The 72,089-nt window shown below is 28.0% G+C and overlaps 3 protein-coding genes across 6 annotated transcripts; all 3 read right to left on the reverse strand.

Moving 5' to 3' along the window:
* Window positions 1-2,627: 2,627 nt before the first annotated feature.
* Window positions 2,628-8,664, reverse strand: LOC111288315 (potassium transporter 6-like). 2 transcript variants are annotated; one of them, XM_022879153.2, is made up of 9 exons: window positions 8,079-8,537; window positions 7,389-7,875; window positions 7,255-7,308; window positions 5,731-5,991; window positions 5,569-5,621; window positions 4,968-5,091; window positions 4,623-4,877; window positions 3,257-3,752; window positions 2,628-3,169 (listed from the first exon to the last, which is right to left on the reverse strand). In XM_022879153.2, the coding sequence occupies exons 1-9, from the start codon at window positions 8,115-8,117 to the stop codon at window positions 2,707-2,709; spliced, it is 2,232 nt and encodes a 743-aa protein (XP_022734888.1). In that variant the 5' UTR covers window positions 8,118-8,537; the 3' UTR covers window positions 2,628-2,706. The 2 variants fall into 2 exon arrangements, with proteins under 2 accessions (XP_022734888.1, XP_089616000.1); XM_089759874.1 differs by having other exon boundaries at window positions 2,628-3,752; window positions 8,079-8,664.
* A 36,424-nt stretch (window positions 8,665-45,088) lies between these two features.
* On the reverse strand, window positions 45,089-53,266 carry LOC149519328 (uncharacterized). Its single transcript, XM_089760263.1, has 3 exons — window positions 53,109-53,266; window positions 52,938-53,015; window positions 45,089-45,155 (listed from the first exon to the last, which is right to left on the reverse strand). Exons 1-3 carry the CDS (start codon window positions 53,264-53,266, stop codon window positions 45,089-45,091), a joined length of 303 nt encoding a protein of 100 aa, XP_089616389.1.
* A 4,113-nt stretch (window positions 53,267-57,379) lies between these two features.
* Window positions 57,380-63,730, reverse strand: LOC111287582 (putative potassium transporter 12). Of its 3 annotated transcripts, none has more exons than XM_022878215.2 (9): window positions 63,268-63,730; window positions 62,307-62,535; window positions 61,962-62,210; window positions 60,837-60,887; window positions 60,264-60,518; window positions 59,916-59,968; window positions 59,710-59,824; window positions 59,324-59,578; window positions 57,380-58,613 (listed from the first exon to the last, which is right to left on the reverse strand). In XM_022878215.2, the coding sequence occupies exons 1-9, from the start codon at window positions 63,532-63,534 to the stop codon at window positions 57,562-57,564; spliced, it is 2,526 nt and encodes an 841-aa protein (XP_022733950.2). In that variant the 5' UTR covers window positions 63,535-63,730; the 3' UTR covers window positions 57,380-57,561. The 3 variants fall into 3 exon arrangements, with proteins under 3 accessions (XP_022733950.2, XP_089615999.1, XP_022733948.2); XM_089759873.1 differs by having other exon boundaries at window positions 59,324-59,560; window positions 60,264-60,524; XM_022878213.2 differs by having other exon boundaries at window positions 60,264-60,524.
* Window positions 63,731-72,089: the final 8,359 nt, after the last annotated feature.

Raw genomic sequence — 72,089 nt, forward strand, 5'->3', positions numbered from 1 at the left:
GATGGGGCAAGCATGGTCGGTGCTAAATTGGGATGAGTAAATGATTGAGGCATGATATGTGATGTAGCAATATTCTATATTTTTTTTATATACCAAAAAAAGTTTGATCTACTCTTCAGAGATAACTCTCTCTCTCTCTCTCTCTCTTTAAAAATTTTTTTTTTGCACGTCTAGTTGATTGTGAAGCCCATATGCAACGAATGATTAAATATGGAACTAGATGGATGCATTAGTTCTTATCCCTTACAAGGATTTTTAGACTTTATAAATAGGATGATATATTAAAAAAATAAAACATGTATTAATTTTTTAAAATTATATAATACATAAAACATGAAATTATTTATATAATATTTGATTTAGTTTTTTTAAAAAAATTTATAATCTATTTGATATACAAAAGTAGAATAATATAAAATTATAAATAAAATTAGATTTTATGATATCATTTTATCTTATATTTGGTGTCTATAAGAATTAAGAGTATAAAAGGATAATTTTTATCTTCCAATAAGTTTATTATGTGTAAGATTAAGAGTAGAAAAAAACAATTTTTTTAATTAAAATTATTCTTTTTTAAAATAAAAATAATTTAAATTTATAGTTTTTTATATAAATTTAATTCAAATTTTTTTAACAAAAAATATATATTCTATTATATTTTCTATAAATAAGAGTTAAATTTTTTTAAAAATTTATCTTTTAATTAAAAATTAAATTTATTTTTCATTACAAGTATTTTTTCACTATTTTTCCTGTTATTTCATTTGTTTTCTTTCTTTTTATAACTTAAATTTAAAATAATTTATATGATTAAGAGCTAAAATTATTATTTTTAAAATGATTTTTCCAAAAAAAAAGAAAAAAATTTATGAAAAATATAATTTTATCTATTTTTTATTTTTCTTTATTTTTCTTTTATTCTCCCTTTGGACAAGAGGAAAAGGAATAAAAAAAAGAAAATAAGAAAAAAAAAAGAGAAAAAAAAAGAAATGATAAAAAACCTAAAAGAGGATAGTTAGATGCAAAAATAAAAAATATCTCTGTTTATTAAATATGATGATACCTAAATGTCTATATTTATAAGTAAAAGGTGAAAAGCTAATGAGAAACAATAATAATATAATCAAACTGATGTGATACTGAATTTATTAGGTCGACTTGACATATCATATCAACATAAATATCTTAAATATTTGAAATATTCTTATCTACCAAGGACCCTAATTAAAAAAAAAAAAATAGTTATACCATTTGGACCACTAATTAACCCCCGACAACAAGTATATTCAATGCACTTACTAATAAATCATACACTTATATTTGAATTTGAATTTAGATTTGTATTTTTTTTCTTGTTCACAAATTAGTTAGTTTATGTGATTTTGAGTGTTTTTTTTTTTTTTTTTTTTGGCTCTTTGCAAACAGACAAAGTTTGACCTCAGAGAAAAGAGTTTTTAAAATTTCTCGTATATTGGATATAAAAAAAATTGAACAGGAGGAAAGTGGCGTGCTTCCTTTCTTTCCATTCCAACTACCAAGTTATTGCGGGCCTTTTGCCGGCTTAGGGCCTGATTGGAAATTAGCTTCGTTATGGTTTGTCTCACGCAATGCTGCCTAATCCTAATTGAATGGACCCAAACACTGTCGTAATCTAGCCCAATCTATTTATATCTTTGTGCGATATTGAATTCAATAGTATTTGAAAAAATTGAGTGGGCTGGGCTGTATGAAATTTATTGCCTTTGTTGCAAGTGCTCAAAATGCCTAGTATTGCTCTGATCTCCACACACTATGAAAGGCAGGTACGGTTGAACTCAACTAACTAACTCTTATCGCACTATAAGTGCATGGAATGAAATCAGACACAAACACGGGAAGGTCGACTGGCATAGAATTATTTGGTTTTAAATATCATATCCCTAAATATGTTCTTATTTTATGGATGGCTATTGTAGACAAACTGCCCGCCAAACAAAGACTACGCAGATGGGGCATCCGTACTTGCCTCAACTGCTTGTTTTGTCAGCAGGAAGCAGAATCCAAAGGTAATAAATTCTTCACCTGTAAAATTCACCTACTAAATTTGATTACAGGTATTATAGTTGTGTGAGAATCGTAGACAAGTGATCAATTGGCATTTTGAGTTTTCTTGGATCAAAAATACTGCCAAGGGTAAATCCCTTTTGGCTAGTACTATTCTCAAAATTGTTGAGAATGCCTTCATTTATGGAATATGGATGCATAAGAATAAAGGAATATTTGGAAAACAGACAGGTAACTCGTCATCAATCTTGCTATTCATCAAGGATGTGATCCGTTTCATGGAATACAATATCTAGCTGATAATAATTCAATCAATCACTCTCTTTGCAGTAATTGGAACCTTTATGAGTCCATGTTCAATTGATTTATTTTGTTTTCATTATATTTAGAATCATGCCTGTATAAACTTATTCTTTGTTCTATTTTGGATATAATAAAATTACATTCATTTATCCTAAAAAAAATTGCCTTTGTTGCAATATTTCAGAAACAAAGGAAAAACATGTTAACCAAAAGTACTGCTAGATCACTTTTTCTTCCACCATTAACCGTGGTCGCTTTCCATCTACTGCACAGCAATCTAAACATTTACATATACGTTTATACTATTTCTATGTCACTAAAATTAATCATTGTATTGTATCCCATAAAAAAGAAAGATTAAACATGGTATATCATCCCCACCTCCAATGTAGATGCATGGGGAACGCTTAGCGCACTGGTGGGCTGTCGGCTGTTTCTTCTCAAGAATTCATACCCCAAGTTAATTACAAGTTTTTCTATCAGGCTAGATCCTTTCTTGGCTTTAACATATGAGTGCCCTAGTATGTAAGCTATCCCAGCTTCCCTAGCTTCCATTAGTTCCTGTAACTCTTCCCTTGCACCGGAGTCTATCTGCGGGCTCTGCGGTACAAGAAACCGTACTCTTTTTCCTGGTTTAATTATGGGTGGTGAACATATCTCCTTCAACTCTGATGGCTCAGCTGCCTCTGTGTTGTCTGCATCGTCCTCACTCATTTGAATCTGTTCTGTATGGCTAGAACATGTTCCAACAACTGTCATTTTATCGTCATCCTTCAATGGGTCTTCATTAACACTTCCTGAGCGTATAAACTCTGCTATGCTGCAAAAAAGATCTTTTTCAAACTCCATGTCATCTTTATGAACATCACGATACCCGTATCGCACAATGCATCTATAGAGCCTGTACCTCCTAGGGCCAATATGACCCACCAGAAATCGCTCCTCAGGTCTAACATGAGGAACTGGGACAGATTTGATGCAAAGAAAGACTAGGACCTGGTGGAAGGCTGGAAGATTAGTGACAAAGTGGGAGAAGATTGCAGGGATTCCAGATACAAGCTCCGTGTGTACGAGTCCAATCCCACGAACCCGTACTATGCCTAGACTGGGACCCAAGCTAAGTAGCCAGTTGATGGAGACCTTGTTTTGAACATCAAACTCGTACTTTTTCAGTGTGCCGTAGTGCCAAACACACATGATTATCAGGCAGATGAATGCAAGGGCGATTGGAACCCAGGCCCCTTCAAGGAACTTGATGAGGGAGGCTGTGAAGTAGAGTGATTCAATTGTGCCGAAAAAGAAAACAAAGCCTATTGCGAATAACACACTCTTATGCCAGCACAAGACAATGACCAAAGGCATTAGGCAAGTAGTGACCAGCATAACAGTTATAACAGCCAAACCTGTTCCACAAAAAAACAGAGAGTCGAAACTAATTGTAGAAATTTAGACAAAAAGGGGATCCAAGTTCTATCTCATATAAGATTCAGTATACCTTTCCAGGGAAAGATAGAGACATTAAATACGTAACATGGTTTGTAAAATAAAATAATAAATGCTGAGATAAAAGCAACCGGCTCTCCACTGTCTTATGTGCCTCGAATACCAATTATTTTGTGAAAAAACTGTGTAAAATTTTAATTATATCAAACCAAATCATCTTGAATCTCCTGAGATTTAAGTAGAAAATAATCAGTTTCCTTTTCCTCCTTCAGTCTCCTATCTAGGCAATGACATGATGCCGAATCCATGGATATAGCTGCAAACAGAAAACCTCCTTGTCTAGTATGGGTGCACGCAACTATTATCATTTCTTAGCAATTTTGGGATTAGTGGAGTTCGGACAGGGTTTGGACTTTTATCTCTGGCAGTCTGAAAAAGTGATAACAGGTAACTAAATGTCTCTGAACCAAATACACCTCCAACATATTTTTCATACAAAAATAACAATGGATTAGAACTGCCAAGCAGAATATTGGATTGCCAAAACCATCCTTAGGAATAGCTGGTTGCTACCAAATGCAATCTTCAACTTGATACTATTAATATAAAATAGTATATAACATTTTAGCAAGAGCAATCTCCCAGTGAAGCCCAATTTTATGTGGGTCCTAAATAATATCATATGTTTGCCAGTTTCCATGCTGAAAGACATGGTTTAGGCTAGAATATGAAGCTGAGATGCGCAATGCTCCCAAGTCCCCCACGTTATGCAACCAAAAACACATTTATGTTAAGAGTTGTAAGAGCAATACAAGGAAGCATTGTCGTACCTGATGCATTACCCATTCGCCATGTGTCTCTAAAGCCAACAGTAACCGCCAAGCATAATACCATCAGGAGCCAGTTAATCTCTGGAATGTAGATCTGACCATGGATTTTGGATGATGTGTGGACTATTTTGACTCTTGGGAAGCAACCAAGAGAAGAGCACTGTTTGATGATTGAGAATGTTCCAGTTATGATAGCTTGGCTTCCCACTACTGCAGCAAGTATGGCTATAACCAGAACAGGCCATCTTAACTTCTCTGCAGCAATAACATTTGGAGACTTCCAGTTAGCTGAAAACTCACCTATTATCCAAATCTTTTAGAGCCTTCAAGGAGAACAATACATACCTGGTACAGATACATAAAATCCAATTCGGTAATCACTTTCGATAATATGATGCTGAGATAGATAGGCAGCTTGCCCCATGTATGCAAGAATCAAGGATGGATAAACCAAAAAGGTGAAAGCAATCTGCAGATATAGCAACTCCCATTAGATAAAAGCTATTGTTCACAGTATAATTCAATGCTGAATAAGAAAACGCATGCATGCAACTGTCAAAAGAAGTTCTCTTGTGCATCAGTAAACGTTTCCCAAGCCCCAAATTTCACCAAAAAGTATTCAGTTACTAAAAATATTGTAATTTACACTTAAGAATTGTCAGTTGTTGCAAACTAAATAAATTGCATGCATGTGTTTCCTTGAAGATATGTGGTTTTCTCTTAATGGCTAAAACCGGCCAAAACCAGACCACAAGGTAAAAAGGAATTCAGATAGCATTGTCAACTAAAATCATAATTCAGCAGTTCAAACAACTTGCAACAACAAAATTGTTCAAAATTCCATCAGGCACAACAATCAGCTCTTCTCTTGAACACAACTCTAACCATGCCAACTTAGTTTAAAGAAAATATCCTCAACCCTGAATAAGCTTTCAATGATATATACCTGTATTGACAATTGTGAAAAATGTCCAAGATCAGCAAACATAGCTTCTGAGCCTGAAAAATGAAAATGTAAATCAACTTAACAATGAACCTCTTTATTTCAAAATGCCTGCGCAAAAAAACAAATATATTATCTGACACACTCACAGTCACACACGCCTACCTGTTATACACAATAAAATACCACCCAGGGACATCCAACCTCCCCTCTGTGTTTTCCTCAAAAATTTGTACATGTAATATGGAGAGAGTGCTTGATACACATGAGGATTCCAGTGAATGATATTATATAAGCCAATGGCACTGATGCAAAGAAGCCATATTAGAACCACAGGTGCAAACAAAAATCCAACCCTGTGTGTTCCATAATGCTGAAGGGCAAACAAGCCTATCAGTATGATGCATGTGACTGGAACCTCCACGTCTGCAAAAATTGTTGAACCTTTATAAGAGGCTGTATAATGCGAGATGATGACATATAAAAAGAAGAAGATGGTATAACAACTCGTCAATCAAATATGACTCATATGGAAGCCCAGCTCTTGAGTCAAAATACAGTTAGTAATCATGTAAAAACTTCTCCCAAAACCAATTTCCGAAAGCATTTTAAGGTAGCCTTATTTTTAACATTTCTAGATTGAAAAGAGTGATGGTCACCCTTTTACAAATGAAGCATCAAACCTTACAATTTCAGATGTAACATCTTACTTTAAATATAACATTATATCACTTAACAAATGAGACCAAAGCTGAAGCAACAGCATTAGTCATTCTTTTGTTCATAGGATTATAGTAATTGCTTATCTGAAGTGTAATTAATATACTTTGGAAAAAAAAGTTTAGATTAAACATTAGTTGCAGCAACTAAAACCAAACTGCAACGATCATGAGTCCTTGTTCTTTGTCAACTTGAAACCAGAGTCCCAGCAGCCAATGAGTTCAAATTGTACAAGCTGCGAATAAACTGGCTTGTTAAAAAACTTGAATCATTCAATAGGTCATTTCTTTTTGGAACTGTAACTTATGAAGTAAGAGCATGCTAAGAAAGTGGATGCTTATGTTTTACTGTAACAAAGGAATATTTACTGGTAAAACTTGCTTAGACATCCGATATTCCAAGGTGGGCCAGTAGTTTGATCTAAACTGAAAGCAGCTTAGGCAAGTAGAAATATCACAAAAAAAATTCAATCTACTTGTTTGAGCAGACTATGCAACCGTACATGCCCCAGTCATATTGATCGATAAGTCCAACTTGGGGTGAAAGGTAAAACCGTGGGCTCCACAACACAGTACTTATTTTAAGGGATGAGGGACCAATATTGGGAACTAAATCTAATTGGTTGGTAGACATAATGTGCCATATCACTAGGTTGTTGAAGAACCCAAGGCCAAGAGTCAAAAAATGGAAACTTGGAAAAGCCTAGACAACCATCCTAAAATTTAAGAATTACTGAAGCAATCAAAAGAAACTAGTCTCATACTATGCTGAAATCCAGAAACTCAATTAACAGGGATTTGTATCATAGCTTATTTATCTAGAAAAAGCACCGGAAAACTTTGCCTGAAAGTAAGCTACTGGAGCAAAAATTTTACTAATGATTTGTCTTCTCTGGTTCTCACCTAGAAGATATTTAGAAACTGCAGTTAAGTGCAGCCTAAGTAAATGTGTCAGGCAGAAGGATCTTACATTTGTGATGCTCTTTTGACATTGAAAGCTCAAGCCCTGACACTGCAGAGAAAACTGCAAGCACAACCCAAACAATCAATCCAGTTAATGACACAATTACCCCAAGAAACCAGGGAAAAAAAGCCCATAATTACCTGAAATAGCTGGTGTGAGGATACCGTCACCAATCACCATACAGGCCCCAATCAAAGCAAGAACGAGCAATAACCTTTGCAACACCCTATTCTTCTCTAAAGTGGATTTCAACCTTGCCCCAAAACTTGATTTTGGTGCCAAACCGATACTATCCTTCTTGTACTCAATCAGCTGTTCATCTGCCAATTGGCAATTAGGCAGTGAGTTGATCCGGGCGTGTCGACACAGCAAAGAATACAAGGCAAAAGTCCCTCCTTCACCGTTATCATCAGCTCTAAGAACTATAAACACATATTTGAGCAAAGGCACCAAAGTAAGAGTCCAGAAAACAAATGACAAAACGCCATAGATTTCTTCATTTGTCTCAGAGTGTTGAATATCTTCAAATGTGCTTTTGTACACATACAAAGGAGAAGTGCTTAAATCCCCATAAACAACTCCAAGGCTTTGGTAAGCCAAAGTCAACACTGTTCTCCATGATTCCTTCTACAACAACATAAAAGAACAAACAACAATCCAATTAGAATCCTGAAATCAATGTCACTCTTTTGAATCCTGGAATGATTTTTCTTTTTTGATCATTCAGTATTTGCTTTGAAAGCTTATAACTTTATAAAAAAATTTACAGAATTGGTTTTGCTGTAAAAAATGGGGAATTAAGAAAAATGTGCGAAACAAAGCCATCTCACCTTAACATGGTTTTGGTAAACACCAGTCTTCAGATCCATGACTGAAGAGATTCAAGGAATGCCCATTTGCTAGAAGAGCCTCCCCAAGTACATACACACAAAGATACAGACAGACAGTCAAAAACTTTATTAAAATAATAGTAATATTAAGACTAAAGCTTTCTTCTTTTATAGTGACAGAATTGGACGTATGTAGACAGCAGTTGAACAACCATCAATGGAGCAGCAGCAAGAACAAATAACCCAAAAACCCAGAAGTGAATAACAAGTATATAGTAAGTAATAGTAGAGCTTGCAGTGACAAAGAAAACATGAAAAACAAGGATAATTGGAATGATTTCTCTTGCGTGGAGGCTTTAATTGGAGAGAGAAAGCAAAGATTGGTTTTAATTTTGGAGAGAGAGACAGAGAAGGAGAGCTTGTTATGTGTTCTGTAGTTGGTGAGGGGAGGTCTTGGATGTTGTTGAAATGGTGCACTGGAAATGCTTTATTTATGATTTTTTATGTTGAACGCTTGTTATTTTTGAAACTGACTGTGGTGACTTGCGAGGGACAGAAAACTGAAAATGAGTGGTAAGGGTTGGACAGTTAAAGTCTGAACTGAAAACTACTTTTAACACTTTGTCTTTCCTTCTCTTTAAATTAAAAAAAAAAAAAAAAAACTTATCCGAAAATATTAGCTCTGACAAAATTCATATTAATATTTGCTGCTCGTCCTGAAATATTTTTTATATATTGAATTTTATAAAATTTTAAAAAATAAATTTTAATTTTAATATACTAAAAAAATTTTATATAATTAAAATTTTATAATTTTTAATATCAAAAAATAAAAAAAATAAAATATGAAAAAGAACAGTTTTAGTTGTTTTAAAAAATAAGACATAATTTTAAAATATAAAAAAAAAACAGACATAATTATGAAAGAAGAGTTAATTCATCGTAATTGTAATATCTAATGAAATCTTATATTTTGAAAAAATTGCAACCTCGACAACAAAAATCAACCTAATCTCTATGAATTAAAAGATAGTAACAACTTGCCCTGAAGGCTCTAATGAAAAGATGGTAAGAGATCCAAAGCATGGAAAGACTTTAATATTTGGCAAGCAAAAGATCTAAAAGAATAATTATAAAAAAATGAATTGGAGGGCTTACCAAAGAAAAAAACAAAGGAGGGTATTGAAATTGTGGTTGTGATAATAATAAGAGGAAAGAATAAAGTAAAAGGAAAGGCAGATTGATAAGAGCGATGTCCGTTCATATAATTAAAGCTTTATATAAAGTGAAAACAATAGAGAGAAAAGCAGCTATCAGGGTGTGGGCCGACAGATTATTTGTCAAACATATGCTTTGGATTTCCATCTACTTGACTCCCATACCTATTCTTTGTTTTTTTTTTTAATCTCTTTACTGTAATGGAATCTTGAATGGAAAATAATTCGAACTTGGGTATTGGAAAAGTTTTAATTGTTTTTAAAATAATTTAAAATTTAATTTAATTAATTTATATAATTATTTTAAAAAAATAATATTAAATAAATTTAAGATTTAAATCGTATGACTATTTTTTTTTCAGAACTTTTATAAAAAAAATATATCTTTCATTTTATTAGTATTTTGTTGATTAAAAGCTGATATCTTTTCATTATTGCCTTAATAAAACCAAAATTAACTGTGTGCAATTGCTAATCAATTGATTTATCTATGTGTCCCAAGACAAGAAGGAATTAAGTGGAGATGATTGTTCAAGAAATTGTTAGTCTTTTTTTTTTTTTTTTTTTGGAAAGGAAAAATTCAAATGTATTTTAAAAATGTGCATAAATCAAAATCCGTACCCAACAATCTTAAATTTTCATTCAGATGTTTCCAAAGAAAGAGGGCCTACTCCATTGTATCCTTATATATAATTTGATTTTTCTACTAGACCAAATTTGTCCACTTATATAGTTTGATGAATTCCAAAAAATATATAATTTAAAGTTTGAGTATTCTACTTGAACATGTATTCTATACTTTATCGTGCCATTTTTAGTCAATTTGTCAAATTTTGGAGTGGACAAGGAATGCTTCAAACCCTAGGGGAAGCTAAAGTCAATAACATGATATGAAGATTGTCATTCATTGTTTACATAGTCAACATAATATTTTTTGCATTTTATAATTCTTTCTATTATTTTTAAATGTCACTTAACTATTTAATTTGCTAGATAAATTTGTTAAGATCCAATTTTGAGCAACCTTTTTTGGGTTTTTTTTTAAACTTTTTTTTTTTGTTTTAAGATTTTACTAGAAAATAAGATGAAATATGCATAGATGAAATTTTATATATTTTTTTTTATACAAAAGAAGATATAAAAATATTGAAACAATATAGTAAATGTGATTTTTAATGTTGTAAATAGTTTTATAACTAAAAATATTTGCAACAATTTTTAGACATAGTTTTGTTGAGATTAGTAGTTTACAACATCGGACCAACATAGAACTTTGATTTTTATGTTGTAAAAACTAAGGTGCAAATTGCTGCGAGGAATAATTTTGTAAATATTTTTGTTATGAACTATAACTTGTACTTGTTTATCGTAACGCAGCATTATTTATGCTGTAAAAGAGATATATTTTTCCATATCCATAATATTAAAGTTGCAGAAATTGGAGGCAGGTGGGGTGTCTATATAACACCATTACCTTCTTTCATTCTCTATTTTTTATTTTTTATTTTATTAATTTATTTTTTAAAAAAATTTTATTTATTTTTATTAAATAAATTTTATAAAAAAATTAATGGAGGTAGGATGATAAAATAATACATATTCTATTAGTTTTGATTTACATCAATCTAATATAAGTGTAATTTCAATTTCATTCTTTTAAAATTATATTTATTTTTCTTTTTAAAAAAAATTATTTAACAATTGATTTAGTTATACTTTTTTAATTTAATTTTAAATTATAAAAAAAGAAAATTCCTATGCCATTGAAAGATTGTATACTCAGTGACTTTAACATTAATTTGAAAGTGTTATTCTTAAAATTTTTAATGCTATCATAGTAATATTTTTGTTGTACAATTTATATGCTTGATTATTTTTTATTAGTATATATGTGATAAAATTTTTACAAAAAAAGATAGAAAGATAAAGTATAGTATAATTGGCCCTTCAAAAATATGTCAAGATCCATCACTGTCTATTGTATTATTATATTTTAATGATCTTGTCAGCAACATTCTAGTTACTAAACTATCAGTATCTACATATGACTATTCACATCATCAGTATTTATAGATGATTATTTATGTTATCATTCATGAGATATAGTCATAACATATAAATCTGTAAATTTATAGTTAGATAACAAGATGAGTCACCATCAGTTTTTTATTAAGGTGTGATTGGCCACCTAATGAATCTATATTCTTAAAGATATCTTAGGCTTGATTAAGGATCCCTAAAAGAATAGATTATGATATGTATTTCAGAACTAAGTTTGAAAGTTCAGTTACGTATGAGAAATGTTATAGCACCCTTATAATACTTGTCTTAAGATGATACCATTTAATTTTAAATTATCCTAAGATCTTAATTTTAATAGTCTTAAATTTAATATTGAAAATAATTCTTAAAATTTCTCCATTAATCTAGCAGAATTCATAAAAATACTTAATCACCTCAAGATTATTTAAGAATCCCATTTGTTTTTTTGAAGAGGGTTCGTCGTCGAAAAGCTTAATCAATTTTTTATTTTTTATTTTCTCTTTGTCTAATTTTTCCACCATTTGGATCAAAATTAAAAAGAATTTTTTACTTAGAAATTTCTTAGTAATCATCCATTTGCAACTACTAAAAATTTCATTCTCGAAATTTATTTTTTATTTTTATTTTTATTTCTAAACTTTTTACTATTTGAGTCTATTTAAAAAATTTTCCTACAAGTTTCATAATCTTTGCAAAGAAAATAATATGACAATTGTTTTTTAAAGTCTCATTTAAATTCTTTCATCATTTGGGTTGAATTTAGAAAAAAAAACTTTTTACTTAGATATCTTATGAAAATTCAACAATTTATGATTTTTCGTAAGATTTCATCATTGGATAATTGTCAAATATTTTTTCAAAATTTTTTAAGTTATATATATATTTTTTATTTTGGAAAGACTACAACTATTTTTATTGAAATTTCATCTAAATTATTTCACCATTTAGGTCAAATTTAGAGAAAATTTCTCACCTAGAGATCTTTGAGAAAATTTATCATTTGAAATTTCTAAGAATCTTATCATTGGAATATTTGGTATTTCAATTCCAAAATTTATTAATTTTTTATTATTTTGTATTTTAAAAAAATTAAAAATAAAAATTAATGTTATTGAAATTTTAAACTAAAATTTTCTTCCATTTTGGATAAATTTAGAAAATTACTCACCTAGAAATTTTATAGAAATTAACCATTTGTAATTTCTAAAAAATTTCTTCATTGGATAATTATTTATTTAGTCTCAATTTTTCATTAAAATTTTTATTTTATATTTTTCTAACTATTTTCTCTAATTTTCCTACCATTTAATCATGCATAATATTTTAAAAATTAAAATAATAACATAAAATTAAAATAAATAAAACAAAAAAAAAACAAAAAACCAAAGTAAAAATGGCTCGGCTTGGCTAGAGTTAAGGCACGGTTGCAAAGTGATAAGCGGTTGAAGCGGCTAACTCTCTGGCTTGGCTCAGCTGAAGCCAATGACTGGAATGCGGGTCAAAGATGGGTCAAGCGCTTAAGTTAGACCTCTAGGTGATAAAACGCACAGATCTTATCAAAATAAAACTCCTAAAAATGGTGTTATTTACTGATACTATGTAAGCCCAAATTTTTTTTTCCTTCAAATCTTCACCATCCTTTTCTCTCTCTTTTTTTTTTTCTCTCTCTTTCTCTCTCAAAACCAATGAACGGTGGTCATCATGTTATGGAATTCCTAATCAGAATTTGGAAAACTCGCTAAAATTTGACTAGAAAATATAAATTTCATATTGGAATATGGAAAATTTCTAGATTTTAAGCTTTCATAATTTTCAAAACAAATCAAGCTTTTCTAAAAAACCTCTGGCAAAGCTTTTCTAAAAATTCTAAACTTCACTCTTTCTCTATTTTTGGCCTTTAATACCTCTATGTATTTTTCTCTGCTGATTTCTATGTTTATTTTTCTCTATTCATTTTTATGTTTATTATAACCAATTTATGACGAGAATCTAAGTCCAAATAGTGTTTTAACTAGGATTAAACTCTTTAAAAAGTCTATCTGATAGTTAGATTAGGATTGAATTTTAATTTTTAAAAAACCTTTTATCCAACCGAACAATCTTTCTTTAATAAAGTCTTTGCCTTTTGTTAAAAATTTTTTACTAAAAAAATAATTAAATAAAAATAAAATAAAACAAATTTTAACCCTTGGACAAAATGAGGTGTTTACAAGTGCTCTTTTTTGCGCATTTTCTATGAAACAAGAATTATGCAAAAAAATAGACATCCATTATGTATGGGTATAGCTTAACAATAATTACAAAATCTTGAAACTTCAAAGATTTACAATTTAAAATATTTAGGAACTTTGTAATCCGACAATTAATAGTGCAAGTTAAAACTCAAATATTTACAATTTGCGTTCAGATAATCACCATTTCAAAATTCAAAGGTTTGCAATTCAAAGATTCGCAAAGTTCAAAGGTTCGCAAAGCTTTCAAATTCACAAGAATTTTTAGTTTCACAAGAATTTTGATTCTTAAGGATTTCAGGTTCACAAGAATTTGATTCTCAAAATTTTAGATTTGTAAGAACTTAGATTCACAAGAATTTTCAGTTTCGCAAAACACAAAGATTCACGAGAACTTAGATTTGCAAAACTTTTTAGGTTTACAAGACACAAAAATTTGAAAGAACTCATATTTGTAGGAATTTTCAAGTTCACAATACACAAAGATTCATAAGATTTTCAATTTTGCATTTGAGAGATTCACATCCAACGTTTAATTTAGAGATTCACAAGAACTCATATTTGCAAGATTTCAATTTTGTATTTGAGAAATTCACATCCAAAGTTTAATTTAAAGATTTGCATCAAAATTTCTAGGCTCACATCTAACATTTAATGATTTACATTAAAAAATTATAGAGATTTACACCAAAAAGTTAAAGATTTTTATTTGAAAAACTTTAGGGATTCATTTCCAAGATTTCAAAGCTTTTGATTAAACATTTTAGTGTTTCACACCCAATATTCCTCATTTAAAAATTTCAGGGTTTCATCCAAAATTTCAAAGCTTTTCATTTAAGTTCAAAGATCCACATTCGATAAATTTTAGAGTTTCAGATTTAAATTCAAAGGTTCACATTTGAAAAATTCAAGGGTTCATATTCAAAATTTTAAAAATTCTCATTTGAAACTAAAAAATTCACATTCGATAAATTTTAGGATTCACATGAAAAAACTTCAAGATTCTCATTTAAAATTCAAGGGCTCACATCCAAAATTTTTAAAATTCTCATTTAAAACTAAAAGATTCTTATTCGAGTTCAAAGATTCACATTTGATAAATTCTTGAGATTCACATAAAATATTCAAAGATTCACATTTAAAAATTTTAGAGATTCACATCCAAAATTTTTAAAGATTCACTCAAATATTCTTATTTGAAAAACTTTAAGGATTTCCATCAAAATTTTAATTTGAAAAAAATTTCAAATACTCAAAATCAAATTTTCCATTAAAAAAAATTTAGAGATTTACAAAAATTTTCAAGATTCTCATTCGAGTTCAAAGATTCACTTTTGATAAATTTTTGAGTTTCACATACTGAAATTTATAAATTCACCCCCAAAGTTGAAAAATTCTCATTCGAAAACTTTAAAGATTATGCTTAGAAGTCTTAAAAATCATTATCAACATTGAAAATGCTTCTTAAAAAGGCTCCACCATTTTTAAAATTCTAAACATTTTTCTCATAAAACATTTTTCCATTCAGAGATTCATAATGTTGTCCTAAAAAGCTTTCCTTAAAAAGTTCAAAATTTCTTATCATGAAAATTCTCAATTTTGTATATAATGAATGTCATAATCACGATGCAAATGCTTTGTTAATAATGCAAATGCAACAATCTAGATTTTCATAATAATGCAAATGTCATACTTTAAACCATGATTTAAATTTTTACTACATGATGCAAATGTAGGGCCAGCCAAGATTCAAATATTCACTAAATTACACATATGTATTGTTCAAACAACAATGCAAATGCAATGCATGTGATGCAGATGTCACTAACATTAATGTCATGAAATTCTAATTAATTATGGTAATATAGTTCCTAAGACTCCATCAGCTCATATTTTTCTTTTTTAGCTTTTCAATACTAATAATTTTAGAATAAATTTCATCCACTAATCTATATTATTTTCATCATTTGATCACAACTTATAGGTTATGTCAACGAATCCATTACCATATTCATCACTTGGTCACCCCATGTGTTCTTTCAAATAATCTTTTTAGGTTTCTTCTATCTTTTTTTTTTTTTGCCCCACAAATTTCTTTTCAAAAGAATGCATGAATATTTTATGAACATTTTTATTCATTAATTATCATTTCAAATCATGACAAATTTAATGCAATCATACATTTTCTTGATTTATTCTAAGAATGCAAAAATAAGAGAGTATAAAGTGAATTGGGATAAAGGTAATCAATACAAGAATGAGTTTGGTACAAAAATAAATAAGCAAAGGAACAAATTGAAAACATATCACTAAGAATAGTATTTGAATGGTGTAACAATGTTCAAACAATGAATATTTAGACAATTCTTAACATAAATCTAGAATTCTTTTTCAAAAACTTATTCCATTAACTTTTGAAATTATTTTGAACTCATCAAACTTTGCCTCAACTTCAGAGGATTTTCAGATGACATTTATCTTTCATATATTGAACTATCCATCCAACTTTCAACTCAAAATTTTTTTACCCAAATCGGCTTTTTGGATTTTTAATTTGAGTCTTCATTTTCTTTCATTTCACATTTTTTTTTTCATTTTTTTCACATTTCACATTTTTTTACTTTTTCAATTCTTTCATTTTTTTTACTTCATCCATTATTGATATCTTCCACACATCAATCTCTAAAACACGAGAATATTACATGATTTTATTACTCTATTACAAGCATGCCTTAGCTTAATACATGATAATTCAATTCGAGTATTCATATTTAATTAAAATGAACTTTTAAGGTTTGTAATGTAGGCTATGGTGAGGGATCATGAAAGAAATGGATAAAATAGGCTCAAAGCATATATTTAAGGGGTTCAAACCAAAGAATCATTACTCATCATTTAATATAACTTGACACTTTGCTCTATTCTACATCATTTCACTACTTTTTTTCTTTTTTCATTAATCTTGCTCCTCACAAAATAATTCTTATTACTTTGCCCTAAATCATTCATAACATTAATTCTTTTTAGGTGTAAAGAGGTACTTCTTTCACCTTTTTTTTTTGTTCTTTATCTTTGAGATCTTTTGTCTCTTTTCTTTTTCAAGTAGATTCTTCTTAAACTTTATCTCCAGCATGGAGGGTGATTTTTGGATAGGATTTTTTTAGAAAAAAAATCATTATGAGCTTAAAATGGGTAGCAATTGATGGTTTTATTAATGGTAAAAAAAAATGATCATTTTTTTTTCAAACGTGAATGCTTTCTTTAAAAATCATTTATTAAACAAAGACAAGCTCATTGATCATTATAAAATATTACATATCTTTAAGACATATCTATTTCATATCTACTAGCAGCTTACTTCTTTTGTTCAAATGGTCTCCACAGATCAATATAAATGAGTTTTAAAAATTAAATCCTAAATTTATTGTTTATCATTGTCTTGAGAATGGGAATAAAAAGGACATAGGATAAAGCATGAAATAGTGGTTGGGATGAAAGAGAAAATATAATGAAATGCATCAATTTACTTTTTATTAGAATGATAAAAAATGAAATTTTATTACATAAAAAAATCCTAATATTACTCTAAAAGAAATTTCAAAATGACAAGTAACTTTCAATCAACCTTAACATCTTCGCCCCCTTGATTCGTCGAAGCTCACCAAGCTTTTTTAAATCAAATTTTGTACCTTATATTTGAAAACATGGCAAGTTTTAATAGAATTACCTATGTTCCCATTATGATAATTGTATATGGCATTAGCCTCATATCATTTAGGATATGGTGGCTTTAATAATTTTAGAATAACTGAAGATACTAAATCATTCTTGACCAGTTCTGGGAATGTCTCAGTATAAGTCATGGGAATAGGATCAATATGAGCCATTTTTTGCTTATTGCATGATCTTTTCAAACTACTTACTTTGTTGTTAGGCCTAGATGCATATGCAGGTATTTGAAGTCTGGTTAATAGGTTAGTGGGTAAGCTAGTTATGAAACAGGTTGGTAAGGGACTTGCATAATATTATTAACTATAGGGCAGTAAGCACAATAAACATGTGGTGGATATGGAGCATAGCTTTTGAATTGTTGCCTACCAAAATTCATAGCTTAGACTTCGATTTTTTTCTTTTTAGGCAACTTTTTTTTCTTAATGGTTTTTTCTTTTTGAAGCTTATGACTCTTAATAATATTTTCAATAATTTTTTATGAAATCAACACTATAGTCTTTTTCTCAATCAAAGGTAGCTAAACTTGAATAGCTATGTCATTTCATCTTTGGGCATCTCTTTAAATAATTTAGTCACCTTTTTCTCTATATTCTGTAAGAAAAGGTAATCGGGAGCTAGATCTATTACATGTCAATACTGACTGATAAAGTTACATGCCATCTTACTCTAAAAGTGAATGTAAGTCTTATCCAACTAGACATATCATTTAGCAGTAGAGTCAGTAAGGTTGTCTTGAAATACATGCATTAATAACTTTTTATTATTAGCTTAGGTAGTTATTTTTTATAATACATAATAATGTTGGTCATTAAACACTTTGTACCATCATATTTTTTAAACTTTGGTACATTGAACTTTGGAAGAATGACAACATTTGGGACTAAATAGTGCCAGTAGCATCCACAAAATCATAAAAACCAATTCTTTCCACTGCTCGTAACATTTCTTCAAGCATATTCATCTTCTTGTCAACTATTAGTCCCCTAGTGACTTAATTACTTTTGTTTTTATTTTTTCTTTTTTCTCAAAACTATCCAAGTTAGGGCCTTAGACTGACTCTATTACCTTATCAGTAAAAACAAGATTTATATAACTCTATTAATGCTTTGGATTTGAAACTGATGGCATTCCGAGGTATGTATACCATACAGGATATGTGAACTATTGTAGTGGTGCATCCTGTATGGACTAGGCTTAATGTGGCCCATAACTAAAAGGATAAAGTGGATTAACAATATCATGTGATAGAAGGTTTTGTAGGCTGGCATATTCTTCTATGACCTTTTCTTTGTTTAACTTGTTTAGGGCTTCTAAAATTTTACTCAACTTCCTTTTAATTTTTTCTTGGGTCTTCTTTATTTTTTCCAAATGATTTGCATTTTCTTATTCTATTTACCTGGCTCAAGCTCTGGTGTTGCTTTAATAGTGAATGGGTTGAAATGGGTTATTAGACAGTAGAGTTATCTTTAAAACTTATACCATAATTAGCATGTTTTGTTACTAAATGTGTATGCAAATAAACTTTTCAACCTAACTTTTTTAAGAATCCTATATGCAGGAATGTATGAATGCATTGAACGCTTTACATAACAAACTATGATTCATAAACACATGAATGTATGCATAGCAATGTATGAATGCACGTACTGATATTTGTCACATTACGATATATGGATGAATACATATGTTAGTGATGCTAGATTAAAATACTATACACAACATACAACAACTTAATAATAGATAAGGATCAAATAAAATAAAACTAACAATGTTCACTTACATGTCCTAATTAGGGTTACATTCTAATGATAGGTAGATAGAGCTTTGACCTAAGATTGGCTTCTTATGTTTTACTACATGTGGATTGGTTAAATCTAAAAGCTTTTAAAATTGTTCTCACATCATTGTCCATTACAAACTAGTAAGACACTACAATCTTCACCCATCATAGACTATAAACAAAAAGGATTCAATTCGAGTGAAAATATTTTGTTAGCCATTATGAAGATTATTATCTCACGAGAGTATACATACTTTGCTTCTTTCTAAGAAGGATAAAGCCTAGGTATAGAGCTCATGTGATGTACATGCATGTGATAGTATGTGTGAAGGGACACATATATCTTTATTCTCAATTTGCATAAACCAACTCAAAGAATAAATAATTTAAAACCAAGCAAACAAAAAATTAGGATAATTCAAAATTAATTAATGGATTGATTCTCAAAGTCTCTAGTGGAGTCGCCAAACTATCATAACATATAGATCCATAAAACTATAGCTAGACTTAACAAGGGGAGTCACCACCAATCTTTTATTAAGGTGTGATTGGTCACCTAATGAATCTATCCTCTTAAGCATGTCCTATGCTTGACTAAGAATCCCTAAAAGATTAGGTTTTGGTCTGTATTTCAGAACTAAGTTTAAGAGTTCAGTTATATGTAGAGAATGTTATAGCATCCCCACAACATCCATTCTAAGATGGTATCATTTAATTTTAAATAATCATAAAGTCTTGATTTTAATGATCTTAAATTTAATATTGGAAATAATTTTTAAGATTTTTTCATCAATTTGGTATAATTCATAAAAATACTTTCTTACCTCAAGAGTATTCAAGAATCTCATTTATTTTCTTAAAGAAGCTTCGTCATAAAAAAGCTTAATCAATTTTTGTTTTTTATTTCCTCTTTGTCTAATTCTTCCATCATTTGGGTCAAAACTAGAAAAATTTTCTCACCTAGAAATTTCTTAGATAATCATCCATTTGCAATTATTAAGAATATTGTCCTCGAAATTTATTTTTTATTTTTATTTTTATTTCTAAATTTTTCACCATTTGTGTTTATTTAGAAAAGTTTCCTACAAGATTCATAATTTTTGAAAAGAAAATAATATGACAATTATTTTTTAAAAATTTCATTTAAATTCTTCCACAATTTGGGTTGAATTTAGAATTACCTAGAAATCTTATGAAAATTCAACCATTTGTGATTTTTCTTAAGATTTCATCCTTGGATAATTATCAAATATTTTCTCAAAATTTTTTAAGTTATATTTTTTATTTGGGAAAGAATACAATTATTTTTATTAAAATTTTATCTAAATTATTTTATAATTTGGGTCAAATTTAGAAAAAATTCATCACCTAGAGATCTTTTAGAAAATTTATCATTTAAAATTTCTAAGAATCTCATTGTTGGAATAATTACTATTTCAATTTCAAAATTTATTAAATTTTTATTATTTTATATTTTTTAAAAAAAATTAAAAATAAATATTAATGTTATTAAATGTTAATCTAACTTTTTTTTTCATTTGGGTTTAATTTAGAAAATTTTCTCATTTAGGAATTTTATAGAAATTAACTATTTGTAATTTTTAAAAAATTTTATCATTGGATAATTATTTATTTATTTTCAAAATTTTATTAAAATTTTAATTTTATATTTTTCTAATTATTTTCTCTAATTTTCCTACAATTTAATCATGCATAATGTTTTAAAAATAAAAATAATAACATAAAACAAAAATAAATAAACAAAAAAAATAAAATACCAAAATAAAAGTGGCTTAGCTTGGCTGGAGTTAAGACGCAGTTGCAGGGTGACAGGTAGCTGAAGTGGCTAGCACCTCAGCTCGGTTCAAATCGAGTCAATGAGTGAAACGTGGGCCAAAAGCTGGTTAAGTACTCGGGTCGAACCTCCAAACAGTAAAATGCGTCGATCTTGTTAAAATAAAACTTCTAAAAATGGCATCATTTCTTCGTACTATATAAGCCCAAATTTCCTTTTTTCCTTCAAATCTTCACCAGCTTTTTCTCTCTTTTCATCTTTTTTTCTCCCTCTCTCTTTAAAAATCAATGAATGCCAATCGCTGTGTTTTGGAATTCCTTGTTAGAATCTAGAAACCTTACCGAAATTTGATTGATAAATATGAATCTCATGTTAGAATCTGGAAATTTTTCAAATTGTTTTAGAAATAAAAGAATTAGCCTAAAAAATCACCAATTGAATCCCTAAGCTTTCAGAATTCTCAAAACAAATCAAGCTTTTCTAAAAAACCTATGGTAGAGATTTTTTAAAAAATCTAAACTTCACTACTTTCTGTATTTTTGGCCTTTAATTCCTTTTTGTACTTTTTATTGCTGATTTTTTTGTTTATTTTACTCTACTCATTTATGTGATTATTGAAACTAATTTATAGAAAAGAATCCAAGTCCAAACAGTATTTCAATTAGGATTAAACATTTCAAGGAGTTTATTTAATAGTTGGATTAGGATTGAATTTTATTTTTTAAAAAATCTTTTATCCAATCGAACACTCATTCTTCAATCAAGTCTCTATCATTTTTTATAAATTTTTCACTAAATAAATAAATAATAAATAAAAAAATAAAATAAAATTTAACCCTAAAATAAAATGGAGTGTTTATAGATATAAAAGGAAAAATCTAATTAGACATGCATTATTCTCGACTTTACTTTCTTCTTGCTTTCTCTTTTGCCATCTTTTTCTACCCTTTGCATCTTTTCTCTTTATATAATACTTTATTGATTGCATTTTAGAATACTACATTCAACATCTTTTGATTGTCTTCTTTATAACAGGTCAACATACTTTTTACCACAACTTTCAACCAACTTCTCTATGACCAAAATTAAAAATTACGTGAATAAATATCCAACTTTCAAAAATTAAACATCAAATGTTTGGTGTCTATACTTCAAAAAGACAAGAAACAAAGCTTCGCTTTCTATTAGTTCTCCAAAGCCAAAGTCTTTAATTAAGGGGTCATTTGGTATTATTGTGAGTTTTATGTTTTATATTTTATGTATTTGAAATTTATGTTTTGTTTTATTTTCATTTTATTTTTAATTTATTAAATTCGAAAACATGTGTAGATATAATGTTTTTGTTTTAAAAATGTGAAAACAAAAAATATAAGAGAAAGTGGTTAAAATTTTTAAGCTCCATTTGTTACTAATAATATAATAAGATTAATATAATAATATTTATTTATTAATATATTATTTTTAATAAATTATAATATTATTTATTAATATATTATATTAATAAATAATATATTATATTAATAATTGTTATATTATTAATACAACATATTATTAAAATAATATAATATATTAATAATATAATACATTATTTATTAATATAATATTATTTTTATAATAAATATAATATTATTTTTAATATAATATTTATATAATAAAAAAATTATTTTATTAATACAATAATTATAGCGTCACTATAACGGTTTAATTGTAATTTTTGTGAAAAGTGACCATATAATAACAGTGCCAAATTATTTTTAAAAAACTAAAAACAGCTATTTTTTTTGTTTTCAACAATTTACAAATCTTTTTAAAATTTTGTTTTCAATTTTCAAAAACAGAAAACAAAAACAACCTACCAAACATGTTTTTATTTTCAATTTTAAAAAAGATTGAAAACGAAAACCAAAATAGAAAACGGAAACAAAAACTAACGATCCCTAACTTTTTATCAAAACCCAACTCACCTGAATACCCAAAGTAAAAGAAAACTGTGGAAAATCAAAGAGAGCAAAAGTTTAAACCATGAGAAATGGAGAGCAACATCTCTCATTTTGCTTTTTTATTTTAATCTCTCTTCATTGCAAATGCTTATATACAGTATACTCGAGAGATTTCCATATAAATAATCAATAACATTTATTAAAATAATCTCCTTATAAATTATTATAATGCCTATCTATTTATTTGATATAATATTGACAAGTGTTTGAATTTACTATAATATTTTTTTATTATAATTATAGTAATACTCTTCTCATAATTAGTCACAATTATTATAATACCCTTTTTATAATTATAAAAATATACCTCTTATTATAATTGGTAAAGATTACTATAATACATTCCTACCATAATTAGTTAAAATTATTATAATATCCCTTCAATCATAATTATGAAAATTGACCCTACTACCTAACAATTATTATAATGTCTCTTATATCATAATTATGAAAATATCTTTATGGTTGCTTCCCAAAAAGTTGACATATGACATTTTCCTTCAAAATTACTACAATACCTTCATTGAATTAAGGATTAAATTTTAATATAATATAAAATTAATTGGGTATTAAATTACTAAAATAACCTTGCCATTGCCTTGTAGAATTTTGACATATGATATTTTATTTAAAATTACTATAATACCTTGATTAAATTGTATATGAAATTTTAACATAATATAAAATTAATTGCATATTAAATTGTTGAAATAATCTTGCCATTGCTTTATACAAATTTGACATGTGGCATTTTGTTCAAAATTTACTATAATACCCTTATTAGATTACAAATTAAATTTTAACATAATATAAAATTAACTACATATTGAATTTCTAAAATACCCTTATAATTGCTTCATGAAAATTTGACATGTAGTATTTTATGAAAATTACTATGATACCTTTATAAAATTATATATTAAATTAATTACATAAAACTTAACTATGTATTAAATTACTATAATAAAATAAAAATTAAAAAACAATGTGATAAATATAAATATATAAAAACATAACAAAAAATTAAAATATTTTTTATTTTGTTTTAAATATATGGCTAAAATAATAAAAAAACCTAAACTTTATCACTTTATTTAAATAAACCATTATACTTTTATTGTACCTAAATAAGTTTTTATCCTTTAATTTACATTCAAATAAGCCATTAATCTTTAATTTGTATCCAAATAAACTTTTAATCTTTAATTTATATCTAAATAAGCTCTTAATATAAATTAAACTTTTACTTGAGTAAGGGTTTATTTGGATACAAATAAAAGAATGACAGTGTTTTTAGGTACAATAAAAATATAAGGACTTATTTAAATAAAGATGAATAGTTCATGGGCTTTATTTAATATTTTAACATAAATATTTTTACAAAAAAGTTTACAAAATACAATAAATTGAAAATCATATATTTGATCAAATGATTAATAAAAATACAATAATCAAAATATGGTATAAAAATTTTATAAAAAACTACAATTGCAATATATGAAATGCTATATATATATATATTAATTTTAATACTTTTATAATATTTTTATTTATTTTATTATTTACTATTTTTATATTAAAATAATTATAAATATATTCATAATAATAAAAATTAATAAATAATAATAAATTTTGATAAAAAAATTCACCCCAAGCATAGTGGTGTTGCTATTTCTAGTTCTATATATAAATCTTGCATATTTTAGTTTACATACGTCATGCTTCGTTTTTGGTTTTTTTTTTTTGGTATTTAATAAATATTGTTGACGTTTTAAGTTTTTGTGTGTGAGGCCCATTCGGGGTGCCGAGCGTCAAGCCCTTTTTTATTTTTTTTATATTTAATATTTATTTATATTTAACAAATTTTCTTTTGTAGGGTCCATTTGATATTATGTGTCAAGCACTTTATTTTTATTTTTTTTCATTTTTCATTTTTCCTTTCTTACTTTTTTTCTATTTACTTTTTCTTTTTCTTTTTTTTATATTTAATAAATATTTTTTATGAGACTCATTTGATAGTATTGATTAAAAATATATTTTTTTTCATATTTCTCTCTTTTTCCTTTTTAAATTAGATAATTTTATAAAAAAAAATGACATTAACAGAGATGTCTATGTGGTCCAGATTTAATTTTTTTCAACCCTTTCTTTTTTAAAATTTTTATTTTAAAAAAATTCATAATATAAATTTTATAAGAACAATTTATCATTGCTAATGTTGTGTGACAATTTAATTTTTTTTCTTTTTTATCTTTTTACATTTTTAAGTTATTTTCTTCGTTTTTTTTTTTATCAGATCATTTTTTTGACAAAAAAGTCAATGAATGTTTCTACGAGACACCTTTTTTTTGTCTTTTTTATTTTTTAATTTGATAATATTACAATACAAGATATAGGTATAAATTTTTTAAGATAAAAGTTAATTGAGATATGAATAACAAAATAATTTATATCCGATATGTTTTGATTTGTTTTGATCTAATATATATTTTTTTAAAATTGAGATTAAATTGAATTTTTTTTTTTTTAAATCAAAGTTAGGTTGAACGTGAGTTAAGGTGTTTCACCTCTTTTGGGTATAGTCAAATATATATTTTATTATTCATTTAATTTTATATTTAAATATATATATGTATTATATTAATAAAATTATTAATTTTTTTATTTTTTAATTAGATAATTTTTGCAATAAAAAAGTCAATGGATAAAGATAAAAAAATAATTCGTATTTGAAGGATTTTGATATAATTAATTCAATAAAGGTCCTATTTTTGTATTGAGATCAAGTTGAGACTAATTGAGTTTTTTTTTTTAAAATATAGTCAAGTTAACGACAAGTTAATAATGTTTTGCCTCAATTCATCTTGGGGTATATATATAAAAGTATATATTTTATTATTCATAATATAAAATTTACACATTTTTATCTTTACATATAGCTCCTTTAAACTCATTTTTTTTTTTTATTTTCTTCTCCTTTTTCTTATTTTCATTTCTTATTTTTTCTCTTTTTATATTCTTTTTCTTTTTCTACTCTTTATATTTAATAAATAATATTTTTAAAGATTTTATGGTGGAATGATTTGATATTATTGATTTAAATTTTTTTTTGTCTTTTCTTTTTATTTTTTTCTTTCTCCATTTTTAATTGGATAATTCTTTTGGGAAAATGATGTCAATGGAAGTGTTCATGTAGTACCTCTATTTATTTATTTTTATGTTTTTGAGTTTCATTTTTTAATTTAGATAAATTTTATAATAAAATGAGGTAATTGATATAAATGACAAAATAATCAGTATTCGATAGATTTCGATCCATCCCATTTCAGCATGAGTGTTTTTTGTAAAAAATCGATATAAAATCAAGTCAAGATGATTTTTTAGAAAAATGGAAACAAGTTAAAAATGGAATTAAGATATATACTTTGTGTAAATCATCTCATGATTTATATAAAAGTACATATTTTATTGTTAATTTAATTATATATATGTATTATATTAAAAATTTATTATTTGATACATAAATTTAATAAATTAATATTTTAAACTGAATGATAGTGCTCATATGATATCTTCAATGAACTTTTTTCTTTTAGTTTTTTTTATTTTTAATTTTTTAGTTAAGTAAATTTTATAATAAAAAAGTCGATGATGTAAAAATAACTATTTATTTTATTTTATTAAAATTTATATCAAAATAATAAAAATTAAAATAAATTATAAATAATTTTAAAATATTTAGTTTAATTAATAAAAAAATTGAACCCGCGAACTCCCGCGGGCTCATTTCTACATCATGATTTATGGAGCTTTTTTCATTGCTTCTTCCTGCAATGCTGCTACCTCCATCTGGCACTCATCGGTCCCTGTCACCCTTGCTTCAACCACTTCAAAATAATTATTAGATAGCAATTCTTTTTTATTTAAAGTGTTATATTTTATACACCGAAAAGAAGTACGTTTTTAAATTTTATTGAATGGATTAAACAATTTATTTAGGGTTAACTTAGATGATTGTTCTATATAATAACTAAATTATTACTCTTGCTATGTTCAGAATAATTTAATTTATTTTTTGTATATAGACTTATAAACTAGTATTTTTTTAAATTATATTCTAATTTTCAAAATTTACAACATATAAGAAATTTTATATCGTGACTAACTTGTCATAAAAAGTAAAATTAAAAAAAAAAGAAAAAAATAACATGACCCCACTTTATACCATTTTTATTTGCAAATATTTAAACACCTAAAATTTATATCAAATAAAAATAAATTATATGTCTGTCTCAAAAGAATAAAAATATATATATATTATTGAATGATTAATTAAATAATAAAAAAGTGCACATATTCTTTTACTTTTGTAATCTTATTCAAATTATTATACAAAATATAAAAAAAATTATGAGATGTGTGAAAGAAAATAATGAATTAAAAAAATTAATTTTCATAAAAATAAACTTGTAATAGTAATAGAATATACCTTAAAAAAATGTAGCCTTAAAAAATAGATTGCAATACCAATAGAATTAAAAAAAACTGCAAAACAAAATTTAAAAAAAAAATGTAACACATTACATTTATAGTTATTAATTTGTAGAATAACTCTTGAATGACATTTAAGATTGAATATATAACTTTTAAATTTATATTTAAAAGAAATTAAAAGGATATAATAAGTGATAAAAATTAAATCAATTTCTTACTTAATTTTTAAATATAAAATTGATAGTTAAAGTTGAGATTAATATAGGTCTTATTATTTAGAGATTTAATATGAAAAGAATATTTGAAATTTTGATACTTTATGTAAATTTTTGAAACAATAATTTTTATTTGGTACAAATTAAAATAAAAGAATATAGTAAGTTTTTGAAAAATTTGGATAAACTTAATTTTTATAGTTTTAAAGCATGTTAAAAAATTTTCATAATTAAAAAACTTTTAAAATAAAGTTATCTAGTAAAAAATTAAAATTGTAATTGATTTGCAATTATAATTTGAAAATTTTTTATATTTGAATAGATTCAAGATTAACCAATTTATAATTAAAAGAAGCTATAATCTTTAGAAAAATATCCTACATATCATCTAAAATAGTTTTCAAATAAGCGTCCATATAACAAATTTTATCATATATCTATATATGTTATAATATAATAATATATATGATTACTGTTAATTTATAAAATTTTATAAATACAACATAATTTAACATATATCAACTGTTTGTCTCATAGAATTTAAAAACTTCATTGATGAGCAGAATAATTTTTTTGAAATATTTTTTTATATTTCTTATTTCAAATGTAGAGTCTTCACGTGTACGGGAAGTTTATTACTTACATTAGGTGGCATGCCCGGCTTCACCCCTTTTTTAGTTAAAATTAGTATAAATTGTTTGAATAAATGTTAAACCTAAAAGATAGTCTTGTTCGAGAATTATTTTTCACGAAAAAGTATTTTGTTTGTTAAGTTTGTAAAGTGCGAATTATTTTCCTTAAATAAGTATTTTATTTAGTCTATTTATTCTTGCCAATCTTGTATGATCCAACCACAAGAGTGGATTGTTCCAGCTTTGGTCTCAAATTGAGACTTTTTTTTTTTTTTTGCAATATGCATTATTGAAGTTTTAGGAACATTTGGTACATGTAACATTGGTCTCAAACCGCCACAATTCTATCACTTAAAAAAGGCTGATAAAAAAAAGTGACTAGAATTTCGGTACTTAAAAAAATGCTAATAAAAATAGCTAGCTTACATTTACAACTAAATCATTTAAAACTCAATATATCACAATCCACAAAACCCAAAAACTAAAAAAACCCAGCTATCAATAAAAAAAAAATGTTAGGGATATTTTTTATATATAATAGTATAGATATGAAGTACACTACCTTTTATATTCAAAGGTAAGGTCGCATTAAGCAAAACTTTGGAAAAGTAAGAAATAGTAAAAAAGAAAAGGGATTAAAAGGTGTGATAGTATTAATTTAGAATTTAACTTGTTCTTATAGCTACTCTTAATAAGTATGAATTTCAAATTTTAGCACCTATAAGTTTTGTTTTATTCCTAAATTGCAACCTAGTGGGAATTTTTTTATTTTAGGTTAAATTATGTTAAAAGTCCCTATACTTTGTAAAAATTAAGAATTTAGTCCTTATACTATAAATCATATAAATTTAGTTATCATACTATTTTAATTTAATAATTTTAGTTCAATTACTAATTCTATCAAATTTTTACTATTAAAAATACTAACGTGATCATTGAATTTACTGACGTGATAATTAGAATTGATGAAATTAACTATTAAATTATGTAAATAGTTATTATACAAAATTTAAAATTTAATCCCTATATTTGCATGAATTTAAAATTTAACTTTATACTCATACGAATATTTAAATTTAGTCTCTCTAATGCAAAAAATATTTTGAATTTTTTAGAAATTTTCTAGTTTTTTGAAATATTAAATTTTAAAAATTACCATAATATTTGTCACAATATTAAGAAAGCTATCACAATATTTTGTCACAATTTTCATATATAGTCACTAAATCTGTCATTATTTTTTGTCATTCATTTGAAATACTGTTACTAGTTCTATCATTGTTTCTTGTTATATTCCGTCATAAAATATAAATCTATTACTAATTTTATCACACTTTTTGTCACAATTGTAGTGTATTGTGGCTAAATGAAAAAAATCTTACAAAAATTATTAAAAATCTATCACAAATTTGTTAATATACGATTCAAATCTATCACTATCTAATTTTAATAAAATTATTAATTATTAATTAATTTATTAAATGAATTAGAATTATAATTACATTCTATAAGGATAAAATTATCCATCAAACAGTGTTTCTATTCCTTTAAATTAAATTTTATTTAAATGGTTTTTTATAATCAAATCTAGATTCAATATTCTAAATACATTAAAGTAATTTACTAAACTTAATTTGTATTGGTTTTGAAATTAATATTAATATTTAATTTAACATAATTATTTATATAAGTTTTTTTTTTGTGAAGATCCAAAAAAATTAAAAGTTCTAATAATACACTATATTAATGTTTCAGTTTATCAAATAAATCATTTTCTTTTTTTGTTTTGTTAGGATTTAAAGTTTGTCTTTCAAATGAATAGGAGCTTGTCTCTCGTAAGACTTTAAGTTTGCATATTTTATTTTGTTTGGTTGAAAAAAATGATTATTTTATTTATAATCTATTTCAAATTAATCACAAATGCAACTCTATTTAATAGTTTGGTTCATTATAAATTTTGTTATATCATATATTCAAATTAATTAAAATAATATTAACTTTGATTTATTAATTTAAATTATTGATATTATAATTGATTAATATAAATGATAACAATAATATTATTAATATGATATTATTAGTAATTAATTATATATAATAAAAACTAATATATTTCAAAAAAATATTTTTATATTAAAGAGATTAAATTTTAAATTTTGTTAGAGTATAGGAACCAAATATAAAACTTCATGTAAATATAAGGATTAAATTTCAAATTTCATGTAAATATGAAGACTATTTACATAATTTAATAACTAATTTCATCTATTCAAGTTGTCATGTTGTAAGTTAATGTCACGTCAGCAAAGTCAACACTCACGTCATCGAGTCAACTACTAAGCTAGTATTTTTAACAGTATAAAAATTAACAAAGTTAGTTATTGAATTAAGATTATCAAATAAAAAATATAAGAATTAAATTTATATGAATTGTAATATAAGGAATAAATTATAAATATTCATAAAGCATAAAAACTTCTAACCTTCTACCAACCCTCTAACTACACCCTTAAATGTAATATTTAATATACGTAAAATTCAAATATTAATTTATGTAACTTTTATCCTTGTTCTCACATTACAATTTTTTTTTTTTATAAAATAAATATTGTGGATTACAACCATGTACCAATTAAGAATATGTTAATTTGGAGACTAATTAGTTAGGTATGAAAAAAGTTGGGTCTATTATTTTTTGATTGTGATATATTCCTTTCTCTATTTAATTCTTTCCCAATTTAGGTCATGCTTTATTCTATTAATCCATGAAATCTGTTATTATGGGTATACTTTAATTAATTCGTTAAAAAAAGTATTTTTATTTTCAATTTGATAGGTTTCAATATGGATTAGGTATATATATAATTTGAAAATTGGTCTGAACTTTTGTCACATATATATATATAGATAGTAATATTAATATTGTTCGGTATAAATAAATAAATCAACTTCTTTTGAGGAATCTTAATTTATAAAGCGTATTGTAATAAGCATGTCCAATGACCCACCTTTTAATTGGACCATCTAACCATTTGGTAGCCGTTTAAACTTTAAACTCTTTGTTACATGTAAAATGTGAACATTTCATTTTCAATACCAAAATTTTGAAGTAGACTTAAAGTTGTAGTACTTGAGTAATTGGATCACATAAAATTTTACCCATTTGTCCACCCAAGTGTCCCACTTACTTTATTAGAAAATATAACTAATAATAAAAATCCATAATTTTATTCATATTTTTGTCTAACGATTTTATATCGATAAATTAGTTGGTCGTACCTAACTTCATGGTAAAGGCAAAAAAAGCAAGAAATAAAGTATCGTCCATCGTCTTCAATCGTTTGATCTAATAATAAAGACAATCTTATTAAAGATATTAAACTGAAATTTAAATCTTAATCTTCTCTTTTTCTCTTAATACGAAATCCTATCCCTTGAATGATAAAAAAAAAAAAAATGGTCCATCAAAGTTAATTTAAAATTTTTACGAAACATTATCATATAATTAAAAAAAATTAAAGTAAAATTGACAGAGAAGCCTTTGATGTCCCTGTCCCTGTCCCTGTCCATCAATTGTCTGAGCACCATGACGTGAGGCAGACAATTGTTTTTGGAACATGCAGGCACTGTCATATCGACACGACCTATTGGGATGATGTTGCAAAATATTTCGTCTTTATGCCTCTCTCGCTTTCTCTCTCAAATATTTCCCCGTCACTTTCTCATCTTGGAAGGCAATCCACAACTTTAGATGCAGATTATTTTATTTCAAATAAAAAAAATATAAAAACTAAAATTTAAATTTATTATATAAATTAATTTAATTAAACTTCAAATTGTAAATGTGAATTTATTAAAGCTCTATTAAAGTTATCTTTTACTTTGTGACGTTGATTTTTGAAAACCTAATTGCCCTTTCTCAAAATAAGTGGAGATTGGCAGCCCTATCACGTGAAATTATTAACATTTTTTATATGCAAAATTTGATTCCAGGGATTTTGATTTGAGCTACATGATAAATTTTAAAACGTAAAATTTCTTTCTTTTAGCAATCTCATTTAACAATTCTAACATTAAAATCTAAAATTTGTATCATGATATCTTTGCAAAGACATCGATATGCAATAACATGTTATAATTAATTAATTTAAATTTAAGTCAATTATCATTAAAAATGAGTAATTACTGTAATATTATATTCTTATGATATTCGATCATATAATATAATTTTTGTTAAGTATGTTATAATATTAATTTTGTATTTAAACTCATAATGAATATTAATTTTGACTAATATATTAAAATTTTTGCTCTCATAGTCAGCTCATTAAATTTTATAACTTCAATTTCTGAAGGTAGAGTACAGTTCTCTTTCCCTCTCGTGGAGGTTACCATTCAAAGCTGGAAAGGTGGCATTGAAAGATATAAGATGACGACATCACTTTTGTGGTCTTCAATTAAATTGAATTGAGCTCTTATCGGTATCTAAATTAATTTTTTTGTCTAAATTAAATATTTTTTTGTCTAAAATGGTACGAAAATGATGAATTTTTGGGGCCAAACGGTTCGAGTTGGTTTCAAGGACCCAAATTGCAGGAAAACAGGTCAAGAAGAAGACAACCGGGCGCATGCAAAATAGTTTTGTTGTGGGCGCGTGTAATGCACGTTCCAGACACCCCTGACTGGCGCGTGTAACTCGTTAAAAAAGGAAAATTTTTGTCAAATTTCTGTTGGGCCATTTCAGTTTGAGCCGTAGACTTGACTTTTGCCGGACCATTTTCTTTGTTTGGTTTTTGGGCCATTTTATTTTTGAATTAGGCTATTTGGTTTTGAACCTATTTTGGTTAAATTAATCTTTGGTCCATTTAAATGATTTGAATTTTATTTTTTGGATAATTTTTTTGGAATTAAATTTAGGTCTATTTAATTGATTTTGACTATATTGCTCAATGTCATTTTAGTTAAAATTTTTACAAAATATCTTGGTCCAAAATTAATGGCTTTATTTGGTAAAACATTAAACCTAATTAAATGGGTTTAAATGAATTATTTGGATATTTGGGTTAGCTCAATTTTGTTAATTTAAATTTACCTATTTCATTAATAATTCATTTAATGCTGTAAAAGTCCATTTAATTAATAAAATACCTTATTATTTGAATATTCACTTCACTTCAAATCAAATTAAATTGATTTTGTTAGACTAATTTTTATAAATATGCACCAATGTATAGCATATTTCAATTGTATTAAATTTTGGTTCAACAATTTTGTGAATATTCTTAAATTACATAAATAACTAATCAAAATGATTAGACCCACTCGTTGTAGGAATAATCATAAAAAGTTTTTAGTTTTTTCGGTAATTTATTTTGGAATAATAATAAGGCACTTCTTATAATAGTTGCAATATTTATTAAGGTCTTTTAAGGTGCTTATTGCCTTAAAGAATGCTTGGGAAAGAAATGATTCTGCTTGGGATATAACGTAATTTAGCTACCTCGTCGGTGGTAAGTTATTCCAAATTTATATTCGACCAACATTGTACTATCCTTAGTAGTATGCTCCAAAAAAATTTTAAATTCTAAATTTTATAGAATAACTATTATGGTAAGATTTTCTTCACATGCAAATACCATTTTAAGTTATTTTATAAAACCTCCAATCTTGATTTTGTCTTTATAATTATCATATAACAAGGTCAACCTTAATAAGTAGTGCGTGTTGCTCTCTAATGTTCTACATGTAACAAATTTTAAATGTTGCCCGAGAGTCAATCCATAGTCCATACCTACTTTTATAAGCTCAATTGAGGACAAAAGAACAATGTGCTTTCTAAAAACACTCCAATTAGAATTGTTAGATGATATATATGTATACCATTAGTGAAAGCATCAGAAAGAGTGTTTGGCATACTAATAATTAATGATGCCATTAAAGACAATTTGTAAAGTTCTATAAGGTTGAAATATCAAACCATATAAACTATCACCACTACTATATTAGGTGGGGTTGAAGGTTTTCATAAGCACATTCTAAAATAATAAATGTTAAAGTAAATGATCAATTCCTACTATGTCAAATTTTTGAATCACTTCTTTCAAAGGGTAACATTGGAAAATCCACTTATAAAGTATAGAAAGAAACATGTGATTTAAATATCATGAGTGTTATAATCATTTAAGACGAGAAGATATTGTACATTGGTAAATCTCATTTTATCCTCTAGATGATACGGATAAATACTTCTAAAAACAAAACATCATTGAGAATGGTCTCATTAAAATTCATTTAAAAAGAAGAATTACGTTAAGCCCGTTTCCCATTTTGGTTCCACAAATTCCTCTAAGTCCTAAAATAAAGAAATTTGGAAATTTATGCCATTTCTATTATAAATTAAGCACAAGAAGGTAATCTATAAAGTTTTATGGATTGGAAAGTAAAGTAAGGCATTCCGTTATCTTTCTTCGTTTGAATCCAATCTATATATTATGTCTTTTGTTTTTTATAGTTAGATACTGATGCTAGTGTTGATAAGCCAAATTCTATAATTGACAAGTAATCGGAGACCAAATCAAGGGAAGATGATTATGAATATGGATAATTTTTTGTTTCAATTATGCATATAGTAAAGAATGTGGTCGTTAGTTCTAATGTTGGTAAAATAGATGGAAAGTTTACCATATTATGGCGTAAGAGTTAGAGACCTTCTGATTTTGTCTTTACAATTATCATATAATAGGATCAACTTTAATAAGTAGTGCGTATCACTCTTTACTATTCTGCGTAACAAATCTTTAATGTTGCCTAAGAGTCAATCCATAGTCTATACGCACTTTTATAAGCTCAATTGAGGCCAAAAGAACAATATGCTTTCTAAAAACACTTTAATTAGAATTGTTTAATGATATATAGGTATTCCATTAGTGAAAGCATTAGAAAGAGTGTTTGCCTTACTATTAATTAAGGATGCCATTAAAGACAATTTGTAAAGTTCCATAAGATTGAAATATCAAACCACATAAACTGTTCACCACTACCATATTAGGTGGGGTTAAAGGTTCTTATGAGCACATTATGAAAATAATCAATGTTAAAGTAAATGATCAATTCCTATTATGTTAGATTTCTGAATCACTTTTTCTTGGGGGTGACAGTGTTAAACCTACTCATAAAATACATATAAAAGTATGTGATTTAAATATCATGAGTGTTATAATCATCTAAAAGGAGAGGAAATTATACACTGGTACATCTCTCTAGATGATACAAGCCAATACTTCTCTAAACAAAACATCATTAAGAAAGGTTTTATTAAAAGTCACTTAAGGAGAAAAATTATGTTAAGCCCGCTTCCCGTTTTGGTTCCACAAATCCTCTAAATCTTAAAATAAAGAAATTTGGAAATGTATGCCATTTCTATTATAAATTAAGCACAATAGGGTAATATGTAAACGTTTTATGGATTAGAAACTGAAGCAAGGCATTTTGTTATCTTTTTTCGTTTGAATCCAATCTATATACTATATCTTTTGTTTTTTTATAGTTGGATACTGTTAGCTTTTTAGGTGAGATGATGATCCAAGAGGGGGGTGAATTGAATTTTTTCAAGTTCTTTCTAAATAATGATTTTAAAATAATTGAATGAAAAATTAAAATCAATATCAAAATATAATGCAAATAACAATAAATTGATAATTTTAAACCAAATCTAAAGTAAAGAGATAGGGATAGAGAAATCAAACACAAAGATTTATAAAAGTTTGGTCATTCTTCACAAGGCACTTATGTCATCTCTCTTGGTTGTTCACATTAAGACTTCAATCCATTATTCTTGAATTGAAAATATATCCCTATCTTTTTTTCTCTAAGGCTTAAGATAGAAACCTTACACTATTTACATTCTAAGCTAAGTAGCAACCTCTCAATCTCATAAATTCAAGAAGATACATTATCTCTTGATTATAAAATCACTTAATAAAAATGTAAACACCTATCAAAGGCTAAGTATTTTTTCTAATGAAGTATAAAAAAATTTGATGAAAGAACAAACAATATAGCTTGGATACAAAAAAATACAAAAGATATGGATTTTAAGCTCTAACAACTTTTGATTCTTTGAGAAAATAAAAATATAACTTGTTGGCTTTTACTTTCTTAATTCATTAACCTTTTTAGTGTGTTGGAGTACCTAATTTATAGATGAATTGAAGAACTAGCTGTTGGAGACGGTTTGGAAGAAGAAATACCATTGGAAGCTTGAAAAAACTAGCTATTAGAGTGTTTTTGGGCATAGGGGATCAATCATTTTTTGGTACCAATTGATCCCTTTTTCAAGTGATCGATCCATAGTCTGGGTGATTGATCCCTTTTCAAATCCTGGTGCAAAAGTTTCATTCTGGATAAAAAATCAATTGATCCTTTTTTGAGGGGATTAATCTTGTCTAACAGTGTGGTTGTCTCTTATTTTGTACTATACTCACTAATTTGATTGTATCTTGAGTTATACAAATCTAAATAAAAAACTGTTTAAAGATTTAGAAACTAAACTTAAAAGGCTTTCTATCGATATAAAATTCATCACTTAATTCATTGTATACAAATTATAGTGAATTTTTAAATGTACTCATTGTGCAGTTTTTAAACAACTGCAAAGTATTTTGTAAAAATTTAAAATCTTTTCTTAGAAAATTTGAATTTGAATTTTGTTTAATCAATTAAAAAGTAGATTCAAAGAGCTTTCTAACCATATAAAATTCAAATATTAAAGTTTTGTGAATTAATACAGAAAAATAAAACAATTTCAATGTTAGAAAACTTTGTTCTTATAAAACAGCTTTCTTAAGTTAATCTATTTCTCAAAGCCAATGTTCTCAAAATTGTATTGAGTTCAAAATGATTAAGTTCACTTTAAAAACAAAAATTGGACTTTTATATAAGCTTAAATAAATAATTTTTAAAGATAGTTTTGATTTGAGAAATATGAAACATAAATAAAGGTTTGTTTAAACTTTGAAAATCATATTATTTATTTAGTATAAAAATATAAAGCTTAAGAACATGTACTAAATAAATCTTTTTCAAAATCTTATTCAAGCTTATTTAGTTTAATATTTTATCATTTTAAAATAAAGATAAATTTAAGGCTAACAGATATCAATGCTAGTGTTGATAAGCCAAATTCTGTAATTAATGAGTAAATGGAAACCAAATCAAAGGAAGATAATTGTGAATATAGATAATTTTTTTTTTCAGTTATGCATATAGCAAAGAATGTGGTTGTTATTTCTAATGTTGGTAAAATAGATGAAAAGTCTATTATATTATGGCAATAGAGTTAAAGACCTTCTGAAGTTGGCACATGTAGACTGCATTAAGAGAAATCTCACTGCTAACATACAGTCGTGATTAGTAGATATATATATGTTTGTGAATTGAGTTGTAAAGATAATTGTGGATTGCTTTCACTTACTATTTTCAGTGGATATAAGCATTTCATTACCCTCACTAAAGATTATTTGAGTTTCGATCATGTAGAGTGAGAAGTCTAATTTTGTGGAAACTTTAAATTTTTTTAAATCCGCTGCCAAAATTTTTAAAAAAATAAAATTAAGGCAATGAGAGTAAACATAAATAATGATATATTATGGTCGATATGATTAAACTACGCATAATTCTGGACTATTCTGTTAAGTTTTCTACAAGATTATGGTTTTGATGCCTAGTATATTGTGCTTGGAGTACAAAAAGTAAATAAGGTTACAATAAAAGTCAACCATGCTTTTTGTTATATACTAAGATATATGTTGTGTCATTCCACAATTTTGGAATTCATGTGGAAGAAAGCCTCTAAGATTACAACATTCAATCTATATAAAACTTCAAGTAAAATCAGTTTCTAAAGTCATTATAATTTGTGGTCAAATAAAAAGTTAATTTTCGAGCCACTTTTCATGTTTGGCATAATAAAGACCTACAGCCCATGATAAAAAAAACTTGATTAGAAAACTATCAGCAGCATTTTGTTAGTTGTTGCATCGACTTCAAAGATTCTAAATTCGGTTATCTATTATACAATACTAGAATCATCGAGTCTGGCTATGCAATCTAATAGATAATGGCCTAAATAGTGGGAGCATTAGATTTTGAACTCTATAAAGTCATTCTCATTGAAAGACATGTTATGCTAGTCCTTTATGTAACATAACCGTTGATAAAAAAGGTCATAAACAAATGAACTAAATATAGATCCTAGAAATTTTAATTTTGAAACTGCATTTGATTTTACAAAGAACATGATTATGAAAGTTCATGTGTCTTTTGATTCTGTTGATCTTTATGAGGTTATTAGAGATCCTAACTCTTGTGTTGAATGTTTGTTAAGCAAGACGAGATTGCATTCATGTTGTATAATGATATGTAAAATCTAGATAAAATGCCATATTATCATAGTCCAATTGATTGTAAATGGACATACAATGTTAAAAAGTACTTTACAAGCTAAGTAGAAAGGTTTAAAGCTAATTTTATGAAACAAAATAAGGAAATGAAAGTAAAGAATCCTTTTATCCTAATTCTACCATTAATTCTGTTAGAATCCTTCTGGCGTTGTTAGCTCATTTTGTTTCGAGCTACATCAGTTAGACATTAAGATGTCTAAATTAAGTAACTTAAAGGTTTTATAGTTTTCTATAATGGAACATATAGTTTATAAACTTGAAAAGTCCATTTATGAACTTAAAAGGCATTCAGTATGTGATAATTGATGTTTAATTATATTGTCATTATAAGAAAAATGTTCATGATCAGTGCACATGTTTGAAGGTCAACGGGAATGGTGTATTTCAAGTACTCTATATTGATGATATCATAATGGTAGCCATAGACATTAACCTATTGTATGAGATAGTATATGTTATTATGTCATTTTGGGTGAAGAATTTAAGTAAGGCCCCATTTTAAATTAGGAGAGATTTTTCGTGATAAATTTAAAGACATATTCGGTTAGTCTCAAAACCTATATTCAATGTGTGTTGAGTAGTTTGAAGTGCACTATTATTTTTTTGGTAAGACACCTATTGTGAAAGAATGACACACTATTGAAATCTTAATGTCTTCATGATTATAATAAAAGAGCTCATATCGAATATTTAGTATACTTTAATTGTGGGTAGTCTGATGCATGCTTAAGTAGGTACACATTCTAATGTTATGAATGTTGTAGGTGTACTTCGGAGACATTTGAGTAATCCTGCGTTTAGACATAAAAAATTTGACATTTTAGATTTAGTTGGATATTTGATCTTGTTTTTACATCCTGTTTGAAGTTGGATTTGATAATTTTGGTTAGAAGAGCTGTTTCTTAAAAAGTGTGAAACGAACACTTATAGTGTTTTTGATTATAAAGGTGAAGCATGCAGCATAATATGAAGCTACATGTCAAATTATTGGCTATAGAATCTCATTTTAGGATTGGATTTTGTTGGTTCACATTTTGAAGTCATTGAGGATGTTTTGTGGTAAATCTACAGTAGTGACTTTTTAGAGAACAAGTAATAGAGTCCATTATTGGAGTAAATTGTAAAGCATATGATCTATAAAGCTCATTCTGGTGTGAAGACTAACTAATTTTGGCTGTTAAATTGTAAAGTCTTCTATTGTATTAAGTTAGTGGCATCTTTGTGTAATGAAATTAGTTGCAATTGTATAGACGGATTCCTATTCACTATATATGCATTATGCTTGTACACATTCTGATGAATATGATATTCAATTGGATGAAACATTTTGGATTAATCTCTTATGTTTTTTTTGCAGTAATGTATAATTCGGTTTAGAAGCAAAGGACCTAATGAAAATGGATATTGATTTTGTTTTCATGTCATTTCCATTTCACATTATCATACTACATCTTCTGAAGTGTTACGGGTTTATGTATATGTACCTTGTTGGTATAGTGTATTTTATGGCTCATAAATGCTTGTTGTTGATAAAATATTCATAAGTGTGCATGCATGTATCTTATCAATATAGTGCATTTTGAGGTTTATAAATACTTTTTAGTTGTAGAAGACATGTAAGTCCTGTAATACCCTAACCAAAATAAGAATTGGGCTAAATTATTACTAAAGTTTATTCAAGAGATTAATTACTAAAAGAAAAAATGACTGAGGTATTTTATGAGAGAAAAACTAGCCATTTTTGTTTAATGTGAAACAAAAAAGAAAATGGATACTTTTCTTCCTTATCTTCCTTCTAGTTAAGGAGCTAAAAAAATCAAGTTGAGGATATAAAATTAAAGGATATAATTTGGTTAATTTTCTAAAGGTGAGTATATGTTTTTTTTTTTATTTAAAAAAATATTATGTTGATTACTATTATTTTGAGTTGAAGTTTATGAGAGAAAAATTTAGAAAATTTATAAAATCTCTCATTAATCTTCATGATCTATTTGGGTAATTATTAGGCTTTGTTTAGTTCATATTATTAAGGTTTAATGATGATCTTTGAATGGATTTTAAAGGTTGAAAGTGGGGATTTAAGTTTTTAAAGATTAAAGGAGAAATTCTATTTTTGGATAAGATGTTATTATCTATAACAGTGAATTAAAATAAAATTCTATATTAATGGATAAATTATTACTATAAGTATTATATATCTTTGGAAATATTTTTAAATATACTTTCCAATGAAATAAACAGAAGTCAATTCTGAATTTTCTATGAAAAGTTGTCTAATTTTTATTTAAAAATGTGTAAGTTGCCTGACAACAGTAGCATGGAGGAAGTACAAAAGTACTCTTAATTTTTATACAATGAATTACAAATTGAGATACATATGTTTAGAAAGCCTATTGAGTCTATTTTTCAACGAAATAAGTGGAATTGAATTCTAAGTCTCTTATGAATAAATATTTAATTTTTACTAAAAGGCATACATGTTATTTGGTAATAACATATAATGTGAATAGTAAAAATTATTACAATTAATTTACAAAGAATTAAGAGACGGCCATATATGGTTAGAAAGCTTATCAAGTCTAGTTTCTAACACACTAAAAAGATATTAATTCTGAGTTTTATATCTTAAGATACGATTGTTTTAGTGAAATGAGCTTATGCTACTAGTATTAGTTAATTTAGTTAACTCTTAATTTAATTGTTTTAGTATAAATAGCCTTAAAAAATGTTGTTTAATATTTGATATGTTAAAATGATCTTGAATAGACCGTTAATTATTTTGAAAGAAAAAACTAAGTGGTAAAATCGAAAAGAGATAAGTAGAATATCACACATTTTGTTTGTTTTTGAATTTATGTATTTATGTATGTTTCTAATGAGAGAGGATTTTATTTTTTTTTATTTTTGATACATGAAAATAGGGTAAAGCATATGATTATTTTACATTTTACTTTATAAATGATGGATCATGCTTATGAATGAAATAAAAAATTGATTTATATTTAAAGAACGATTTTATAATGGCTACGAATTTACTTTTTTGGGAAGTGGGATCATTGACACCAGAACTAGTTCTATGGCCATGGCTAATGGGTTATAATAGTTAACAATGATCATGACGATAAATTGTCAATATGATTATTATCATGAGTTACAGTAGTAACTGTAGCTAATAATGAACTAATAGTAATGATGAATTTATGATTTTGAAGATTGATCCATGATTTATATAAAGTATGTATTCGACATTGATTTATGATTTATAGTTGATGAAGTGATATATTTTAGTATGATATCAATTTTTTGAATGCTTACTTAAATGTTTTGAAAGCATAATTTGAATGATGTTTCTAAATGAGCTATATGTATGTATGAAAATAATGCTTGATCTAATAAGATGTGTGAGCTTATACTTGTTGAGTTGTGATTTGCTTATTTTTTTCTTTTACTTTTTTTTTTTACAAATGATAAGTTTGCTTAGTTTGTGAGAAGTTAGAAGATTAAATTGAAAAGATTATTGAAGCATTAGAGACATTGTTGGCTTGTGAGATCTTACAAAAAGTTTTGTATTTTTATTAGTTTACATTTACGTATATGGAGACTTATCATTAGTTTAATTAAAGATATGGATTTTACTTGAACACATTACCTTATTGAAGAATTTTAAAATGATTAAGAAAGAAAGTTTCATATTACTTTAGGTTTTTTTTTTTTACTTTAAGGTAATACAGTTATATTGCATCTCGATCTTCAGGCTTGAAAAGCCCACACATTTTTGCATTATTGATACAATATATTCTGGGGCTTACAAATGCTCATTTTGTTATATTATGATTTGGGTATTTGCTTGTATTTAACATTCTGGTCATGACTGTTTTGTTAGTCTGGGTTTTGGTTTTTAAAATGTATTAGTATATATATTATACTATATTTTTAAAATATTAAGAATTAACTTGTGTTGTCCAAGTGGGAGATTGTTGTAATTATCTCATATTGTGGATTAACACGATCAATTAATCTAGACTTAAGTCAATATATGTCAAATTATGAGTAATTATAGTGACATCATGTTGTGACATACTTAATCATGTAGTATGATTTTTGTTAAGTGTGTCCCAACATTAATTCTATATTTAGACCCATAATGGGATGAATCAATTTTGATTAACATGCTAAGGAAGGTTCCTACTCTCACCTTTATATGTATAAGACTGGTCCATTAGGTTTTTATAACTTTAGTTACTGAAGGTAGAGAGTGGTTTTCACTCATTTTCCTGTTCGACTCCTCATTTAAGAAGTGACATTTAGAAGTAAGGATAATTACGACTCAAATTGGATTAAGTTCAATTCGATTTTTTCAAATAACATATAGAATTATGAATTTTTAAAATCCAATTTGAATTCGAACCGAATTTATATACAATCTGATTTGATTCGAATTGAATTCTATTAGTTCGGTTCGATTCATTAGTTTTTTAAAATTAACTTTTTTTATTTTTATATACTATTTTAATATGATTTTTAATATAAGTAAATAGATTTGGATAAAAAATAATTATTTTTATTTTATAAACATTTAAAAAATATATAAAAGCCAATAAAATATATAATTTGATTTATTATTTTTTTGAGTTTTCATTTCCCAATCCAAAGTTTGATCAGAACCTAATATATACTTTTAATTTTCAAATTTAATCGAAATTAGACCGAACTAAAAGCTATGATTTCGAATCGATTTTTAATTCTTTTTGATTTTTTCTCACTCATATTTGAAAGCAAAAGACAACATCACTTTTGTAAATATAAATTAAGCAAGATTGAATTCTCGTCTACATCTAAATCAATTTTAATTTCAGTTAATTTTATGTTAATTATTTGATTAGATTTTGGGTAAATTCAATAAATAAATATATATATATATATATATATAAATATTATGATTACAAGAGGTGGTAGAGTCTTTCAAAATTCAAATCAAAAGAATGAAATATTTTCCAAGAGAAGCTTGGCAAATTTAGATTATTAAATAAAATAATAATGTAATGAATGAATGATCGGTGCTTTGGCATTTGAGGCCAAGTGAGAAAACCAAGACATCCTCTTCAAAACAAATCAAATCAAATCATATGAGCCATTTTATCATTCAAAGCTTAATTCTCGAATTTATATATAAAAAATTTATATTTAATATTATCGAAATATAGATACTATACATATTTAGTAAATTATATAATAATATTTTAGAAAAAATTAATTTTAAATATATTTTTAAGATTTTAAAAATTTAAAATTATTTTTTTATAAAATGTTTACTCTCCCCTATAATATTTATAAACTAACATGTCATTAAATATAATCTTATATATATATATATATATGCAAAAGAATAATATTAACTTAACTATGACATAAATTAAAGTAACATGTATCCTATGAAAATTGCAAATGTAAAGAAAACTATACTAAAATTCATATTCGCGGTTAATAGTAACTTATTGGCTGTTGTTGAGATGAACGATAAGAAGCAAAATATCTTTGTGGCTAGTTGCTGATTATCTGTACCTTTTTTGGGGATAAATGTGTTTTTGATGTTGATATTTAAAAGATGAGCTTCGACACTTGGAGACTTCGGGGCTGCTTAATTTGTTTTTGCCCTTTAGGTTTATGACACCAAAAAATGGACCCCAAAGTGCTTATATATGCCACATCCACATGACTCGAGTTTCAGGTTGGAGGAATGGTTGAGAAAGGGAGGCTACTAATGATATCTTTTACCCACCAAAATTCTTTCGTCTTTGGGCTAATTTTGTAAGCAAGCCTGCCTGCCTGCCTGCCAGCCTAATCACACGATGAATTCTGTTTATTCATACTAGTGGGCTGCTCTTGCTTAATCAAGGGTACAGATTTTTTTTATTTTTTAAATTTATTATTTTATTTTTTTTATGCTAAATGCAATAAAATAGAAGTTTAAATATTGTAATTATCTTTTTTATTTTTAAATCAAAATAAAATTTTTATTAATTATCAAATGATAATGCATAAATTTAATTCTATAACTCATTCATCTATAATTTTATACTTAAAATAAACTTCAAAATTTTCATTTGAAAGATCATTTATGAAATAAAAATGTTTTAATAAATGAAATTAAAAAAAGAACTCTAGAAAATTATAAATTATTAATTAATTGTTGACTGTAGTATCTTTTACAACAACCTCTGTATGCTTTCTTGGTAGTACAGCCCTCTGCAGGATGAGCAAATCATAAGATGAATATAGTCAAGCCACTGTAAAATTCTTGCAAAAAATATTCGAACTATTCATACAATATTACTTTTTTTTTTTATATAGATTAAAACGTCAAGCAAATGTCAATCACAAAAATCTAATTGTTACCTGAGATCCTTTCCTTCAGTTGTAAACATGCATAACAGGATCCATTTTTGGGTTGTAACGACCCTCTTTCGCATCAGCAAAGCTGCTCACAAACCATTGGAAATTTAGAGAAAGATAATCTTAAAATCACTTTAAGCTAAAGGTTGGTGCACAACAAAATACTATGAGAACTGAGAAGGCATCGTAGATACGAAAATTAAGTGATTTTCCTCTCAAAATTCCAGTTTTTGACAAAACTGTCAATAATTTTCAAAAAATAAATAAATCAACAATACCCAAAATGTAAAATTTAATATTTCTAACCAAATCACGGCTTTCCAAACAGAAAATGCAAAATCAATTTACCTTGCTGTCAATGATGGAGGTGATTTAGAGCACCGATATGATCTTGGCAAGAGCTAGATTGTATCTCCTCCATCCTTACTATAATCATCTCTTTTCATTTCCCACTCATTTTTCTTTCCTCAATTCCCCTCTCCTTCAATCTACCCATAATGCCTCAAATACTATATTTCACAATTCTCATTTTTTTTTCTTCTTGTCGTCCTCCTTTTCTTTTTTATTTCTTATTTTGTATTTTTATTTTTTCATTGTTCTCTCCTTTACAGCTTCTCTTCATATATGGAATGTTCTTTCTTCCTTCTTGTTCTTTGCCCTTCTTTTTTCTTGCTAATCTCCCTTTCTAATTTTTTTATTATCTTTCTTTTTTTTCTGAGATTTGGAAGCTTTTGGATAGTTTAAAATACCATACATTATCCTCTAATTATTTTTTATGGCATAGATGAGGTGCACAACAAATCCAATTTTGGGAAAACTTTAATTGCAAGTATAGATTATATATATATATATATATATATATATAATCAATAGATTTATCATTTGTAAAAGAAAAAAAATTGAGAGCATTTAAATTTTATCTTTTAATTTTTTAATCTCTGAGATGTTTGTAAAATTTTTTTAGAATATGTAAAAAAAATTTTTCTTTAATTTATTTTTTATTTTTTAATTTTTGTGATGCCCACGAAACATTTTAACTCAAAGCATATGCAAGAATCTTGAGAGGCAATCCAAATTTTATATTTTATATTTTATTTATTTACTTATTTTGTTGTTGTGCTTATATTTCTTTGTACATATTTATATTTGTTTCTTTTGTAGTTTTTTTTTTTTTTTGTAGGTGAATAAAAGCTTGTAAGCTAGGAGCAAAAGTTTTGGCTACTTGCACTCTGCATTTAGTCACCATGCTTCGAAGATAATAAGGGAGTTTTCTTGTTTCTCTTTTATGCTTTATTACTTTGTACTTACACACTGAGGACAATGTATTCTTTAAGTTTAGGGGTATGAGAAAATTGTTCAAAAATTTTTGTAAAATTTTTTGAATTTTTCTTGAGTTTTGCCTTGAAATTGAGCTTGACTAGTTGTAGTTTGAATCATTAGTATGTTTTCTTTAATTAGTTCTTCATGAAGCCAACGATAGGTAATGAATGAGAATTGATATAGCTTTAGGAAAAAATTGAATATTATGTGAAATATAAGATGATGCTAAGGTTAAGTGACTTTTTGAGTACGGGTTTTATTTGTGATATAATATTTTAATCATTGAATTGTAGTTTTTTTAGCTATTGTATGATTATGTGAGTATGAGATTTTTTTTTATTAGTTTTTGAAGTTGTGTTTCGTGTTCTAGAATTTATTTTGATCATCTCTTGAAGCCAAATCCTAAAGGACACATGATTTGATATTTCTTTTTTTTTTTTTTTTATTGTGAAACCACATTACAAACCTAAGCCTTGATGTGATATTTCCTATATTTTGGTCTTTACCTTATATGCATTAGAATATTCATGCATCATATTTGAGTTATGCATTATTAGGAAGGAAGGGTAGAGCTTGGAGAAAAAAGAAAAAAAAAATCTAGCTTGTAAAAGAAAAAAAAAGGAAAGAAAAAGTCATGAAAAAGAAAAGAAAAAGGAAATAAAGTGGTGAAATAATAAAGATAGAAAGAAACGAAAGAAAGATTTATGCAAAAAATTAAGTTTGGGGTGATTCTTTAGAAAACTCTTACCTTTTTTTTACCTTGAAAGCTTAACCTAGAATGATCCTATGAAAGTGATGCATAGTTAGGGTATTTAAATCTAAAATAACTTTTATCATACCTTGACTCTAGCCTTACATTATAAACTTATAAATCTTAAATGATCTTTAGTCATGTGTTTATCTACATTAGTGGAGAGAGATGTGATAGGCAAGCATATGAAACTTGATTACACTTTATTGATATTTGTTTTGGAATTCTCATGTTTTATGTAGCATCATTAGATTTCATGCAAGGATGCATGATATATATTACTTACATTTGGAACCATAATTAGGAAGGAACTTAGTCTAGGTTGATTCTTGTAGATTAGCCTATGTTCATGATTTTGTTTTATTTATATCTATTAATCAATCTATGAGGATTCATGATGAATGAAGCATTGAAAATTAGTGATGATTCTTGCTCAATCTTATTTTGCTTGATGACAAGTAAAAGCTTAAGTTTGGGAGTTTGATTGTACTAAAATTTTAGCATTTTATCATATCTTTTTAGTATAATTTCTAGTGAATATTTGCTTGCTCCTTGAGAAATTTGGCAAAAATATTCTTAATTGCTTAAATATTCAATGTGTAGGTAAGAATATGAGAAAAGAGGAAAAATGTAGCTTTTGGACTCATTTTGGATGCATTTTGGTGCAAAAAGCTTTATTTGGCCAAAATTAGTGTGAACTTGCTTCAATGCCATACTTGGGAGTTTTTCCTAACTTTACTTCATTACTTTCTTTTCTTATTTGAGCTTTAAATGAACTCCAATTCAAGTTTTAATCTTCATATTTTTTTAGCTCATTAATGCTTTGTTATCTTTGTAGTAAAATTGTATGAGTTAAAAAGAATACAAGGCATTAGGTGCAGTTTTGGAGCTAGCAATTGGAGCTAAAAATTTATGGATTTTTACAAGTTTAAATTGGCAATTAGAAGGCTTCCAATTATCTAGAAATTGAAGCTTAAATGAAGGAAGATTGGTGCCTAAAATTGAAAACAAGATCAATTCTTAACCATTGGATGCATCTAGTAAAGATCAAAGGAGTTGGTGCCTTTTCTTATATTTAAATGAAAGGCCAATGGGCAACAACTGACGTGGTGATTTGGATGCTTCTAATTGGTCATAATTCTGACTTCTTAAAGCTCATAGGATCAAAAGAAGAGAGTTTAAGAAAAGTGAAGTGAAGTGAAGCAAACTAAGAAGCTTAGGAAGCAAGCTTTGATGACATGGAAATATCTAGCTTATGTCTCATCCTAGGTGGCACTTTTCTATAATTAGATTGGTTGGAACACATCATTCTTGGCCTATAAATAAGAGGGATGGCTGGCCGAAAGGGAGATTTTTTTGGCATTTTTAGATTTTTTTTCTAGCATTTTACTTGTTAATTTTCTCTCTAGTAGTCTCTTTGTTCTTTTAGAGGCCTGTTTGATAGAAAATTCCTTTAATTTTCTAGTAAAATTTACTTTTGTTGCCTTTATTTTGCATCCACTTTAAGATTCAACCAATAAAAGTTCACTTCCTTTAAGTTTTCTTGTTAAATTTCATGCATTTTCATTGGTTGCTCAAATCTGTTTGGTAAAATTTTTCATTGAGGTAGTTTCGGTTTTTACATCAGATCTTTCTCAATTCTTGTGAGTTTTTATTCAATTTTTTTTTTCTATAAACTCTAAATTCATAACTATACCAATCTGGAAAATTTCATATTCAAATTCATTTCAAAAAATTCTTTAAAAATCTAGAAAATTTTGGTTGAAAATCTAGTAGCAGAGTAGGAGATCAATTTCAAAAAATTCTATAAAAATCTAGAAAGTTTTGGTTGAAAATCTAGTAGTAGAGTAAGAGATCAAGTGGTGATAGCACTTGAGAATTCATCTCTCCTTGCTAGGCGATTATTCCATTCTTTTCTCACTTTAATCTTGTTAATTCATGTGTTTACTTACTTAGATTCAATTCCTTGCTTTAAATTCAATGTTTTTCAATACTATTTGGCTAATTTTCTCTTAAGTGCTCTGTTTTTCTTTTTACTACATTCGATTTTTGTTGAACTGAATTGAGCTTATAAATGCATTGTTTTGTTTGATTTCTTTATTAAATCTTGTAGTAAACTTGTGGATCTAAGTTTTTTTAGCTCAATTTTAGTTCATCTGCACTATAGGATAGTAGATCTAAATTTTCATTTTGAATTTGTTGTTGTTCCAGATTTTAAAGTTAATTTCAATTCAACAAATTTCAACATTTCCTTGCGATTTTTCTTGAATAATTTCACTTTAATTATGTTTTGATTCATGTTTCATTGCTGTTTTTACAGCCAAGTTTTTGTTTGAATTAATTTCATGAAGGATTAGATGTGCATTTCATTTGGAAGTTGAAGAGTTAGTTAAGTTTCGATTAAGAGATAGTTAGTTTCGATTATGTGCAAGTTTCTCGGTTTGAACTTTTACTTACTATTTGGTTGTTATTTTAGCTTCCTGATTCATGTTCACTAGCTTAGATTTACTTTTCAATAATGTTAGAATTAATTCAATTCAATTTAGCTACTGCTTTTCCTAGATTTTCAAGTATGCATTTCTTACACTTAGTGAAAATGTTTTTGGTTATGTTCATTTCTATTCTTTGTTTTTACTTTCTTGTTAAGACTTGCTTAGTAATGTTCCCTCTAATCTAATGAATTAACTTTACAACGAGTGCTTAAATAATAGGTACTTAACCTAGACTTTTTAGCTAATCCTCATAAGAATGATATCTGACTTTGATCACTATTATTATTTGAACGATCTATGTGCTCATAGAAATCATCTAATCATGTTGATGTGAAAGCCTTAATGCAATAATAAAGTCCGGCGCAAGGTGTGTTGGGCATGTTGGCATGAGAGTTTTAACGTAATAAAGAAGGTGTGCACGTTGGGTGTGTTGGTGTGGGAGTCTTAACATAATAAGTGGATGAGTTGTAGAGCACAATGGTTGGATGCCATATTTCTTAATTTAAAATTTTCCTGTATACAATTCTTTACCAGGAAAAGAAAGGGCTAATGAAACCCAAATATACAACTAAAGAACAATAAGGAGGAAAAAATTACTGTATAAAATTACTGTTTAAATTTAAAGGACTTGATAATGGACATCGGTCATATCCAGTATTTCTTCAAGTGGGTGGCGTTACATGTTCTTGGTATGGGATTGCCCCCATTTCTTCCATATTGTATGCTTCGAATTTGATAGTGGCAGAAATTCTATAGGATCCCTCCCAGTTGGATGACAACTTCTTTCTTTCCACAATTGGTTTACTATCTTTGTAGTTCCTGAATATTAGGTCACTTGCTTGAAAGTGTTTGTGCTTAACTTAAGAGTCATAATACCTAGCCACCTGCTAAGCTCTAGCAACCAGCCATTTTAACCTCTATTAAGTTTTTGATTTCTTGCAACAACCCCAAGTTAGCCTTTAGAGCTTTTTCATTCTGGTTAAGATCAAAGTATGCTATTCTGAGTGTGTTAACGCTCATCTCAGCAGGTATAACTACCTCTATCCCATAAGTCAATGTAAAGGGTGTTTTCCTTGCTGCTGAATGGTCTGTGGTTTTAATCGCCCAAAGTATGGTACAAGCTTCTTCCACCTAAGCCTTTTTAGCCTTGTCAGGCTTCTTTTTTAAGGCAGTTAAGATATGCTGTTTCATGGATTCTACTTGATCGTTGGTTCGAGTATTGGCCACTTAGCTGTGTACCTGGGCTATCTTGAAATTCTGGCAAAATCGTTTCAACTTATCTGGTTGGAACTATGTCCCATTATCCATCACAATAGTGTGAGGAAGGCCAAATCTACAAATAATACACTTTCATACAAAATCTTCCACTGTCTTAAGGGTAATAGTGACCACATGGTCTGCCTCTACTCATTTGGTAAAATAATCATAGGCCACAATCATAAACTTTTTTTAGGCGATCGCCATGGGGAATGGACCCATGATCTCAATGCCCCACAGAGGGCTGAATATTTGGTTAAATGCTTTTGTTGTCTACCTAAGGACCTCGGTAAACTTTTGACACTTGTCATATTTCTTAACCAACTCAACTGTATCTTTCTTTAATGCAGGCTAGTAGTAGCCTTCTCTCAATGCCTTTTGTGTAAGTGCTAGCCCGCCTACATGGTGATTACATATCCTCTTATGGATTTCCCATAAGGCATATTTTGCTTCAAATGGGGATAGACAGAGAGGAGCTGAGAAAGCTTTCTCGTACAAAATATCCCTAACTAATGCAAATCGAGCTACTACTTTTTGGACTTTTTTGCATTATGGGAGGCTAAAAGGTGCTTCCCTTTAAGGTAGTTTTTGATAAGGGTCATCTAGGTGTCTTTATCTTCTATACACTGGAAGGGGAGAGCTTGTAAGTAAAGGGGTGTTGACACATATTCCAATAAAAGTTTTCCCACACTTTTTTATATCAATATAGGCCACCAACTTAGACAATGCATCAATCTTAGTGTTGCTGGCACGAGAGACCTGCTACAGGGTTATTGTTGTGAAGAGCCGATTGAGTTGGCGAATTATTACTTGGTATTTAGCAAGCGTAAGATCTCCGACTTCATACTCGCTATTCACTTAGCGAGCAATCAGCTCGGAATCTATGTATGCAATCAAGTCCTTCACGTTTATGCTAGCTATCAGCTCTAACCCTATAGCTAAAGCCTCGTACTCAATTACGTTGTTGAAGACAGAGAAACCAAAATGCAAGCTATACTACCATTCTTGTCCTGAGGGCTCAACAATAAAATTCCTGCACCAGAGTTGTCCTTTCTTGAGGAATCATCTGTATACAATATCCACGTTTGTTCGGGCAAGGGCTTGATATTAGAGGGTGTTGGATAATCTGGGGGGTGATGTGTGGGGCTCGACAGGTTTATCTTTTTTTTTGTTTTTTTTTTCTAGTTTTGCTCGAGTTGAGGTTGGGGTTGGGTTTTTCATTATGTTGCTGTGGGACTTATATTTCAGGGGTAAGTAAGCATTCTGTGAGAAAATTAACTAAAGCTTGGGCCTTAATAATCTTCCTAGGCTTGTACTCAATGTGGAATTCACTGAGTTCAACACTCCACTTCGTAATTCTTCCTCAAGTGTCAATCTTGTGCAGAACCTCTTTGAGTGGTTGTTTTGTCAACATAATGTGGCATGCGCCTGAAAATAGTCTTAGTCGGCAAATGGCTTTCACCAGTGTTAAAGCTATCTTTTTCAGTTGTATATAATTAACTTTCCCATTTTGTAATGCTCAGCTAGCATAATACACTGGGACTTGATTTCCCTTTGCTTCTTTAATCAATACTGCAACCACTGTATATTTAGATGCTACCAGATACATATATAGTGGTTTGCCAAAGACAGGGCTAACAAGCAAAAGGGGTGAGTAAAGGTACTGTTATAATTTTTCGAAGGCTTCTAGCATTTATCGTCTCATTTAAATTTGGTTGTATTTTGAAAAACTTTGAAGAAAGTTAAACACTTGTCAGCCAATTTGGATACAAATCGATTGAAGCTTGCCACTCATTCTGTCAATCTCTATATCTCCTTAGTAGTTCGTGAGGGATTTATATCCAAAATGGCAGTTACCTTTTCAGGGTTCACCTCAATACCCCTTTTAAAAACCATAAACCCTTAAAATTTTTTTACTTTCACACTGAAAGTATATTTGGCTAGAGTCAACTTCATGTTGTATTCTCTCAGGATAGAGAAAGTCCTTGCCAGTTCCTATACATGTTGCTCCAACGAAGGGCTCTTGACTAGCATGTCATCCACTTACACGTTTAAGGACCGACCAATCTGCTCCTTAAAAAACTTGTTAACCAGCTTCTGATAGGCAGCTCCTACATTCTTAAGCCTGGAGGGCATGACCATGTAGCAAAACAAACCATCTTTAATAATAAAAGACATTTTTTCCAAGTACACCATTGCTAACATAATCTGGTTGTACCCTGCGAAGGCATTCATGAGGCTTAAATATTTATAACCTGCAGAGGAGTCAACCAACCGATCAATCGAAGGTAAATGGAAATTGTTTTTAGGGCAAGCCTTGTTAAAATCTGTAAAATCCATACACATTTGCCATTTTCCATTAGCCTTTTTCACCATGACAACATTGGTGAACCACTTTAGGCATTTTACTTCTCTGATATATCCAATCGCCAATAGCTTATCAACTTCTTCCTTGATTGCCTATATTTGCTTAAAGGCAAAACATCTTTTCTTTTACTTCACTAGCTTGGCAACTAGGTTCATATTCAAATGATGAATGATAGCATGTTCGTCTATACCTGCTATATCTGCAGCAAACCAAGCAAACATGTCTGCATTTCGCTATAAAAACCTATGTAGTATGCTTTTTGCATTAAGGTCCAACAATGAACCTGTTTGGGTACCAACTCTAAATTTGGTGGATACAGCTAGACTGGGACTGTTTGCTCGATAGGCAAGCCTTGGACTCCCTTGTTTCACAGCGAATGTCCACTCAGTCTATGCTGAGTGTTTAGGCTAAAATAGGATTTATTAGGTGGATTGAGGGTGGGGAATTAGATTGTGTTTGAAGGTAGGGAATTGGACTATGTCTGACAGTGGAGGTGGAATGTTTGTTGTTTGATCTTCCTTCTACATTAACTGAAGGCTTAGCAAATGGCATTAGCGTGCTGTGACTTGGTTGGTTTTCATGTATTCCACCTCTATGGGTGTGAGAAACTTAACCTTCAGGTAATAAATAGCTATTGCCATTTTGGCCTTCTTTATTAATAGCCTACCAAAAATCAGATTATATGCAGAAGTTTGTCCACTACCAAAAAATCTGCCAATGTAGTGAAAATGTACTTGCCATCTCCCATAGTGACTAGTAGGGTGATAGAGCCTTTCATGACATTAGGCCGGTTGGCAAAATAAAAAATGGGCCTTAATGGCCTTAGATCACTATATGAGAATCCCATTTGCCGAAATGCCTATTATTTTGTCAGATTCACTATGCTTCCACTGTTTACCAAGGTCTATTGTACTTGGTAATTGGCAATGGTCATCGTGACCACATTGGGATCATTACCATTATCCACCAAAATATTGGTGTCTTCCTCTGAGAATTGAACCTGCAACTCTTTCATTTTTTGCTTCTTGAGGGCCACATCAATGGCCATAACATTGCGTTTGTGGGATTTGTGCTTTAAATTGCTGTTAGCCCATTTCTCTATTGCCCTTACGATAATATGGATTATTTCTTGGACTAGGCTTCTTCACCTTGGCGAGACGAGCCTTCACCTTGTTGGTGGGCGAGTGTATCTCAGACTGGGTGAGGTGGAAAATTTCTGCGGTTACTATCATGGCTGGTGGGTTGGGTATTTATTAGGCCCTCCAATCTCTCTATCTCCTTTTTAAATGGTAATGCACTTATTAATAGAGTGCTTCCCAGTTGAGTGATAGTTGCAGTGTCATTTCGATGAAGGTTGATTGTTAGGTTTTCTTAGGGAAGGCCTTAACTGTTAGGTTCTTTGGTTAGGTCTTTGGACGAGACGTCGATCTATGGCATTAAGGGTTTAATTTGGATTTTGGTAATGTTTAAACTGTGACTGGGAGGTGCCGCTACTATTGCTTTGCAATCTCTTCTTCTGGGCTGGTTATGGGATTGGCGGTTATCATAGAACCATTGGCTTGAAGTATCTGTTCACCTACTATCACCTCGCAGACGTTCAAGGCGTGTTCACATTTTTCAGCTCTATTTGCTGCCCTAATCTCTCTCCCTTTAGCAAACTTTTGAGCCCTTTCATAAAGCTGGTATAATTGCTCGAGTTTGTTTTCTGTCAAATAATACCTGAGATGATTGTGTCTGATGCTAGAAGTAAAAGTCTAGATAGCTTATTCAGTGTTGAGGTCTTTGATCTCTAATGTGGTTGTATTAAACCTGCTCAAGTATTGCCACAAAGTCTTATCAGGTTTCTACTTTATGGCCTATAGACTAACAGAGGAATGCACCATGATCTTTCTGTTCAAAATATTGGCTAAAAACTACCTATTAAGGTATCAAAACTATCCACAGTGGATGAGGTCAAGGAATAAACCCACGCGCAGGCTCTTCCTCACAGGGTTGCAGGGAAAACCTTACATTTTATTATCTGAGGCATTGTGTAAATCCATGAAAATTTTGAAATAATCTAGATGATCCTTTATATCAATGGCTCCATTGTTTGTTTTTTCGAGAAGTTCCAATGGGATAGGGATGTCGACTTGTCTAATGGTGGGGCTAAGATGGTTATGGTCATCTTCTAGCCATTGGAGATCTTTGATCTTTTCCTTCCTAAGCTCAATAAACTCTTTACACAAGACAGCTACTCATGCAGCTCATCATCAAGGTTAGGGTTCGTGTGGATTTGGTTATGTGTAGTGGGGTTAGAGTAAATACTATCTTGCAACGGTTGAGGAGTGGCTTGCTTCATGGTGGGTAGGGTTTTGTGATGGTTCTCTGAAGGATAAGGCTGAGTTTTCTCTCGGATGTGGTCTTTCTTATGGAGGTTATTGGGTAGCCTATTGGTATTGTTGAAGTAGCCTTTGTTAGGTGACCATTTAAACATTCAGGAGTTGTATTTAGGTTATTGATGCCTGGTAAAAGTTTGGGGAAGGTTGTTGCATGTTCGGTTGGTATATTGAGATTTGTGGGAGTGGAAGTGAAACATGCAAGGTGGATTTTGCAGGAGAACGTTTTGCTAATGAGTGACATTAATGGGTTGTGAGGACAGAACTTGTGCAGTTAAGTGGTTGGGATGCTGGGTTTGAAGGTCCAGTAACAGTGGTGTGGACTAGTGGGGGAGTTAATGTCATATTTGGATATAAGGCTCCTATTAAGTTTTGATAAAAACCTATAGACTGTAGCTCATGCATTTAATGAGAGTGACTAACTAGAGAATGGAGAAGTAAGTTCATACTTGGGATTCCATGAGAGAAGGTTGTATGATGGGATTTGTGAGAGGGTTGGTAGCATGGTTGCCGCATCAAAGATAGCTGCAGGTTGGGTTGTTGCTTTTATGGTGGGTATTGCTATTTTAGAGGATTGAAGATGGTGAGACATGGCTGTAGTTCCCATAGACGATGCCAATTGTTGATGATATTTTTTGTGTCTTAGTTGGAGGAAGCTGGTGAGAGATTGAAGGTGAGAGACTCTGAAACTACAGCCAGAAAACACGGTCAAGGGCCGTTCGAGTTAGTTCTCCGATAAGCACTCTGACGCTTAAATCAGTGGAGTATTGGAGGTAAGGAGAAAAATAAAGAGGTAAAGTATGTGAAGAAAGTTACAACGGAGGGAAATTGCTTAAGTGTGAAATATGGTCATGAATCTTATATACTTGACCTCGCTTTTAGGTTTTATATATATATAAATATATATATATATATATATATGAGATAAAGGGTGTTGATTTGATTGAACAATTTATAGTTGATATGAAGTTCAAAGAGAGTTTATATAGGTGATTGTAAATTGTATTTAATGATTTTAAATAGACATAAATTACATTTAATGATTTCAAACAAATTTGAGATCAAATATTTAATTTTAAAATAATGTTTTGATGGGACGTTAGTAAAGGAGACAAGTCAATTCTTTAAGAATAACGACGTGACAATAGAGTATGCACTGTTTAAGCACTTTAGGGAATTGACCATATTAACACGAGTAAATAGTCGTAATAATCTTAATCTAGGATTCATATTTAAAAACAATATCTATGAGATTAAATTAAATTTAAACAACTTTTATCAGATAAGTCACTTGTCTGAATCCTGAGGATTTGTGCTGCTGTTTCTCCTTGTCTGTGCTGCTGCTATTTGAGTCGATCCTGTTCTGATATTGCTGCTGGTTTGCATACCGCTGCAGCATGCTTAGATGCCGTTTGAAATGTTGCGGCTGATTTGTTGCTTTTGCTGCTTACTGCTAATGTTGTAGCTATTGTGAATTTGAAGCTGCTGGTGTTGCAGCTGTTTGATTTGATTAGTGGTAACGTGCTTGAATTACATTTTTTTTTTATCTGAAAAGAAGATACTTGTAAGTTTGAACAATTAGTTCGTGGCAGAGCTTACATCTTCAAAGTGGAGGGGAAGGGGAAGGGGGTAGGGGGACTAATTGGCATTCTTATTCTTGGAAAACTTGCAGTCGCCACACAATGTCAATGATAAAAGCAACAAGGAATAAACTTGATTAGAGCTGAAATAATGAAATGAAAATGAAAAAACACACGCAACAACATCTTCAATATAAATTTTCCGTTGGCAGCCAATCATGATGTACAAATATTTATCACTCTTGGCTAAATCCTCAAACTTATTGAGAGGTGATGAGCAATATTTGAACTGGCAATGGGTGTTCAGAATCAATAAAATGGCAGCTAAGATAGATGGCAAACAAATCAGACCATGTATGTCATACCTACTTGCAAGATATTCATGTGAGGTACACTCATATTTGCAGCCCCAGCTCGACAGTTTCTCCTCAGGAATGCATAAAAGTAGTTTATGACAAGTTTCTTAAGAAAAAAGGAGTTTTTTTTGGCCCTCACATCTCCATGTGCCAGAAAATATGTAAATCCTGAATCTATTGCTTCTCTCAGAGCTGAAAGCTCATATTCCAAACTTGGGTCTTCATCTGATGACATGACACTAGAAGGCAATGCCACCAAAGCCTCTTCAGAGATAGAAGTTCCTGCTTCTTCCGATCTTCTATCATGCATCAGTGGGATTGTAAGCTCCTCATTACCAAAAACACCCCTCGTTCCATAATCTCTTGCACTCACCGAAACACTATCAAGGTCCACCTCATACAAACTGCTCTCCAAGGCAAGATCTTGAGCTTCTTTTCGCAAGAAATTCTCAAGGCTTTGAACCAACAGTTGCTCAAATGCGTGGTGGTCCTCCTTTCGAATATCTTTGTAACCATATCGAGCAATACACTGAAATATATGGTAGTCTTTGGGGCAAACTCTTCGAAAAAGAAATCTCTCCTCCTGAGGGACCACAGGAACAGGCACATATTTGATGCAAACAAATACAATAGTAGAATGGATGGCAGGTAGGCTAAGTAGAAACTGCCCAAAAATTGAGGGAATGCCATGGACAAGCTCATTGTATAACAAACCGATCCCTGGAACTCTCACTGTCCCAAGTGTGGAGCCGAGTTCAAGCATGAAGTCCATGGATATTTTCTCTCTAACCTCACTCTGGTACTTCAACACACTGCCATAGTTCCAAATGTACATAACGGTGAGAAAGAAAGCAGCAAAAACAAGTGGAAGCCAACCTCCCTCTAAGACTTTAGAAAGAACAGCAGAGAAGTAGATAAGCTCTATTGATCCAAATACAAATGGAAACCACAAAGCCATAAACAAATTGGTCTGCCATATTAGAAGCATTACAAGAGTCACCAAGGAGGTTGTGACCATCATAACACCAACTTCAGCTATGCCTGCAAAAACAATTTAGACAGGCCTTAGAGAAGCTACCATCACAAGATTAGTAATAGAAGCTACTAGCTTAATCAGCTCTTTCCTTGTTCATAAATCATTATGATTTTTGGTGGAAATTCATGCATCAGTAATTCTTTTCAATAGCGTGACAATAAAACAAAGTGTTAAAACCGATAAAGCACAAGAATCAACAAAATACTATCAAACACAAAAACAACAAATGTGCCAACATAGACACGATTAAATAAATAAAACCAAATAAGAGTTCAAAACAAAGTGAGAGGTGTTGCTACCATGACATGAGGAATTATCAAGAGAGGAAAATAGCGAGCATTTGTCACTGATAGGCCATTATAAATCTGTAAGTTAAACATTATACAAACTATTGCAATGTTTACAATAAAAACTCTGTAAATAAGCAAATATGCAAATATTTCTGAAATACAATCAGTCTATAATATTGGGTAAAAATTCTGAATGCTGCACACAACCCTAGTAAAAGTAAGTGTGTTTCCTGACTTCATTAAAAAAAGTAGTCAACCGGATATGGAGAAGCACCAAAAGAACATGGAAAAGCATGGGATCATTTTTTCATTGTTAAAAAAAAAAAGAAAAGCAGTAGAATATTTTGAATAAACCAAAAAGACACTTTTCAGGAATGAGAGGAGTTAAAAGAGAACAAAAGCCAGATGTAAGAAAAGTTGCTAACCATATGCATTGGCGATATCTGTAGTGCTGCGAAAGATGGAAACAACAACTACACACACAATCATTAAAAACCAATTTATCACAGGGGTGTAAATTTGACCCATCAGTCTCCTTGAGGTGTGAATTATTTTCAATCTTGGGAAGCATCCAAGAGCCATAGCTTGCTTGACACATGAAAATGTAGCAGATATCATTGCTTGGCTGGCAATCATGGCAGCAATGGTGGCTAACACGAAAACTGGCCAAAAAATGCTATCTGTTTGTTCAAAAGAAGCAAAATATAATGTAGCAAAACCAGCAATTAATAAAAAACTAAAATTTCTTGATTATAATTTCGAAATATTTAGAGAAATGCAATAAGATAAGGAGCATGTTGGCAAGTGTAACCTGGTACAGAATCATAGAAAATTCTTCCTGAAGAATCAGGGTATTTCATTAGATACGCAGCCTGGCCCATGTATGCGAAGAGAAGACAAGGGAACACTACACAGGTGAAGGCAATCTGAGCATGGAATACAAAGTAATTATAAAAGGCATTTAGTAAATGAAAAATCCAAGGTCATTCTTTAAGGAAGTATAATGGAAGAGCCAACCTGTATGGCTCGTACAGAGAAATGCCCTAGATCAGCAAACATCGCTTCAGCTCCTGTAATGACAAAGACACATGTTACACCACTAAAAGGGGGTTGTACGCTACAACTGCATATGGAGAAGATACTCATCTCAACATTAAAGAAAAGTACTAAAGCTATGCTTTTGCAGGTTCTAAAAATGTATTTATATAAATCAACTAATTTTAATGACTTCAAGCAGAAACAGTTCCCTGCATTGTGATATTCTCTAGCATGTCCAGCTTCAGCATTCTACTAGGGCATCATTAATATAGATTTTCTATAAACATTTCTTCCATGCTGTGTCTGCTAGTTAAAAGCATACTGCACCTGTAATGCACAGAACACAACCTCCAAGAGCAGACCATGCATCTCTGCTGTTCTTCTTGAAGAAAAAATAGATATAAGCTGGATTGAATGCCTTGAGGACTGTAATATCATGCTTCACTAGATTGTAAATTCCTATTGAACCCAGAGAGAAGAACCACAAAGCAAGTGCAGGAGCAAACATGAAACCAACTTTACTGGTTCCAAACTGCTGTATGCTGAACAATGCCACCAGGATTACAATTGAAACAACAACCACTGCAGCTGTGAACCAATAGATAGATGAAGAAAAATGATAACAGTTCTACGCTGAAAAACCAAATTAATTTATAGGTTAAAGCTTGAACCATTATTTATTAGTTAAGAACTGCCCTATATAATGTTGCATATTTAATAAGAACCAATACCCAGAGGTTGATATAATATTTAGCCAGCTCAGTATCATGTGATGGCTGCCTTATGCCCCTATTCTCCATCTACCATAAATACCTCTCTTCAGTTCTTTCATAGAAGATCTTGGCAGTTAATGAACCATAAATATTTTATATAAAACAAAAGAGAATGAAAAATACCCACTTGTATCAAAACCTTGTATTTCACCCTGCAGACCACTTACAGCAGACATAACTGCAACAGAAAATCATCACAATCTTACATCAGTATTAACCCAGGCAAGATAAAGCACATTGCTGTCATAACAGCAGGTGAAATTAGGAGCACTCCAGTTTTTAAGCAATAGATAAACTCACAAAGCAATGGCAATCAATTCAATCAAGCAGAGAAAGAGAAAGTGTTTTGCCAATTCAACCATAAGCCAACCAACAAGAGAAACAAAACAGTTGTTCACAGTCATTACTAGGCAAGTACACATGAACTCAAACATGCAACTTGAGGACTTCAAGTTCCTTATCCATGCTTTCATTATTAAAAAATCAATTATAACAAGAAGTAATTGCAAGACTGTGACCTTCTTACAGTATGCAAATTGCACAGTGAACACTGAGCATATATAAGTTAACTTTGAGGTTCTATTTAATATCAAAGAAATGTCCTAGGGACCTTTATGATTTGTTTCAACAAAGATTTATAAGTGGAGTAGAAGTGAAATACATGTAAACCTGAGACATTGAATCTTGCTTCAGGAAAATATTGTTAAGGAGTTTATCCTAAAATTGAATTAAAGTTTCAGTTTCAGCATATTTCAAGGTTTGAATATACTCCAATAAAAATTATAAGTAATTCATCTTGTCTATTCAACTGCAGAGATTTACAAACTAATGCTCCATAAGGAATCCAAGATGCTCCAATACTCGTGCTACATGGATGACCCTTTGAGTTAGGTCTGTTAAATATAACAGAAGCTTGCTCTCTTAGAAGCAGCTTAAATTTTTTGAGATCTGTCTCAAAAATTGTCACATGGAAGTAATGGACTGTATAAAATCTTTTTCTTTGTCTAAGGCAGAATCTATCATATCATTCAACCATGAGTTGCAAAGCATTTTTTTGAACCATATGAATCAGAAAAAGTCTGCACACTTAAGACATTTTGAGTTCGAAATTGTCGTAAGACAAATTTTACTGCAACTAAACAAAGACAACGTTCATCTTCAAAGCATCTAATACCATTCAGCTATTAATAAAAATGGCAAAGACAGAAAAATGAAATACTATTCGATGAAAACCTGATTTTGCACTAACTACCTGATATTGCTGGGGTCAGAATACCATCTCCTATGACCATGGAAGTTCCCATCAAAACCAATAGCAACAGGAGGATCTTCAAGGTTGATCTCCTTTCCAAAGTCTCTTTTATGTTTAAAGCCCTTTCTAATTCTGGAGTGGGCAGTTTGAGCTTAAAACTTGATATCTGTTCATCTGCTGGCTGACGATTTGGCAGCATGTTGACCTTCGCATACCTGCAAATCAGTGAGTATAGTGCAAATGTACCCCCTACAATTGCAGTAATTTATGTGTTAAAATGGAAATGATCTTCAAAATATCCAGTAAAACTAACGAGAATAAGAGTCCTACTATAAAAGCCCTTACCTTCCCCATTATCATTGGCTTTAAGCACTACAAATACATATTTTGCCAAGGGGATTAGAGCTATTGTATACATCACCAGTGATAAAGCCCCTAAGATATCCACATCTGATTCAATTTGTACTTTGCTGAAGACATCACTGAAAACATATAAAGGGCTCGTACCCAGGTCACCATACACGACCCCAAGAGTTTGAAATGCCAATGCAAGAGTGCGCCAAGTAGAAAGGTCCTGATTAATTAAAGTATTACATTTTAATAAGAGAATAAAGTTAAACTTATTGGCAGTAAATACCTCAGGAAAAAGATCAAACAATTCTTTTGAGTTTTAGAAAAAAAGATAAGGTCTTTAGCTTACTTTCAATGGTATAAATTCATGTATTCTCATATAGAATTCTAATTGCTAGGGAAAGAAAAGTAACTTGTATTATTTCCTAGCTATAACATGTGAGACCCTAATCGTTTCCTGCTTCACCGAGTAAAGGTTTAGGTAAAATTTATACTCCACACCTGATTGAAAGACACTATTTGCTCTATATACCGGTTATTAACACATTGTTTCATCAATTAAAAACAACAAAAAGTTGCCCAAATTTGTAGTCCATCATACAAAGTCATAAATGAGACAAGTTGTGCCAAATGAATATATGAGAAAATATAAGAAGCTTCAATCACAGCACTTGCTCTCTGGTATGCAACAGTATTTGCCGAACTTATTTATTTTGATAGATGCTAAACTTCTTTAGTGGTTAAACTTCAAAAGGTCAATATAAGAAATTGAAAAATAGAGTCGTTCCAAGCATCAACTTTTGTAACAATTTCCCAATATCTTAAGCGTCGGTTAATGATAGTGATGTGTTATGACATAGAACGCACAGACTTTGAAGAGACAAAAATAAAAAATTATGCAAATATCTTCCAAGTATAGAATACTCAAGGAAATGGAGACAATCAAATTAATTACCTTGGGGTGGTGACCATGAGCACCAGCAATCTCCATGGCTTCAACATCAAAGGAATCAACTCTGTTAGGCTTCTTAACCAGTCTCCTTCTCAAAGATCCATACCCTTCGTTGCCCTCATTTTCATCAAGCAGCAATGACAAGGGAGGTGATTCTGAGTCCACTTCACTACCATCCACCCACCTTGACTCACCCACCCCTCCACTACTGTAAGTTCTAGCGGTCAGTCTCACGCTGCTACTCTCTTCAATCCGATCTTCTTCGTCCATATTTTCAAAACCCTTCAATACCAACTTTCAAAGGGCCTCCGTCTTTGCTACAAGGACTTCCTTTTTCAAGGCTAAGAAAAGCCTCAGCCACAGTGTTTGTACAGAAAAACACTACCCTTTTTATGTCTAGTGTTTCTCCTTCCGTGTCAAAATTTAGCCTCCTGTTTTCTTCTAAGGTAGATCTGGGCTGTTGCTCAATCTCTTCCTAAATCTTCAGTGGTCTCTTCTTAAACTTAATGCAGATACGGACCATTGATTAATTAGGACATGATGGTCAGAAGAAAAAAAAAACAAAAAAAACAAAAGAAAAGGAATTTCAGCGTGATTTTAGGTAAAAAATATGTACTTTTTTTATTTTTAAAATTTAATTCTTTTAATATTATTTAAAAGAATTTAATTTTTATAATATTATTTTTTAAAAATTTTAATTCAATTATTAATAATACATAGGATTAAACTTTTTAAAAAATAATATTATAAGAATTAAATTTCTTAAAATTAATATTATAAAAATTAAATTCTTTTAAATAATATTATATGAAATAAATTCCTAAAAAAAAAAAGAAAATATATTTATGACACATTTTAACCAAAATTTTATTTAGACAATTTTAGAATGTTCCTTACAATATAATGAAATATTAAATTTAGTATTTAAATTTTAAAAATTATTAATATAATATTTAAATTATAAATTTATCAATTAATATAATACTCAACTCCAATATAAATAACTTTAAATGATAATACGTATTATACAAACAATTCTTTAAATATCAAATTAATCAATAAATTTATAATTTAAGTATCACATTAAATATATTTAAAATTTAGATATTAAATTAATTATTTTATTATAATTTAATGGTCATTTATAATATTAGTCTTTTTTATTAGTTGATAAAATGACCATACGTTATTTATTATAAAATATAAAATATAAAATATAGAATTAATAAAAGAAGAAACGAAAGTGATTTTTATAATTTTAATATTCAATAGATTTAAGTTAAAATTATAAATGATTATTATATGAACATATAAATAAAATATAGACATATTTTTTAAAAATAAAACATTATATGATAAAAAAATATGTATAATTATCTTACAACATATTTACATCAATAGTTATAAAAAATAAAGTTAGTTGTGCTTTTTTAAATATTGTGCCTGATAATTTATTTTAAATAATATCTTATTTTATAAAAAAATATAATCCTTAAATCCTAAATCAAAGAACCCAAGATAATTTCCATATGTTTGTCTAATAAGATATGAAATGTATATAAATTTACAATATATTCACATTTAAGAGAATATATGTATAATGAGTTCAAACTGTATGTACATTAGTTAAAAACTTATGTATTATTTGGTCTCAAAAAATAGAGTTATTTTATGTTTTCATTTAAAAAAAAAAAAAAAACCATGAGTGAAAAACGTGCCTAATAATTGAGAATGAAAATAAATTTTTAAAAAATAAAAATAAAAATAAGTTGAAATATGAAAAAAAAAAAAGAAGATATTTTTAATTGTGAAAACAAAATATGTATATTACTTTTTTTTATGTTTTACTAGTTATCATATTTAAATATTTTTAATTTTATTAATTAATAAATATATATTATATTTATAATTAGATGTCATTGATAGTAATATTATTGAATAATTTATTTATTTTTTAATTTTTTTATTTTTAGAAAATATTTTTTTTGTTTATCAAATATACTTTTTAAAAAATAAAAATAAAAAATAAAAACTATTTTCTATAAAATAAAAATAAAAAATAAAAACAAAAATATTTTTTAAAGCAAATAGAGCCTTATAGTCTTAATTATAAATATATGCACATTATTCACTATTGTCTATTATAAAATTCATTATCTAAAATATTATGAAAACAAAATTTTCACTCTTATATTTATTTTAATATTTTTTCTCATATTCATTATTAAACATAAGATTTTGAACTTTTATTGTTAACTAATTATAAATATTTTTAATTAAATGAATATATATGATGTGTTTTTAAAGTACATATAACAGTTTCCAAAGGTTAAATTATATCAAAGGTTATTGTACTTTGTCAAAATTTAAATTTTATTTTATGTATTATAATTCATACAAATTTGATTATCATATTATTTTAATTTAATAATCTTAATTCAATCATTAACTTTATCAAATTTTTATCATTAAAATATTGATGTGACTAGTGACTTGATAACATAATAGCTGATTTTGCTTGCTTGTATATTGATTTTTTTTTACGTTGCAACATAGATAGATAAAATTAATTATTAAATTATATAAATAAATTTTGTATTCATACGAAATTTAAAATTTAATCATTATAGTAATAATTTCATAAAAATTACGTCTTTTCATTCAAATTAAATTTAATAATATTGGTTTAATTATAAATAAAAATCATATATTTTTTACTTTTTAAAATCAAATTTTAATTTTAATATATCAATATTTTGATTTCTTTAGAACTTTTACATATTTTTAAATTATTAAATTTAATATTCTTTAAATATTTTAATTTTTTAAAAATCATATTTTTTGAATTTAAAATAAGATTTTATTTTTAAAAAATTTAATTTTTCAAAAGTTTTGAAAATTTCAAGATTTTTTCAAAATATTAATTTTACTTCTTCAAATTTTTATTTTTTTTACATTTCGTTTTTTTAATTTTTTGTTTTTTTTTTCAAATTTTATTTAAACAAAATATTTAATTTTAATATTTTTAAATTTTTGTAAATTTTCTATATTTTTAATTTTTTTTGTTTTCTCTATATTTTTTATATTTTATAAAAATTAGAAAATTTCAAAAATAAAATTAAAAATTAAAAATATATAAAGTTTTAGTAAAATCCAAAAAAATTAAAAACAAAAAAATAAATTTTTTTATTAAATAAAATTTTAAAACTAAAAAAGTTTTAAAAATGAATTTTATTTTAAAAAATTAAAACATTGAAAAAAAGTAAATTTAATATTTTAAAATTTAGAAATTTCTAAAAAATTTGAAAAATTAAATTTTTTAAAAAAATAAAATATGTTTTAGAATTTTCAAAAAATATGGTTTTTAAAACTAATATATTTACAACTATTAAATTTAATATTTGAAAAATGAAAAACAATTCTACAAAATTCTAAATGTTGTTTTTTTAAATTAAAATCTGCTTTTTTAAAAAAGTAAAAAATATATATGATTTTTATTAATAAATGGACCAATATTATAAAATTTAATTTTCATGACGATGAGATTTTTATAAAATTATACTAGAGAGTTAAATTTTAAATTTAATATAAATATAAAAATTATTTACGTAATTTAATAATTAATTTTATTCATCAAAGTTATTATATTAGCAAAGTTAATGTTATGTCAACAAAGTCAACATATACATTATTAAGTCAAATCAAATGATTGAATTAAGATTATTAAATCATGAGAATTAAATTTATATGAATTATATATAAATTAAATTCTAAATTTTGAGAAAGTATAGTTACCTTACATAATTTGACAATTTTCAAAGTAATACATATGACAGTGGCTGTAATTGTATTTTGTATAATTGGATATTAGAGTTATAAAAATAATTTTAATTTTTTACTAATTTTACATATAAAATTTTTATTAATTATTTTTTATTATGATATCAAATAATAAAAATTTCTGGTGGAGCACTTCATTTTTGTAATTCTCCCCAAAAAAAAAAAAAAAAAAACATTTTCTGTGGCTTCTGGTGACGATGAATGGGCTTGCTAGCCGATCAACGAACTTTTTTTAATTAATTTTCGAAATTCTTACTAGTACAACTTGGAAGAGGAATGCTACTGGTGGATAGTTGCAGAGACATCGGACAAAGACAAATTTTTGTTTGTTCCGTGGAACGGGGACTTGTCTTTCACGCCATCGATGTCCAAATTCAAGTGTTCCATTCTCCACGGCATGTGAGGTCTTAAGTCTTAACCAAACTTTGTCTCCAGTTAATCTTTTGGAATTTTTTGGAAAATGGTAATTAATGATCCAACCGTTGTCATCACTGAATGGCTTACTTTTTAGGTAAGCAAATTGTTTATATTATAAATTATAGTAGTAATAATAATTAGTTAAATTTGTCCACATATTATGAGTTAATGGTAAAATTCGTTATTATATTTTAATTTTATTTATTTTATTAGTATATTTTTAATTTTATTGATTTTTTAATAAAATTTACAAAATTGATGAAAATTTATTATTTAGATTAATAGAATATTTCGTGAAATATTTTATTTTATTGTTTTTGTATAAAAACATTAACAAAATTTAAAATATAATAACAAATTTTAATAACTTAAAATATTGTCACAAAAATCAATATTAGATCATGATATATTAGCAAATTTGATCATTATTTCTAATCAGTACAATACAATAAGATTAAGATTATGGTTGATACACAAAATTATAATAGAATAAAATAAAATGATATTATAAAAATAATTAGATTAAATAATATCATCTTATTTTATATTTAATATATGCAAAAATTAAGATAAAATAATTTTGGTTATACCTAGAGTATGATATTGGAACTAACGGAGATTTTTGTTTTGTTTTTATAAAGTTTTCTTTTGGTTCCTAGAAGATTCTTGCTATTTAAAGAATGAGATAAAAGCTTGAATTATATTGTGTTCTTGTTATGTTCCAGAAGTTGAAACTACCATAAAAATAAATGCTATGTTTGGTTTGTTTTAAATAAACTAAAATTAAGATTTTGAGTATTTGATATAAGATAAGTTTTGTGGCTTCTTTGAATATATTATTAAACGTTACATGGTTATCAATAAGATATGTTAATGTGGACGTTTACATGAATTTTTTTTTTTTGACATATAAGATATATTTCAAATTCAAATAAAAAGTAAATATATATTTTTAAAAGTAAAAATATCTAAATTTTGCTAATCATGAACTGCATGAAAGTCCATCTTGATCGCATGAAAGCAAGTGGCTAACTAGGTATCACACTTGCAGACTCCTATTCTGATTTTTTCAAATCAACTAGCAAATATAGATGCATTCAAGGACGCTACAGCTTCACATTAGTTTAACAATTGGTATATGCATTTTCAGCTTGAATTGGAATAAATTTTGTTTTAGTATAATTGCTTTTCTTGTTCCCCACTTTTATTGATGTTCTACATAATTAAAAATGCTTCAAGTTCATCTTATGTCACTATACTCTTCTCGATTTTTTGGTATTTATTAAGTGACTATTATTTAGAATAACTTTTGCAATCACAACTTTGAAAATATAATATGTGTAAATTTGTAATAATCTTATATAAATATATAAAAGCCAAAGCCTTTGATAAAAAATGAAATAGTCCAACGTAGATGGTTTACATTTATGACATGTGGATGGGTTTAAAACACTGTAAGAACAGAGTGTTTTAACGATGGTTACGACTCTCATTAAAAGTCTATGTAGTCCTCACTCATTCACAAGCTCTTGTCGTAAGTTCTTTCATTAATTATATATGATGAGAGATTTAAACTGTGACACTCTCTATATCTATTATTTAGTAAGGGTTAAAAAACTCTCATTAAATGTAAATAATTAGCGAATGTTAGTTTTAATCATTGGTAAATGTAAAACTTATAGTGAAGGTCAATTTCAACTTTCATTATATCTTTTGCTTGTAAGAAAGGCTTTTATTGACCTTCACTTAAAATTTTTACATTTAGTGAAAACTTGTATTAATCCTTATTTAAAATTATTTTTATTGAGAATTATGATATTCATTATGACATTCACATCATTTAGTGAAAAGATTTAAGACCCTTACTAAAAATACTTACTTATGTATTTTTATTTAATTTGTTAACGGACATATATATTTGTATATTTTGTAATTCTTACTCCAAACAAAACATAAATAATAATATTTATCCAAAAAATTATTGCATAAAACCAAATAAGCATCCACATATACTAATTCCAAATAATATACAAACATCTCTTGAACATATAATTCTTTTTAGGTACTTTATAAATTTTTTTTATCCAAAACACTTGGACAGGTTAGTAAGACAACTAAACAATATACAATCAAAATCATCTAATGCCGATCTAATTTTTTTTTTTTTACGAGAAACACTTTTTTATAACAATATCTCCATTGAGTACATTTAGGTTGATTGATATTCAAGAAGCTACTTATTTGCTCCATTGAAGATCCAACTTTCATGCTAAAATCTTAAGTTTTGGTATGCTAGTTGAACATTGGAGACTTGCAGCAATTACCACTATTGCTACTTGCACATAAACCTTTTTTTTTTTTTAGCAAAAGGCTCTTCTACAAGCCATAGTTTATAGTTTGATTTAAATGATGAGAATAGTTCAAATTTTCTTTCTAAAAAGTAGAGATGTGGTACCCTTTTCAACTCAGATAGATTCAATTAAGTAATTCCTTAAGCTTATAGTTAATCATATATAAAGAAAATCATTTTTTATCTGATTTAAGACTCAAGGAACTCTTTCAACCAAGTATAAAATTAACCTTTCACAAAGCCTTACAAAGATAAAGGAAATCTGGGGATCAACGAGACAAGGTTACCCATAAAAGTTAACTACAATTACAAATGACATAAATGCCAATAGGAATCCTCTCCTCATATCATTTCCCTTTATCACTACTTTTTAACTCCCATTCAACTCATTTTAAGAATGTTTACAATTACATTTCTCTTGTGGATTGAGATAACAAAGCAACAGTGACACAAATTAGTTAACATGTAAAAAAATCATGCATTTGCCAACAGAAATAATAAAAGGTGTAGCGAACAAGTATGTATAAAAATTTCATCATTATTCAATAGATGGAATCAAATGATTGAATGACCAGTTTAAGATAACATAAATTATTAATTGTATTGAGCTTCAAACCAAAGAAGCATTATAAAACAATTTTTTTATACATTTTACCTAATTCTAAGGCCTAACTAACATTCTTCCATTTCTCACATTCTCTACAAAAGCAAGCAACATGTTTATCTTCTTTTTATCTTTCTCTATCCTATTTCTTTCTTTCTTCATTCTTTTGCTATCTTCACCCATTTTTCTTCTATTTTCTTTTATTTTTTTCTAACTCTTTTACCTTTGCTTGCATTTTTTTCATTGAGTATATTTGTTTTTGTTAGTTTATATAAAAAATCTAAACAACTTGGATTTACACCAAAGACAAAAGTAGGAATGGGGCCCTAAGTCATACCTACGAACATGACCATGCCTCTTATTTCCTATCACTTGATAGTAAATTTCATCATCATCTTTAGGTTAAAAGATTTTAATTCATTTTTAGACAAAGTGTCAAACTCATCCTATAAAAGAGAGAACAAAACATAGGAGAGCTACAAAGATATAGATGATGTGGTATTTTTTTAAGTTCAAAATGATATCCAATACAATTAAAACACTTTTAAATTCATGCATAATCAATAGCCTAGCAAATAGAAAGAATAAATTACCACAACTTGTTATGTAGCTAGAGAAATCATACTTCCATCATTTTGCTTATGTGTCAAATAAAATATATTCCATAGAAAAGGTTCAAAACCATTTGGATTTTTTTCAACCTACATGCAAATAAGAAACTAAAACTAAGTGCCAACTATTGCACTTACCAAGCTTGCCTACATCCCTATTATTTATCAATCATACAATTTACCCATAATAATCACAACTTCTAAACAACATCAAGAACAAAAAACGAATCAAAAACAACTAAAAACATTCATTAAAACCTTATCATCCACTAAAAATCAAACATATACAAATATATGTGAATCCTTTAATATAAATATACCTTTTCAACTTTAATTCGAGCGTAACTCATTGTTTTTGAAGTGTGAGAGTACTTTTGTTTCTACGATTTTTAACATTTTGTTCAGATTCTTTTTATTATTCAAACAAAAAGATTTAAAATACCAAAAGAATGTTCAATTGAGTTAAAACTTTAAACTTTCAACAATTATTTAAATTTAAACAAACTAACAATCCCTAAAAACAAAACATGTAACAAAGAACATTTAAGAATTCATTTTTTGATTTGTAAATAAATTAAAAAAAAAAACTTATCAAGCCTCAAGTGCACTTAGAATGTACAAAAATTTACTATTCGCATCCATCCTTAACATGAAACAAACAATGTATAATAAAACATTAATAAAACAAGAAGATAACTTTAGTTGTCCTTAGATATTACATATAATCAACAATAAATAGTCTAACAATAATAAGGAATTGCACAATCTTACTTTAGCTTCAAAATTTTAATAAATAAGTATTAAAATATTAAAATCATACCTTAGTTTTAGTTTTCAATGTGTAATTAATAAAAGGCATCCATTCTCTCATTCTAACATTTTTTGGGCAATTTGGAATCTTTTATTCTGATGTATTGTAATCCTTAATGTATTTACACTTTAAAGTTCCTTTATGATCAATAAACTTTCACCTCATGAGTTGGATGATTCAGCCTTTTATCCT

Source organism: Durio zibethinus, chromosome 4 (genome assembly GCF_047325235.1).
Source record: "Durio zibethinus cultivar Kanyao isolate XHJ-2024 chromosome 4, ASM4732523v1, whole genome shotgun sequence".
Taxonomy (NCBI): Eukaryota; Viridiplantae; Streptophyta; class Magnoliopsida; order Malvales; family Malvaceae; genus Durio; species Durio zibethinus.

What these genes read in the sequence shown, in the direction of transcription:
- LOC111288315 (XM_089759874.1), bottom strand. Translation starts at nt 8,117, where the DNA reads ATGGATCTGAAGACTGGTGTTTACCAAAACCATGTTAAG. An exon ending in ATTTTATGTATCTGTACCAG is followed by an intron (nt 4,878 to 4,967) that starts GTATGTATTGTT and finishes TTATTGCTGCAG; the next exon opens with AGAAGTTAAGATGGCCTGTT. An exon ending in GCGAATGGGTAATGCATCAG is followed by an intron (nt 3,753 to 4,622) that starts GTACGACAATGC and finishes TTTGTGGAACAG; the next exon opens with GTTTGGCTGTTATAACTGTT.
- LOC149519328 (XM_089760263.1), bottom strand. Translation starts at nt 53,266, where the DNA reads ATGGTGAAAAAGGCTAATGGAAAATGGCAAATGTGTATGGATTTTACA. An exon ending in CTCATGAATGCCTTCGCAGG is followed by an intron (nt 53,016 to 53,108) that starts GTACAACCAGAT and finishes CATGCCCTCCAG; the next exon opens with GCTTAAGAATGTAGGAGCTG. An exon ending in ATTGGTCGGTCCTTAAACGT is followed by an intron (nt 45,156 to 52,937) that starts GTAAGTGGATGA and finishes GTTTGTGAGCAG; the next exon opens with CTTTGCTGATGCGAAAGAGG.
- LOC111287582 (XM_022878213.2), bottom strand. Translation starts at nt 63,534, where the DNA reads ATGGACGAAGAAGATCGGATTGAAGAGAGTAGCAGCGTGAGACTGACC. An exon ending in TTGTGTTCTGTGCATTACAG is followed by an intron (nt 59,969 to 60,263) that starts GTGCAGTATGCT and finishes TTGTCATTACAG; the next exon opens with GAGCTGAAGCGATGTTTGCT. An exon ending in TCTCTGTACGAGCCATACAG is followed by an intron (nt 59,825 to 59,915) that starts GTTGGCTCTTCC and finishes TTCCATGCTCAG; the next exon opens with ATTGCCTTCACCTGTGTAGT.